Consider the following 53,956-nt stretch of genomic DNA (forward strand, 5'->3'; position numbering starts at 1 on the left):
CACAACGGAATAAAGCCACAACACAACGGAATAAAGCCACAACACAACGGAACAAAGCCACAACACAACGAAATCAAGCCACAACAACGGAATAAAGCCACAACACAACGAAATCAAGCCACAACACAACGAAATCAGGCGACAACACAACGAAATCAAGCCACAACACAACGAAATCAAGCCACAACAACGGAATAAAGCCACAACACCACAAAATCAAGCCACACCACAACGAAATAAAGCCACAACACAACGTAATAAAGCCACAACACAACGAAATCAAGCCACAACACAACGGAATAAAGCCACAACACAACGGAATAAAGCCACAACACAACGGAATAAAGCCACAACACCACGAAATCAAGCCACAACGCAACAGAATAAAGCCACAACACAACGGAATAAAGCCACAACACAAAAAGGAATAAAGCCACAACACAACGAAATCAAGCCACAACACAACGGAATAAAGCCACAACACAACGGAATAAAGCCACAACACAACGGAATAAAGCCACAACACAATGAAATCAAGCCACAACACAATGAAATCAAGCCACAACACAACGAAATCAAGCCACAACACAACGAAATCAAGCCACAACACAACGAAATCAAGCCACAACACAACGGAATAAAGCCACAACACAACGGAATAAAGCCACAACACAACGGAATAAAGCCACAACACAACGGAATAAAGCCACAACACAATGAAATCAAGCCACAACACAACGAAATCAAGCCACAACACAACGAAATCAAGCCACAACACAACGAAATCAAGCCATAACACAACGGAATAAAGCCACAACACAATGGAATAAAGCCACAACACAACGGAATAAAGCCACAACACAACGGAATAAAGCCACAACACAACGGAATAAAGCCACAACACAATGAAATCAAGCCACAACACAACGGAATAAAGCCACAACACAATGAAATCAAGCCACAACACAACGGAATAAAGCCACAACACAATGAAATCAAGCCACAACACAATGAAATCAAGCCACAACACAACGGAATAAAGCCACAACACAATGAAATCAAGCCACAACACAACGGAATAAAGCCACAACACAAAAAGGAATAAAGCCACAACACAAAAAGGAATAAAGCCACAACACAACGGAATAAAGCCACAACACAAAAAGGAATAAAGCCACAACACAACGGAATAAAGCCACAACACAACGGAATAAAGCCACAACACAACGGAATAAAGCCACAACACAACGGAATAAAGCCACAACACAACGGAATAAAGCCACAACACAACGGAATAAAGCCACAACACAATGAAATCAAGCCACAACACAACGGAATAAAGCCACAACACAACGAAATTAAAAAGCAAACATAAGTTCACAACACAGCGAAATTAAGCCACAACGCAACGAAATCAAGCCACAACACAACGGAATAAAGCCACAACACAATGAAATCAAGCCACAACACAACGGAATAAAGCCACAAAACAAAAAGGAATAAAGCCACAACACAACGAAATCAAGCCACAACACAACGGAATAAAGCCACAACACAAAAAGGAATAAAGCCACAACACAAAAAGGAATAAAGCCACAACACAAAAAGGAATAAAGCCACAACACAACGAAATCAAGCCACAACACAACGGAATAAAGCCACAACACAACGAAATCAAGCCACAACAACGGAATAAAGCCACAACACAACGGAATAAAGCCACAACAACGGAATAAAGCCACAACACAATGAAATCAAGCCACAACACAACGGAATAAAGCCACAACACAACGAAATCAAGCCACAACACAACAAAATCAAGCCACAACACAACGAATTTCAATGAAATCAAGCCACAACACAACGGAATAAAGCCACAACACAATGAAATCAAGCCACAACACAATGAAATCAAGCCACAACACAATGAAATCAAGCCACAACACAACGGAATAAAGCCACAACACAACGGAATAAAGCCACAACACAACAGAATAAAGCCACAACACAACGGAACAAAGCCACAACACAACGGAACAAAGCCACAACACAACGGAATCAAGCCACAACACAACGGAATCAAGCCACAACACAACGGAATAAAGCCACAACACAATGAAATCAAGCCACAACACAACGAAATCAAGCCACAACACAACGGAATAAAGCCACAACACAATGAAATCAAGCCACAACACAACGGAATAAAGCCACAACACAACGGAATAAAGCCACAACACAACAGAATAAAGCCACAACACAACGGAATAAAGCCACAACACAACGGAATAAAGCCACAACACAATGAAATCAAGCCACAACACAACGAAATCAAGCCACAACACAACGGAATAAAGCCACAACACAATGAAATCAAGCCACAACTCAACGAAATCAAGCCACAACAAAATCAAGCCACAACACAACGGAATAAAGCCACAACACAACGAAATCAAGCCACAACACAACGGAATAAAGCCACAACACAACGGAATAAAGCCACAACACCACAAAATCAAGCCACAACACAACGGAATAAAGCCACAACACAACGGAATAAAGCCACAACACAACAAAATCAAGCCACAACACAACGGAATAAAGCCACAACACAACGGAATAAAGCCACAACACCACGAAATCAAGCCACAAGACAACGGAATAAAGCCACAACACAACGGAATAAAGCCACAACACAACGGAATAAAGCCACAACACAACGGAAACAAGCCAGAACACAACGGAAATGCTCCCGACCACTAGGGGGCTCTCAGAGCTCGGTAAAGTTAGTTTTCCTTGCCAATGTTCTATTGAGTCGGCAGTAATATCAACACCACAGTTAGTCTTAACAGTATGTAACCACCGTATATCGACATGAAATATTCATTCGAAATCACCTACATGCAAAATAGCTTCATATTCATACCTGTGAATGATTTGACGCGCTACCATAGAGCGCGCTACCATGGTGCATGGTGAAGGGAACGTCTGCCAATTCCACCAAGTTGTTAAAACGTATAATTTGTATTCATTAAAATTATTTTTAACATTTAAAAACAGACATATTCAAATTCCAAAGCTTGTCAGTCTTACCAACATGAACTAACAAGCTTTGGAATTTGAATATGTCGGTTTTTGAAATGTTAAACAAAGTCATTTTAATGAATACAAATTATACGTTTTAACCACTTGGTGGAATTGGTGGATGTTCCCTTCATCATCGCTGTATCGCGTCAAATCATTCACAAGTATAATATGAAGCTATTTTGTGCACATAGTTGATTTTTAATTAATATTTCATGTCAATTTACATACTTAATACTAATCATGGTATTGATATCTTTGTAAGACTGTCGACTTTATAGAACAGTGGCAAGGAATACTAATATTACCGAGCTGACAAGTGGTCGGGAGCATTTCCGTTGTGTTGTGGCTTTATTTCGTTGTGTTGTGGCTTGTTTCCGTTGTGTTGTGGCTTTATTTCGTTGTGTTGTGAACTCATGTTTGCTTTTTTAATTTCGTTGTGTTGTGTACTACTGGGCCACCGTAATTATCAGTAATAAAGTAATCAAATTTTAATCATTAAAATATATATATATATATATATATATCAGCCATTGTATCCATGCGATTCAGAGATGAAGGCCATGAATGATGTTAAAGGCCAACTAATGTTGTCCAGTAGATAGAGCCACAGGTTAGCAAATCCTTTAAGATCTCAGTTTAAAGACTGAAAATTGTTCAGTAAATTGACTTGTAGTAAAAAAAAAAAAAAAAAAAAAAAGAAAAGAAAAAGCATTTTAGTTACATAAAGTTTAATAAAGCCCATATAATAAGTCTACTTGTAGACCATTATTTTTATCTTAATTTTAAAGATACTGACAACATATTTGTCAAGTTCCAGACATGACAGAATGTTTGTCCAATTGAAGAGACACTATATTATTTGTCTATTTTAATATAATACATTTAATAACACTTCCATAAATAGACGTTTTATTTGAAACGTTTTTAAGATGTTTTATTTGAAAAGAGACGTGTCCATTGCATAACTATATCAATTATACAAGCCATTGTGCTTGGAACCCCCCACATGAAAAAATCCTATAGTAATTTATAGTAAATACTATAGTGTTTTTGAACCATACTATAGTAAATTATAGTATATATTATAGTATTTACAACACTTTGTTAATGAATGCTACAGCATACTGTAGTATTACCTAGTGACTGATAAACTGTGCGCAGCTCGCGCGGCTGCACTCTTTACCGCCTCTCACTGGATGGCGCTCGCGCTCAGTCCACGTTTGAGCTCTCCTCAGGAAGGCCACTGCTGTTCACATGAGCAGATGACAGTTCTCTATCGAGACAGCAAAGCTGCCAAGTCATTGCGCGGTCAATACTGTTGTTGAAATAAAACGCTTTAATTGCGTGGAAACGTCGCCGTTATTTTCGATAAGATAAAATACTTAAGTTTTAAAGAAATGGGTCATTGACATTACCTGAGCAGTTTCAAGGCGCGCAATTATTGCATTATTGCATGCAAACAAATAATGTAAGTGTCTAAATTATTACGACAGTTCAATGAATGAAAAAATGAAATTATGAACTTAATGTCATTAAACTGAATGTGCGAAGGAAACTGCTGAAATAACTACACATTAACAACACTGAAATAAGAGCGCGCGGTTTGTCAATCAGATGAGCGTTAAAGTTGCGTTCGTTACTATAGCAACAGTAGAAACCCAGCGCGTTTTCTTTCAGAATCACCATTAGGAAAATGTTCCGTAGCCTATAAAGAGAACAAAGATGGCTTTTCCTACTATTCCTTGAAGAAAAGTTAATTTAGGATTAATTGGGAAAGTGCATGCTATTCTAGGGTAGTCTCTCCATGTAAGCATGTTTAATGAACCTGGAACACTTTAATAAGGTTGTGTTGCCTTTAACACTATCCTCCAACACTTAGCTAAATATGAACTAAGCCAAACAATACTTTTAAAGCCCCTTTTGAAGTTTTGGCTTATGTAAATTTCCACAAATGCCAATTTTTTTGGGCTATTAAAATAAAGTTATGTAGCATCATTGAGAACTAACATGAACTAACATTAACAATGGACAAAAGGTTTTTTGTTTGTTTGTTTTTGCCCTTACTCTCTGACCTCCTGAAGGCTGCTGTGTAATTCACACCCTGACTAAGACACATCGAGGGAAGCATTTCAATATCCCTATGAATGCATATTAAAATGAAGAATCAAATCGGATTAATCGAATCGCATCAAATTTTAATGTGAATCGTCTCAAATCGAATCGAATGAAAGACTTTTTTAATATGTGCTAACATGAAAACAAAACAAAAAGAACGACTTTATTCAACAATATCTTCTCTTCTGTGGCATTCTCATATGTTGTTTACGTCCCACGCTTCCAGGTTTACATCAGAACGCCGACTCATTTGCCTGCGGCTCCTGAATCAGCATCACACGCATTCGTCGTGCTGCTCACGCGTGCAGCTGAGTCGGCATTCAGACATAAACACGGAAGCCTTCACTATGCTTTTACTGCGTCACCTGGTTAAGGATAATGACAGAGAAGAGATAGTTGAATAAAGTCATTTTGTTTTTGCGCACAAAAAATATTCTGGTCACTTCATAAAATTAAGGTTGAACCACTGCCGTCACGTCGACTGTTTTAACAACGTTTTTAGTTGCTTTATGGACCTTGAAAGTATTGATTATATTGCTGTCAATGGACGAGTCAATTACCTCTCGGATTTCATCAAAAATATCTTAATTTGTGTTCCGAAGATGAACGAAGGTCTTACGGGTGTGGAACGACATGAGGGTGAGTAATAAATGACAAAAATTTCATTTTTGGGTGAACTAACCCTTTAAAGGTGCCCTAGAACTTTTTTAAAAAAGATGTAATATAAGTCTAAGGTGTCCCCTGAATGTGTCTGTGAAGTTTCAGCTCAAAATACCCCATAGATTTTTTTTTTATTCATTTTTTTAACTGCCTATTTTGGGGCATCATTATAAATGAGCCGATTCAGGGCTACTGGCCCTTTAATTCTCGTGTTCCATGCCCACGGAGCTCGCGCTTGCCTTGAACAGTGCATAAACAAAGTTTACACAGCTAATATAACCCTCAAATGGATCTTTACAAAGAGATTGGCATGCATGCGTCAAATTATGTGAGTTTTGTATACCGTTATATTGTTTACATTGATTCTGAATGAGTTTGAGACTGTGTTCCATGGCTAACGGCTAATGCTACACTGTTGGAGAGATTTATAAAGAATGAAGTTGTGTTTATGAATTATAAAGACTGCAAGTGTTTAAAAATGAAAATAGCGATGGCTCTTGTCTCCGTGAATACAGTAAGAAACGATGGTAACTTTAACCACATTTAACAGTACATTAGCAACATGCTAACGAAACATTTAGAAAGACAGTTTACAAACATCACTAAAAATATCATGATATCATGGATCATGTCAGTTATTATTGCTCCATCTGCCATTTTTCGCTATTGTCCTTGCTTGCTTACCTAGTCTGATGATTCAGCTGTGCACAGATCCAGACGTTAATGGCTGCCCTTGTCTAATGCCTTTCATAGTGTTAGGAACATGGGCTGGCATATGCAAATATTGGGGCGTACACCCCGACTGTTACATAACAGTCGGTGTTATGTTGAGATTCTTCGGAGGTCTTTTAAACAAATAAGATTTACATAAGAAGGAGGAAACAATGGTGTTTGAGACTCACTGTATGTCATTTCCATGTATTGAACTCTTGTTATTCAACTATGCCAAGGTAAATTCAATTTTTCATTCGAGGGCACCTTTAAATTGTGCTGAACCCAGAATATTAGCTACTTTAAATTCACATGTTCAGGTGATTTGGAACTGTTTTTATGTGACCAAAATGTCACACATGCCATGTATTTAGACATCTCACAACTGTGTGTCCAGATAGTGTTAAGAGTGTGTTATATGATACACTTGGCTGCTAGACAAAATAGAGGACATGTGGATATTAAGGCAAGAGAGTTAGCGAGCAAGACTTCCTGCAATATTGTTCTCAAAACAAGGCAAGCAGAGGGTAGTTTGGCCCTTCAAGCTGTGGGAGATTTTACACTAAATTAACTGTCGTCAGTCAGCCAGACAGGAAGGCTGGGAACAGGTGTTTCCTGCGCAAACAAAGCAGGTGCATCATTTGCTGTTTGACTCGCTTTTACAGTCTTTCTCCATTTGTCTTTCCCCTTTCAGTCTCATATGCATGGACTTTACATCTTTGTGTGGCATATGTGTATGTTCCTCTTCTATTCGTACACTTTTTTAAATCACTGATTATGTACCTTCTGTTTCTTGAAATGAATTTATTCCATTTATTGGAATTAAATGGAAGTATAAATGGAATAAACAACATTACCAGTCTTGTTAACAATATTTATTATGAGGTAGAGCGTTAAGTTAAACAGAAAAAAAGTTGTCACATTTGTTGCACAAATATTTTTAACATTTACATATTGTATGATAGTTTAAAATATTCACAAGTAATAAGACTTAAAAAGGCACCATATTAACGATCTGTTGTATACAGTCTATATATGTGTGTGTGTGTATATATATATGTGTGTGTATATATATATATATATATATATATATATATATATATATTTACACACACATACTTTTCTAGCCACAAAAAAAACTATAAAAAAAATTATTTTAATTACTGTGGGCACATGACATATTTTACATTTTACAGTTTAGCCACACTTAACATGTCTGTCAATGATCGTGACCAGATTGTGTAAGATTTGTCAGCTGCTGATCTGAAAACAACGTGCTTCTTACAGTTCAAAAGTCTTACATGTTAGACTGTCAGACATAATAACTGTATTTTAGCACAACACTGGATTGAACGGGATGGTATTTAAGTAACATCTCCAGTGAGTAAAACATGGTGATTTTCAGTCTTTTAATAGTGGGATTAGACTCGTCTTTTCCTGACTGGTGGTGCAAAATGTGTTTCTCAGAGCATGTGTTATATGAAAAAGAGCATGAAAAATACCTGCATGTTTCATCTGACAAAATACAAATAGCTCTGTAATATGATAATGAATATTTAGGACAAAATACAAAAATACTGAGATACTCACAGCCTAGCTTGTGAATATTCATTGAACTGAGTGGCTCTGTCTAGATTAGAGACAACTGAAACATCCCTCACCATGCATTTGTCAATGCCCACTCCAGGCATTTCTTAACTTCCTTTTGTATATTCCTGCTCATAATATCTCACTGTGTCAGACAGTTGGCCCAGGTGACCACGTTGGACACGCTGTCGGGTGGTACCGCTCGTGTTTGTTGGCCTGACTTGTCTTTGAAGTACCTGAGAGAGGATCCTGGGTGTGCTGCAACACGTGCTGTGTTTCCTGAAGGGATGGTGGTGTGACGTGTTCAGCCTTGCGGTGCTCCTCAAGGTGCCTTACTGTGTATTTTCCATGTACGTCCTGAGTCCCTCCTTGTTTGTGTGTGTGCGTGAGGTCTGATCCTCCGGATTGTGTGGTTAAATGATGCTTGTGTGCCGTGTGTGTATGTTTATGTGGTCTGTGTGGCTCAGACTGCAGTTTGTCAAGATGTGGGGGTGTGTATTCCTCGTATGAGTTTGGGTGAGAGTGTTTATGCGCAGTGGTGTTTCCCTGTGGGCACTTTCCTCGGGTGTCCTGCCCGCGGAAGCCTCTTAGTTTTGGGCTCCAGTGTTCTCTCCACTGCAAGGCCATTGTGGTGCGGTCTGCGACTAATCGCCTCTCTTCGGGGGCCCAACTCCGGCCACTTTCTTCTGCACCGATCAAGAGGAAGGTGCGGCCCATCTGAAGCGCAGGGCAGCTGCAGCTCAGATCCCGATCTGGAACCCAGAGGGCCTGAATGCCTCGCTTTACATGCGAAGAGCCCATGCGAAAAACCGACTGCACCAATATCGAAAACTGCCACCAGGGACCAGAGCGTTCCTTACCTTTTACCTGCACCTTCAGCACTGGGACAAAAATATGACAGAAAACGGGGACAAGGATGTTAGACAACATGACTAAAGTCTGGAATACACTACGGAACTTTTGCCTTCATTTGTATCCTGGATGAGTCAACGAGAGTCGCCGAAAATCATAGCCAGTCTGCATATTTTCAGCAATGGGAGTTGACAAAAATCCTCAGAAAATCGAACATCAAGCTTTCAAACTTAAAATAGTTTACCCCTAAGCACAGTCCCTTTAAGGCAAGTCATTTCATTTCAAGCGGAGCTTCTAATGGTAGCTGCAGTGACCCCATGACCTTACCAGTTTCCATTTGGCTCATTTATTTAGACTTATTACGCCATATTCTTTATGCCATTTTCCCATTCATTGTAATATGAGTGCACCATCTTTGTATATTTAAAGTAAGTCTTTGCAAATATCTAAAGTATTTGCCCTAGGTCAATGACCCATTCTAAACCAACAGAAATCTAAAGAGAGAGCGCCATTCCCATGACATTGGGATGTTACATTTATTGTATGACGCCCAGTTGTCTGTAACTATTTAAAAAATTGGCAAATGCCTAGTGTTTTAAAATCTGTTCAGATTTTAAGGGTCGTGTATTGTATTCCAGCATTAAGGCTCTTCATCAAGCTTCAAGTTCTCATACTTTAGTGATTTTCAGAAGAAATGTAAATCTATATATTTCCGCCATAAATAAAAAGGTTCACATATCGCACTTTATTTCTTAATTTAACTTTTATCGCACAGTTACCTTTTTCTTTTATTCTGAGGCGTTAACAAATTTACTAAGTTAAGGACATACCATAGTCCTTGAGACAGTATGTCTCTAAATTCATTTTGACTCTTGCTTGGGAAGGTGGACAGTAAGAAAGGCACTCCTCGCCTGCGGTGAGAGAAAGAGATAGAGAAAAGTTAATTACACACTTTAAAAATATTTTTATTTAAACTTTGTTTTTTATTAGTGAAAGCAACAATGGACCATAAAAAGTCCAATAAAAAGGTGAATCACACTTATGAATTCAAAACTGGCACATTTTGGAATATATTTTATGTGACAGTTTGTACAAACTAGACCACCAGTATTAATCTCTCCAAGAAGGGAAAGTGAAAGGCTGTTCTATATCTCTATTCAGCAATTTAATAGAGCTCGGGGGTCCAGGAGTGTTTTTGCTATAAGTTCAAGGCAGTTCTGGAGTTTCCAGAGAGCTAGAGTTGGCCTGTCTTCTCAGTGCAGATCATAGTAATGTGTGTGAAATCAATCAGCAGTAATGGACTGCACTGCACTTTCTTAGATATTAGCGAAGCAGCTGCGGCAGGTATATATTACCATAATCATAGCAGACTGTACAATATTCTGTTGCTGTCAATGGTAAAACACATTTTATTGACGTTTTACTGTGTGCTGGTCACCAGGCCAGATTTCAAGATAGTATCGCACTGGAAAATTTGAAAAACTTCACTCAGTCGACTTGAGACTCATATGAGAGGTTCTTGTATAAACAGCAGGAGCTCCTTTTACAATTTCAGAAAACTGACCAGTAGTGCCAGTTCCAAGTATTTTTTTTATGAAAGCTTGTTTCCGCCACTGAATAAAAAATAAAAAAGGTAATTGTGACTTTTTATCTCACAATTCTGACTTTATGACTTACAATTGTGGGTTTACATCTCGCAATTCTATCAAATTGTGAGAAAAAAAAAGTCACAATTGTGAGATATAAATTTGAAATTATTTTTTACATTTTTTTATTTTGTGGCAGAAACAAACTTCCATAATTTTTGGCTAGCCTGAAAGTGGACAAAAAGTGATTCTGATCTTCCTATAGAAAACATGCATTAACACTTAGAATAAGGGATAATGCTAATGTAGACTTATTTCTATATATAAATTCAGATTTATTTGGATTTCAAATAAAATATGAACGCCATTTAATACTCTATATTATTATTATGATGATTTTTGGTATATTTTTATTATACTATTTAAAATTTGGTGGATTACTTATCCCACACTGTTAATTATAAGGACATGAATGATTCCAGTTTTGCATCTTGTTAGTGAGTGACATACTATTGCTTATCTAAATAATCTAATGCATGTAATGATTACATTTTTAATGGTGCTAGAAAGCTATAATGACACTGAAGGGGTGAATAACAATAAACTTCATGCAGCTTGTGCATATTAAAGGGATAGTTCACCCAAAAATGAAAACGGTCATCATTTACTCAGCCTCAAGCTGTTCTAAACTTGTATGAATTTCTTTCTTCTGCTGAACACAAAAGAAGATATATTAAAGAATATTGGTAACCAAACTGTTAATGGGCCCCTTTGACTCAAAATATATTCTTTTGTGTTCAGCAGAAGGAATAAATTCATACAGTTTTATAACAACTTGAGGGTGAGTAAATGATGACAGTTTTCATTTTTGGGTGAACCATCCCTTTAACATGAACATAATTGTGTTACACACCAAATGCTACAGCACAAAGCTAATCCACTAGGGGGCAGTAAATTACAATTAATATGCTTTATTATGCGGTATACTAAATGCACTTCATTTTAAGAAAATTTTGTGTGTCATTGTTTGGAAATAAAGTACTTTAAATTGGGGGGAAAGTTTAAAGATGACAATTTAAGTGTATCTGACCATAAATCTCACAATAAAATGACTTGTGTTTGTATAACCAATTGCTTACCAATGCTGTACTGAGGCTGGTAAACTGGGGTGGGCGGTGCAACCTCCTGAATACCTGAACGAACAACACACAGGCAGAAAGGGGGAAGAGGGTCTCATTAAATTACAGCAAGCAGTGACAAGTTTATTTGTGTGTCTTTCATTTTGTCCTTCCTTTTTTTCACACCTCCGCTGTGGGTGACTGGCTCTAATCCCTGCGGTGGCTCATTAGGGCATACTTGCCATTTGTGAGTGTGTGAGGGAGAAAGGGGACGTGTGTGCTGTGACTGCAGTTTGTCCTCTTGTCTTTTAGTGCATGTGGAATGCTTGTGTTAAAAACAAGTGTACGTTTGTCACAGTGTGTGAGCCCAGACAATTTCAAGCATGTGTGTGGTCTTAAAGGTCAATAGGGCCACCTATCAGGACGCCCTCTGCCACACACGCACACATACGGCCCATGATAGGTCTGGAGCGCTGGGTCAACCATATATTACCCATGAGTTCTGTACTTCTGCCCATATCTCTGACACAACTGGGGCACTGACACCTTATCCTCCTCCTCCAACCCCCCAAACTCTAAAGTCCCTCAGCAATAACTCATATCAAGCGTCAAACGCTTGATGCTTCAAATGTTTCAGTCATTTTAGTGTTTTTAGCCTGGGAGGCATTTAGTAGGTCTGTGGGTGCAAAAGCTGGCATTGTTTGCAAATGCAGACCTGAACAAATCCATTTGCTATAAAGGATGTTATATAGATAGAGTTTAACATGGATAACATGAGACTTCCTGGTCACTGTTATCCAAAATAAAAACCCCACAAATCTTCAAGTGCTAATAATATCTAATGTCTGGGTCACTTTCCCTGTGATAAACGACGGCTGCGTTTCCTGCTCCATGAGAGGTGGCAAACGGTCCGCTGGTGCTGGTTATGTTTTTAGCCGCGGCTCGCCTTTGGTGCTGGAAAGACGGGAGCTCACGCTATAAATATCCATGTTGAGACGTTCCATGTAGAACAACAAACAAGCTCTTCTATCACTGAGCTGTAACCCGTGAAGAATTATGCGTCTGGAGCTGGGAGGGAAACGGGTCTGGTTGTACACCGTGACAGGTGCTTTTTGCCCATACCGTCAACCTTCTCCTTGTAGCTTGCACCGTTACATGAACTTTGAGATATAAAAATGTTGCAATACACACTGAATTATCACTTACTGAAAGTAAAGCACCCAGATATCCAGAAAGATGATTGCAATGTTGATGAAAGCCAAGAGACACAACCTGAGAAATTTCAGCACTTTGTATGGAACTAGTTATTCACAGGAATGAGGGGAAGGTGTTTGGGTTTCAGAGACCGGCTTCTACTAAATCTTTCATAAACAAACAGTAGTTTGCAAAGTGACAATGATACTGAGTTTGGAGTTTAAATAAATTAAGCAGGTTAATTGGATCAAGGGCAGTTGAGGTAAAAAAAACTAAAAACTTAGAAAAAAACACGATAGACCTTATAGGTTTGTGGCCATATTGAATTTAAGGTAGATGGAAATGGGGGTGTTAGGGATAGACTACAGTCTTTACAATGGCACACAATACATAAAAGTTTTAGATCACATCATTTGTACAACTTTCTAAACTGTTTTATGGAATTTTTGCCCTTTTTTTTCTAAAGCTGTTTCGTCAGCTGAAAAATGTATGTTGTTAAACAACAGTAGCTTTCAATCCATTGAACACACTGTACTTCTATCATTCATGGCCTCATTTTCATTCATGTCAAAACTTAAATATGTCGCTACCCTTAAGGATTGAGGTCTATATTGATACACTATACCATTCAAAAATTTGGGGGTTTTGAAAGAAGTTCCTTATGCTCACCAAAAATACAGTAAAAACAGGAATATTGTTAAACATTATTACAATTTAATTTTTTAAAAAATATTTTAGTATATTTTAAAATGTAATTTATTCCTGTGAACAAAGCTCCCATTATGCCCAATGTTGTCTAGTCCACGATTTTCCCACGGAATAGAGTAGTGATTAACATTATAAAACCCCATAGGAAAATCTCGAAGGAACCAGCAGTGAATTAAGGGCCTTTCACACTCAACGCGATAATTCGATGCGAATGTTCGGCACTGGAGTCAAAAGTACTGACTTCGGTACCAAGTCTGTACTGAAATTTTAAAAATGTGATACTTTGAGCGCTGTTGAGCGAACTTGTAAACACCTCTGACTGGCCATTGCGTTGATGTGCTTATCGGATATGTCTGTGATTGGCTACAATGATCAATGCATGGGAACGTTTGAAAGCCGACAGAAGTGTCTGGATTTGAAAGCGTTTTGAAAGCAGGCGTCTATCGGCGGATTGGTCTGTGTAAGCGCTCAGTGAAGAGTGTCATTGATGATTATTTACAAGATATTTTTGAAGCGTTGATCATTAAAGCCATTCACAGATATATCTGATAAGCACGTCAACACAATGGCCAATCAGAGGTGTTTAAGAATCCGCTCAACAATGGTCAAAGCATCACATTTTTAACATTTCAGTACAGACTTGGTACCGAAGTTTGTAGTTTTGACAACTATTTGGCGCGATGGCGCTCTTGAATGAAAACAATAGGTCTCTATAGAGCTATTCACACCGGGCACAAACAATCGCAGCGCAAAAAACTAGCGCAAAGTTGTTGTTTTTTCCATCCAGTCTGTTTATTTGTCAATTTTATTTCATACATCTTAATTTAATGCTGCATGTTGTGTAGCAGACAATGTTAAAGGCAAACAGGAAAACTTGCGAGATACATACATAAGGAAAAATGCATTGGCGCTCAGCGCCACCTAGCATGCAGGCGTGAATTAGCCGAAGGAGATCTATTGTTTCGTATTCTGTGTGAAAGCTCCATTCATCAGCGATTCGCCTTGCTTTATCGCGTCGCGTTCAGTGTGAAAGACTTCCATGTTCGGACAATCTATTGGGCTACTTTTACACTGTTGCCGCAGGTTGTTTTTATAGTCAGCAGATTGAAGTGCATTTAATCCGTCAAATATTTAGTTATGAATGTCATGCACACTTAATACTTACGGATACATGGCCGGAGGGGGGAATGACCTTGCTTGTACCCAGGGGCACAGCGGTTACACCTCTGTCCTGTGACTCCTTCTCTACACAAACACTGCCCTGTGGACTGGTTACACCAATGGCCCACTGCACCCATTGGGTGGCACTGGCATGCTGAGGGAAGAAGAAAAGGAAAGGATAAAAGTGAAGAACGAGAAAGGACACACAAAGAGTAATGTAGCAAAAGGATGACTACAGCAGGGCAGTGGAGGAAAAAAATGTGTTAGGAAGAGAGAAGAGAATTATCATGAGATTAAGGGTATTAGTGTAAGACTTGCGGAGTTAGACACATGAAGGGAAATGACGAGTAATACTACACAGAACAAGGCAGCTGTGGTTCATGTCTTCAGTTGTAATTCAAGTCTCATTGACCCCTGAGCAACATTTTCCCCATAAAACATATGTGTGATGGCTGGGAGACCACTGAGAGGAAAGATCTGCTTCTCTGCTTCTGCTCAATCCTTTTTCATCCAAACAAAGCTCCAACCATCCTACAAACATTTATATACGCTTAAAAGTCAGGTCTGTTTTAACATTAACAAGTTCTAAATCTTTCAATTCCCAAATTTTTAAAGATAATTCCATCACTTAATTCAAATATTTAGGTGTTAGCAGAGGTTTTATGGTATTTCCAGGACATAATTTAGATTTTGTATACATTTCATGAAGTTGCACACTAAATTACAAGTACACATTGATGATATGAATGCACAAGCATGCAGAGTAAACTGATGTTATGCTGGGACATTGACTAAAATGCTCTGAGCGTGCCATAGATATAAGCGCAGTCAAAGGGCAAGTGTCAGTGCGCATTCCATCACTCATAGTGTAGCCATAACATAGACACAGACTATGCTGCCTTTCACACACCTCAGACCCCACAGATGGCAAAGCCAAAAAGAAAAAACTTTTCTTTTTTTACTTGAGGGAACAGCAAGAATGATTCACTCACTGACATACCAGCAGAAACATAAAACATACAGAGAAATCAATTGTTACTGACGTTGGCAGGCCTTGCGGTGGCTGAGTGGTTTGCTGTGGTCGCGCGTGTATCCGTTCTGGCAGAACTGGCAGTGGCGTCCTGTTGTGTGGTGCCGGCACTTCAAACAAATGCCTCCACTGACTCGACCAGACTGCTGATACACGGCCATACTGAACCTACACTTAGTAGAGTGACCATTACATTCACATGCTGGAAGAGAAAGAAAGAGACAAAGATGAGGGCAGGTAGAGGATTGAAAAATGGCAGTAAAAACAACTTTTTTTTAAAATCCTTACATTTATTTGAGAAGCAACACTGCATACATCATATACGCATTTAGATTGTATCTTTCTTTTGTCTTACTGCACTTGCAGATTTTTTTCTTACTTAAATTAAAAAATCTTTCTTGACTGAATTCTAGACAGCATCCAAAATCACATACTCTCTTGAGTAGGTACTTATTTTGAATAAGTACTTACTTTACTTTAAAAAAAACTATGTTCTATGTAGTATGAATGTGTGTAGTATGAAAGTAATCTGGATGTACAACATTCGCCATGTTGTCATTATCATGTGACCTACCAGCGCTTCACTGCCATTCACAAATCCTCTCCCGTGGACTCAAGGGATAGTAAAGTGTCCATTGTATGTACACTTCACAATCTCATCGGAAGTAGTAGGTCATCCCGGTACTTTTTGCCTACTCTTTTATGAGTACTTCTATTATCACATACTGTTTTTAGCCTACTATATAGTAGGGAAGTATGCAATTTCAGACGCGGCCTTAAAATGTGGCACTGCTGATTACCCAGCATGCATTGCGACTTGAGTCAAATCAGAGTGAGTTTGATCTGATTACTCACCAGGATCGTAGAAGATCGATGTGTGTCATTATTCATTCAAAGTAAAATAAAAAGTGTTGGATGCTTAAAATTCTTATGAAGTATTGCTTATCATGTAAATAAATGTAAGGATTTTTACCTGTTTAAACTGGTACATTAAAAAAAAAACATATTAAAGGGATAGTTCACCCAAAAAATGAAAATTATCCCATGATTTACTCACCCTCAAGCCATCCTAGGCGTATATGACTATCTTCTTTCAGACGAACACAATATATTTAAAAAAAATATTCATAGACATCCAAGATTTATAATGGTTGTGAATGGGGGGCCACGTTTTGAAACCAAAATAATGCATACATCCATAATAATCCATATGACTCCAGTGGGTTAATAAAAGCCTTCTGAAGTGAAGCGATGCATTTTTGTAAGAAAAATATCCAAATTTAAAACTTTATACGCCACCACCCCCCCCCCCGCCCCCCCCCCCCCCCCCCCCCATTCACAACCATTATAAACTTTGGATGACTAATGATATTTTTAAATATATCGCCGATTGTGTTAGCCTGAAAGAAGATAGTCATATACAGCTAGGATGGCTTGAGGGTGAGTAAATCATGGGATCATTTTTAATTTTTGGGTGAACTATCCCTTTTAAATGTAAGTTTTTTTACAGTGGATTTTAAATGATCATAATGCAGATGTTTACATATTTTATATGATATTGTGAGGAAATGAATATGCCATAAATATTTTATTCCATTAGTAAGAAACTTAAAAATAGACATTTAAGCACATACAGACCACCAGACACACACAGGCTTAAACTCACGGACGCACGGGTGTGGTTGGCTGGGTGTGGCCCGTTGCCATGGACGATCATAAAAAAATTGCTCACATACGTCACAGTCCGGCCCAGATGTATGATGCTCACATTGACACAAGGCACGGCCCTGGTTGTCACGACGACAGCGAGAGGCATGGCCATTGCACTTGCACCTGCCTCCGACCTGTAGGTCGGAAAGGGCAAGAGGGGGTTTTGGTGGGGCGTAAAGAGATGATGGGATGAGGTGGTGTGAGTCTTTTTTTCTCGATTTAGAATGGGACTTCCCCCTCCCTCCATTGTTTCTCCTTCTCCTCAACTCTCGCCCCTTGGAGCCCTGCTGTGGGATATTTAGGGACCAATCACATGTGCCATCCAGGCATGGCTTGTAACTGTCCTTCTTACGGCCCCTTCCCACTCTACCTTGAGATCCCATCTCCTTTTGGGTAACATTGTGGCCACTTTGCTGCACAGTGCTTTTATTCCTAATTCTCTGTGTTGAAGTCTGTTTTTCTCGACCATTTCTCCAAATGTCAGATGTTTTAATGCCAGTGTTTTTCTCGCCAAACCTCAGAACTTTGTCTTCCCTTTCTCTCCATCTAAATGTACCTCCAACTTCATTCAGTTTCTCTTCTCTTTTTTTCATTTTGTCCAATGATTGGTGAAATACTATCTTTATGTCTGTTGCAGTCACCCAGTCTTGAAGCCCTGGACTATAGTCAAAATCTGGCGAAGAAGGACGTCCATCCAAAGTCGAGAAGGCCAGCACGACATTTCCACGATGCTTCTGCAGTGGTCTGGGATCTGAACACAGCGGCTCCGTCTCCTGGTGCTTTGTCAGAGCGATAGACTGTGCTGGACGGCCGAATTCGCCCATGCAGTCGCTTGAATAAAACTGTAAAGGGCGCCAGCTCCGGCCAAAGTCCATTGACTTCAAGATGGAGATGGAGTAGGACTCCATCGACTCCACCTGTTGACAAAACTGAAGACTAATGTAAGTGACTTCAAAGCGTCTGCCCAGGGGAACTGTCAAAGTCCAATCAACACCACCCGAGCCTTCAGCAGCCGTCCAGCATGTCAGATTGTGGGGGTTATGAAGGTCTGTTAAAGTGCTGATGTTTGTCTTAGGTCCTTGCTGGAGGTCCTCCATCGATACAGGCATCCCATAGGCTGTATTGATGAATTCAGATAGGCAGTGGCGTGGACGCCCATCCAGGTGGTAGCAGGGGTCATGAGGAGAGGTCCAGCTGAGAGGAGATTGAGAAAGAAGAGGAGAAAGATGGGAGAGAGGGAAGAGGGTGAAGAGGAAAAGAGGGAGGAAGGAGAGTCTCTGGAAAGGAGGGGAGTGATATCTGGACATGATGTCATCAAGCCTGTAACAGTAGGGAAGGAGAAAAAGAAAGATGAAAAAAATTATAAGAGGTCAGGATACTGATGGATTTACATGACATTTGAGTGAAGCGGGATTTTCTCAGACCACACCACCCAATTAAAAACATCCCAGATCACCACACTCATTCTAGGTTCTAAATCGACCATTTTACACACATAATCCAGCCAATCACAGATCTATTTGTCAGCAGGAGGCCTCTCTTTTTCTGGCCTGTGTCACTGTGCCTTAACTTAGCGCTTTTCAATATATATTCATTTTGACATTTTCAACCCTGTAAAGAAGGAACGGGTGATCGAGTGTATAAACATAGAGAGATTGCAAGAGATGACATAGAGCATGTGGAGCAGCTGCTCCAACCCTTTTTCATTTATCATATTTATGGCTTTCCACTCTTTTAATCTAAACCTGCCCAATGCAGATGGGGAATTAATAGTGGAGATAGGAAGAAGCAGCATAGAAAGGACTAAATTGACTTAAAAGAAAAAGAAAGGATTGATTTTTACCCTTAAACACATGAACAGAGAACCACATTGGAATCATTGGTTTTCTACAAAGAAAAGGCATCCTGATATTACTTAAGAATTTTGTTCATTAGTTCACTTTCATGTACATATAGAGTAAAAAATAAAACTGAATATCACTAATTATAACTATAACTAACATGGGTTTTAATGTCTGGCATCTTTCGCAGATTATCCTTGCAGACAGGGTCAGCGCATCTCACAAAAAAATTTTTTAGTGCCGACCAATTTTACTCCACTTCCTTTTCAGCTAATGTCATTCAAAAGGTTGGACAGACGTACATGTCATGGTCTTTTAGGGGCCATTTAAACGGCACCGTTTTCAACTAAAAATGACAAAATGTATGCGTTTTGGCCGTTCTTTTACACAACAGCAGTGTTTTAGAAACTTGAAACACAAACTTTTGAAAATGGGTTTCAAAGTGTAAGATTTTAAAAACAATACCATCATTATCTCCTTGTAAACTACAAAAAAGCATGTTTGTGAAAATGGTGACACATCATCAACAAATTTATTATGTTTTCAGTCTATAGACATGCATGATTACAACCAAAAAAAAAAAAAAAAAGGCAGACTAGAGGATTGTGTTTTTGCTGCTCAGGTTGCTGAGTTTATTAATGCTTCTCCAGCAAAGCATTTATTTACTGCACCACAATAACCAGCAGAGACGCATTATTTACATAGGCCAAATTCTGACATTGCCAGCTAATTCTGACATCGCCAACTACTGGCCAGACATGCATAATACAGTGTTTTAGTTGTTTCTGTGGATCCGTGAGAAAAACAGGGATTGTTTTGACAGTTGACAGTTGTCATGTAAAAGTTCCCTTAGATAGAGAGAAACTTAAATACAATACATGTATGAAAAACTTTTTTGGTAAAGATTGAAAATGATAATTTTAACACATTAGATGTGGTACATTGACCCTTACATACATTGAAATGTAGAATTGTCATGAAACATGAAAATATGAAATTGACATCATCACAAACCAAAATGTAGGAATTAATTATTAATATTGGCAAAAAATAGTATATTATTCTGCCAAAAAAATATGTAATAAAATATTATTTTAACAAAATAAAACACCATGGTCAAAATTCCTTGGGAAATGCATGCATTTCTTTATGAACCCCTTTAAAAAGAACTGTGGTATAATCACAAGATGGTAGGAAAGATATGAGGAATGCATAGATTATTAAAATTAATTCATAGATTTTATTGAAAACAAAGATTCCATAAATCGCATCCGATTGGGTCAGTTTGACCCCTTTATGCGTTCTAGTACGTCACTTTAGGGTCCTCGTCTATTCCAGGACTCAAGTGCAACATTTGATTGTCACCCCAGTCGGTACCCCTGAGCCCTGACTATAAATTCCAAATAGTTAATTTGAGGCAAATGGCTAAAGAAATTCTCTCTCACTCAAGAGAAAGATTATGAGAGAAAGGAAGAGAAAGTGAGAAGGACAGAGAAATGAGGGGATCTGTACTAAGATTAGAAGATAAAATGTGTGGCAGATTTATTGACTGAATGTGAGAAATGCATGTTCAACTTGAGCCATTTCCTTTGGCAAGACAGCGTAAGCCTGTACCCGCCTGTCTGCAGGCCCTCGGTAATGAATCTCTGTCTTCTTAGCCTGATGATGGAGTCTGTTTATTTATCTGATGAGAATCTACACCAGAAGTTGCAAAATCTCGCCTACAGACATGAGAAACAATGTGCTCACTTATCCTTAGACAGAGTGATATAGAGTACTGACAACTTGTGGTTTAAAACAGGCCGGCAGATGGGTTGAATTTGAGAGTTAACACCCTTCGCTTCCAATGAAACACACTGTAAAGTCCTTGGTGTTCGGTCTGTGCCTCAAATGATCGGTTGTTGACTGTTAGAAGTGCATCTTAATCTAACAGATGAACATTTTAAACATTTGCTGTTCCCTCAGCTCTTCTCGCTGTCTCTTTTCTCATTGTAGGCCTATCACCTGCCCTCAGAGTTCTGAAAATATTCCTAAGTGTTGATGATTGATGATGTCCTAACAAGCGTTTGACATTGACAGCGAAGTCAGCAGGGATGCATAAACGTCCCGGTAGGAGAGGGGAGCACTGAGAGATTCACGAGAGGAGTCACTGGCTCAATTAGCTCATAGGCTGAAATATGAGGACCCCTGAGGGACATGAAGGTCAAAGAAAAAGCACTGAGAAGTAAAACCACACACTTTCTTATCTATTGTTGTTTGGGTTTCTTTTCATTTTTATTTGAAATAATAAGGGTTTAAAGCATTTTTGCCAAGGTGCCTACAACTACAACGCGAGGCTTGTGATGAGCGACCAACTGCGGCACAGTGCAACGTTCTTACCCGTCGTGGCGCATTCCCAGGGTCCGGTGTGCAGCTCGCGATCATTCCACACATGTTGCGACGTGCCCCAGGGGAAAACTGAGAACACTGTGAAAACCCCTTCCGCATTAATTGATCGCCTGATTAATTGAATCTCCGGTTTCGGCGAGGCGGCAAAGTATCTGAGGACGATGCGTAAGACTGTAAGTTGGGAAAGTGATGAGGGTGTCGAGATATTCACGGCTGTCGGTGAGGCAGAGAGGCGCGGGTCTCGAGCAGGGAGGCTTTGACACACTCTTAGCATGATTTGCGGTTTGTCCCTGACTTCGTTGCACCACTAGCTGATTAAACATAGCTCATTACACTTACCTGATGTGTTTATTGAACTCGTAAGCCCATTTCTAGAGGACAAATTCAAACTTGTTCAGTTGCTAGGCTTCATTCTAGCAGCACGTATTACCCTGGATACAGTTTCCACAATTTGCCTAGCTCTTACCATAAATTCACACCTAGCGTATGAGAGCTGCTAAGTGTCCTTTCCTGTTCACCAGACGTTAGCTTTGAAAAAGAGCGGGGGCAGTTCTTCATAAGTTATCACAAAGTCAAAAAGAAATGATCTGATCATTTCTTTGTTTGTGCTCGAGCCAACAAGACCAGGCACAAGTCTTGACTGATAGCCTACTTGGACTGGGGGATAAGAACAAATAGCCTATGTTTATAATAGTTTGCCAAAAAAATAAAAAATAAAAAAATAATCAAGCTAATATAAAATCTTCACAAGCACGAAGATAATGGGACTGAAATATATTGACGCTGAAAGTCAGTAGGTTCCTTTAGACAGCCACTGACAGAAAAAATATTTATAATAAAAGTATAGCCTATAATTTACTATAAATATATAATAATCTTCTTGTTCAGTTTACTTATTTACATATACAAATTAACTAATGCATACGTTACCAAGGTTTTGTCGACATATTGTCCACTTAAATTAGTAGCCTATAGGCTAAATGGAAATTAGCCTACTTAATCCATTCGATTTTCATATCTAAACACAGTGTTTATACATTTCGAGAAAATCCGAATTGCTTACTTAGTTGTCTCTGCATCTTGAGGTGGAATAGGAGAAATTAGTTTATATTAATTTTAGCCTAATATAAAATAGTAAAGATACCATGCTAGCTAATTGACCAGAACTAGTTAGCCTACTTTGCGTATTCCTCTCAAGTTCGTTACAGTTTGAATAGAGATCAAATTAAGTTGCCATATAGCTTACCTAGAAGAATACACGACTGACAAATAAAAATAAATAAATAAAGTAAATAAAAAACTTTTTGGCAAAAACAAGAATAGTTTTTTCGTTATAGCCTAGGCTACATCATGAAATAAAATGAATAAATAAATAAATAAAATCACCATATTTGTAATAAGAGCCAATGATTTAAGATGTGATAGAAAGTCTCCCTTTTTCTCTCTGAAATCTGATTTTGCACACATTTGGCACGACGCGGGTCTATTCTTAGGAGAGCTGGATACCTGTCAGTTCCCGCGTGCGCAGTGCTGCGCTTAAGTTCCTCAATCTTAACCCGTGGGTATGATGTCGGACAGATGAGAAAGATTTGGCCTGCTTAACACATTTGAACGTTCTTTCTCATGGATGACAGCCAGCCAAGGTTGTACTAAATCCTTGACAAGTGATCCCCGAGATAGACGCGTGGGATCCATGTTCTTAAAAAAGTTGACTGATTTAAAATTGCGTGATTTATGACTGTCCCTGTCCATCATTAATTAGCCTAATCAATCATTGTCTGTCTGATCGTTTTCCTCAGAAGAATAGAAACATCAGGAACAATGCGCATTCTCCTGCTCTTCCTCTTCCAAATGTCTGCGTAACGTTGCATGCGGGAGAGACAAGCTGGCCTGCTTGCTTTCTTTGCACGCACGCGCGCGCGCGCACACACACACCTGTTTTGCAGCTGCCAGTAACACCTCTGCTAGCTTCCGGTTTATTTCAGATAATCCTCATACATAAAATTAAAGATGAGCAAATTAAGGAAACATTACTCTTGTTGAGCACTAACATCCTTCAGCACAAGCATAATCGTACACACCTCTGGGAACCTGATGCACATCCAAAGCAGGTGACAAGAACAAGAAGAAGGAAACATCGAAGGAGAGGAAAAAAGGAGTGTTGAACCCGATGCTCTTTGTTTGTTGTTGTTTGCCTATTCGGTATAGCTGGACTGTTTAATAATTCTGACATTGAATCATGGTCTACGCGCGCTTTATGGAGTCTTATTCAAGAAGCCTGCTTTGAAGTTTACATAAGACTATTCATAGTGCACCCATGTCAGCTTTAACATATGCCTAAGCAAGGATACATGTTTGAATGGGAAAACACATGTAGTAGGCTATATTGTGCGGCACATGGAGAGAAAGAAGGAAAAAAGAGAGACCGATCACTCTCTCTCTCTCTCTCTCTCTCGCTCGCTCTCTCCCACGCTATGTGCCCTGGCAGTGAAATCATGAAATCTCCCTGCAGGTTTCGTCTCAATGTTGAAAAACAGATGCACATGAAATCGCCGTCCGTGATTCCATTCTCCACTTATGCCAAGCACAACATTCCATGATGAACCTAGGGTGGAACAATTAGCAAAGGGGGTTTCACCCCATTTATCCTTAATTAAACGTTTAAAACCATGTGTTTTAGAGGATGCACGAGAGAATGTATCATCCTGTCATGTATGCCTGCAGTTTGGCAATAGTTGGTCTTTTCATTCAAATTTAGATCATCCTATATATAAAAAAAAAGATAACTGATCGTTGCAGGCCTTATCGAGTTTCCTCCCAATTCTATATTTCCCCTGTAATCTGTGTTTGAATTGTGCAATGAGATTTAAATCACATGGGACGTGAACTAAGGCGAACCCTATAATTATCATTTAATGAAAAATTCTGTTTTATGGAGCTATAATTACAACCATTCGTGTTTATCAGTTGACCCGACATATGTCACAGAATAACGAGGCACGAATTGCGCCCGCAGAACAAGGAACGGAAATTGCTTTTTTCTTTTTTTTTTACTAAAATATAACGATTTCACAGCTGGCCACCTACGTGGCCTTAAGCTGTTATTATTTATTTTTTTATTTATTTAACTTTTGTTTTACATCGTTGTATTGGTCTAACTGATTATGTCCTATTATAGCATATGCGATGGAAATTATTTAATATATGGACTTTCTAAATTAGTCATTACATTTGATAATTATTCACCCTAATAAGACATAAAACACCATTAAAAACAAATCATTTGAGGTGCACTCTCGTCTTTACAAAATGCCAGAATGTTTTGCAATTGAACTGCGCGCGCGATTCAGGAACTATCTACCATGTTTTTATAATTACACCACGGTTATAATGAAAACATTATTCTTGACGAGCAAAATAATGTGAAAGAATATATTCCTTAACTTAGCCTAACCTAAATAGCAAATGTTTCAGGGTTGTTTAACAAGATTTGCGGTGTGTGCGTAGACGAATGGTCTCATTATCCTTAAATTACGCGTAGCCTTCCGGCAGAACAATTTTGTACAATTCACAGATCATCCAGCCCATCCGCAACTGACAGGTAGGCCTACAGGTTCCTGACTATGACAATCAGTCACGTTTCATGTGTGTTTAACATCGCTTTATTTTAAAGTAGGCCTATATACTATAGCGCTTAAAAGAAAAAAGTTATTAGAAGGTATACCATGCAGATAAGCAATAATAATAGGCTAATAATTATTATTTTATTATTATAGTAATAAGATATTTATTTACAAATTGTTTGCTTTATTAAATATTAAAGTATGTATTTTAATTATGTAAACAATTTTTTTTACAGGACATAAACTCTTAACTGACAATAAATGGAATACGGATTAGCCTTGGGGGAAAAATGACAAATAAACAAATAAAAATAATATCACATTATGTAAAATAAATGATCTGGCTGGATGTGATATAAAACTAAAAGCCTGCTTGATGTTGCAAGAAAAAGGGGAAAAAAAACTTGCTATGTCCCCATGCACGTGACTTGCATGTATCTAAAATAACCTATATTTTTGAATAGAAAAAAGCTACGAAAAATAATACCGCCAGTGATTTTTTTTCTTTTTTCTTTTCATGAGAACAAATTTGCGCGGCACTATCCCCGGTTAAAACTAATCAACAGGTCAGTGTCTTTTTTCAGCAGTCCACAACAAGCTTTAATTTAGCTACAGACGCGGGGACTGAAAAGGTGCACATGCAAGATTAAAACTGAGTTGACCTACCATGTGCGTGTCAATGCGGGTTGCCAGTGTAGCCGCGTCCTGGTTGATCAATAAGAGCGCGACAAGTGAACAGAAATTCTCAGGCGGAGCAGCGCAAGCTCCTGCTGCATTCAGTGCGCCGCGGCAGGGTTACGTATCACCCTGACGTCAACTCCTTCACAGGCATAGGACACACACATTTACATACACACTGAACGCCATGCGTTAAGCACATTTAGAATGTATGCACACTTTCTCGGTTTTCTGACTCTTCAGCTGAGAAAATATCACCTAAGGCAATTTTGGTTATGCACTGTGATCTTGAACTTGTACCCTTGCGGGCGTCAATTCAAAGTTCAATGCGCAATTGAAACAACACTTTGGGTAACCCCAGGAACGAGGCGCTCCCTCTCTGGAGAGGATCTAAAGCTGACACATATGGAAATAGTGAGTAAGGGTGAGGCAAGGGGAGAGAGTGAAAAAAGAACAACTGAATTGAAAGGGAAACAAAAGAAACTCTCCCAGAGAAGTCCCATAAAACTGATTGATGACTTCCCTGGAGGACTGTTTCCCAGGTGTATGGCTGTGTGTGCCCATGTTTTTAAGGTTTGATGCTTTTGGATGCTTGTCAAGTACAACAAACTTAATTGAGGGATGAACTGGTACAATCGAGCACATCACATATTCTTGGCATTCTTTCACCTCACATATCAGTTTGACTGGGGAACTACAACACACAAAAGTGTCTGCTGGATCTATTACACCATGTGATATTGAAAGCAGGTTGGAGAAGATCCAGACATTGAGTGTTGGAGAGAAGTGAGCGGCAAGAGCAAATGTCACCAAAACGAGGTGAGAGCTACTGTGGTCTGACTGCAAAATAACATCTTCATGTGTTCACAAAATACATACAATGGCACTTCATTTGTCAGTGTTATCAAGTTATGGATTTCATTTATTTTTCTAAGAATAAAAAAAGCCCAGTGCTTGAGTATTAGCCTTTGATTGCAATTAGAGGTTCTGTAACCTCTTAAAATATTAAAACCAGCTTTAGTCATATATCACTGAGATTTTCTCCTTCATCTTTTGTTGTCTAAACTCGTCTCATTTCCACTCATTTCATCCTTAATTAGGTTTCAAGTATTTGATGATGCAAACAGTGCAAACTGTGTTTGATTTTGAAACAGCTGCTCGTGAGAGCTTTGTTTTCCTAGAGACGAAAAGGAAGTCTGAATCCTTGGCATAATTTCTGTTTTGATTTCAAATGAAACACGTCATAATTAATTCCATGGATACATATCTCATAAATGTTTGGATCATATAGAATAACATTTCAACATTTAACAGTGCCAGTTTAAAATATGATGGCAGAAATTCAAGCTCAGGCAAATGCGAAATTATCTAAATGATCTTAATTTTATTTTAAATTTTAAAAATAGATGCTGAAACATAGAAGTCATGTTTGTATATTTTTCCTCTTTTTCGTATAGTTGTACAGAATCAAGAGAGATATTAATAGGAGGAGTTTGCTGAATAAAGAATTTTCTAACCCTAATCCTAATGACTTTTTTTTTTTTGTGGGAATCAATCCTGTTAACAGGCAAACTTTACAGTTAAAATGCATAAACAGACTAGTGATGTCTTCAGGACTGCTTAGGGACAGTCACATTATCCCCAGATTCTTATAAATAATGTCCAGGCTTGCAGAATGGGTTCTTTTCAAAACTATATTGTAGTCCAGAGTGCTACACTGATTTGTATTCAGTGCTTGCATTAAAGGCAAATGTTCTCTCTGACATTGAATTATGTGACGCAGGTATAGTACTGATCAAGAAAAAGGAAGAATTATGTGTGCTACATATAGTACAAACGTGACCTATATGCATACGAACAGGAATAAATGACCAAGAACAAAAGCACTGCACTGGTGGTAAGTCATACATGTGTGATTAATAATGTTTAAAAGAATGTGTATTAAAGTTAATGACTGCAATTGGTCAAAGAAGTCATTAGCCCTGATTTTTCTTGGTAATTTAAGAAGTTTATTGAACAAACCCTTGAAATTGAAATCTTTTAGGAAAAGTGAGCATGAAAAAGTGCTCTAAATTAGATATTTAAAATACACAATCCATTGATTTAAAGGTACAGGATGTTACTCTAGCGGTTAAAAGAACAAAACTGTGTTTGCGCAAGAATATTGTTTTGGTTTTGACTATGTGGATGAATATAACCCTTCATAATATAATGCTTTACAATGAACACTGTTAGAGAGATGCATATGGCAAATTGTCTGTTAAGTAAAATAACTTACTCACCTGTTGAGTAATAAAAACGCCATCTCCTCACTGCTTTTACAAAATTTCAAATCCCTCGGTTTCCGCCATCCTCAAAAAGACAAGCCACATGTTGATTCTTGTTTTATTACGAGCTCTGTAACTGTCGCATTCTCTTTTTTTCCAGTAGAATCTCCTGTGTTCTGCGTTTATTTTAAAAGGTGATTCCCTGGAGGTTGGAGATTTAGCCTGCTTCATGTCAACCCTTCTTGCTCGTTGTGACAACTAACCTATACACTCTCAAATGCTGCGTCCCATTTCGGAGGCTGCATACGTCATTAGACATTGACTGTTATTCATTGTGAGGTGTAAAATACTGTAATTTATTTCTTACTTTGCAATTTACTGGTTACTTTTCTTAAATGAGACTACCTCAGTGTGGCCACAAAATCCTGGATAGCTCCTCGACCTCCTGAGGACACAGACTTCGAAATGAGACGCAGCTTATACTCAGATAAACTTTTCTTTATTTATGGATATGACAAGACACACACGGTTGAGTGATGTATGCACGTAATTTTCCATAAAAACCATCCCATCAGGGCTAATATATAAACACTTAAAATAGGCTTACTATAGTGAATCAGATTAAGACAAAAACATCCTTGGAAGGATTAATGATGTATTGACTCTTTTTATTAATTTGAATTGTATTAATTTTGAACAAAAAGTTTAATATTGTTCCTTTAAAATTTTAGACATCATAAAATAGGTGTCCGTTAAAGCAAAAAGAAAAGAAACTTGCTGCAGGGTCAGAATCTCAAAGCAATCTTTAGGATTATATTCTACACTGGAGTGTAGTGAGCTGGAGCCCTCATTTGTAAATGTAACTCGGATATATTCACCAAGATATATTATTTGTCAGTTTATGGAAATAAATTATAAATAAGCAACCAGTGTTTTATAAAATGTACTGCTATTAAATCTTATTTGTTTAGCATAACCAGATCACTGGTTCAAAACTGACTACACAAGTAGAACACTAGCCTACACAGTACTGAATCCCAGAGTGATGTAGACACAATGCACTGTGTTAATTAATTTGATAGGCCAGAATTGCTTTTGCCCTAAAACTGCTCCAGGTGAGGCTCGAACTCACAACCTCGGCATTGCTCTGCATTGTACTGCTATATAAGTACCGCGCGCTAACCGATTGCGCCACTGGAGCTTCAGCTGCTTTATAAAACATACAATCTGAGCATCTAGGCCTAATGATGACAATAGAATGCTTAAAAAGGGAACGTAACACGGATCTCTCAATTCCTCACTCTTACTAGTGATGTTACACATAACGCTTTCGGCATCAGTTATCCGTTTATTCACACGGACAGTTTCTCATCTTACCAGTGGACCAGTCTACGAATGGGCAGTTTGTTAGTTTGTGTTTTATGACTGGAACTCTACTGCCCTCTTGTGGTGTGTAAGTCTCTTTTTAGTCGCCATTGTGGTAATTTTCCTTAAAAACCCCTGCTTGGTAGTTAGTAACCTATATAATAAGTGTCAGTGTTGCACTGAACTTTTTTTGTAAATGTAATTTTATGTGTGTTATAGTGTTACTGTTCTTCGATAGACCTAGAAGCATGAATTCACTTCACAAGTTCACAAGTCATGAATTTAACCACTAGGCGACAGTTCATGCACATTGGGATCAACACGAATGGATTATCTTTCATTTATCCATGAATAAATCAACAATTTTTGTTTGAGTATTTAATTATTTTTGACTATTTAATTAAATTATTTGAATATTTAATTTAGGCTGCCATTTAATAAAACATCCGAAGAATAGCCTTTTACACAAAAAGGCTTCCTGCATCTTTGGCTCAAAGCAGCTGGCACGTTAACCCAACCGTGAGAGAGATTACAACAAGGCAACTTAATTCAAGAAAACTCTTATTAATAATATTATAAATAGGTTTCCTAGCAACTGGACTCTTGTGTTCCATTTTATTTCGATTTGCAACCCTGAAAAACCCCACTATTTGGACCCAATTAATTACATACGGGATGTGGAGAATTTCCTCATTGAGTTCAGGATGACATGCATTTCAAAATTGCTCCAGGTGAGGCTCGAACTCACAACCTCGGCATTGCTCTGCTTTGTACTGCTATATAAGTACCGCGCGCTAACCGATTGCGCCACTGGAGCTTCACGTGACCCATTACTGGAGCTCATTAACTGGCTGTCAATAGTCAAATTGATAGGATTGTTTTTCCTCTCGAAGACACTGGAGAATAAAGCATATAAATCTAAAGACTTCGTACTGGGACTTTGTCCACACACACAAATTAAGACACACTTTGGATTTATAGCAACAATGCATCATTTAATAAAGATTACTGTACATATTACATCAGGAGAAAAAATATTTTGTAAGTACCCCAAAATACAAAATCCTAAAGCCATCTGTTTTGTTTGAGCATGGTTGTGCAGTAACGATAAATACGAATACAATTCCCAGTCTCATCTAACAGTAAAAAGTGTTAGTGTCTGTATTTGCTCAAACACGTAAGACAACATACAATAAAAGGCACATTCTGTAACTGCATAAAAATAGAAATTTAAAATGTCTGCATGGACAAAGAGGTAAAACATCAAGGACTGTTCACATCCCATGACTTGGCAAAAAAGAACAGATTGGGAAAACACTGAGAGTTCACTTTCATTCATATTAATGCAGATGCTTGAGAAAAACCTTGGTTCCTATGTAGCTTTGTGCAAATATGTCATACAGGTTGTGCATGCATCAACCATTATGGCTCTGCTTTTACAGTTCTCCTGCGTCGTGGGTCTGTCCTCCATCCTCTCCCTCGCTCTCTTCTTTTGATCCCTTCATGCCCATGTCACCTTTCCATACCTCATTCAGGCACTCTGAAAGTGATGGAAACGAGGCCTTGAAAATAATGGCTTGATGTGTAAGTGTACGTTTGTCAGGAAGGATTAGATTGGGTATTTACTACCTTGGTCTGAGTCTCCGAGCACATGGGTTGCACAGAAGAATCTGTCAAGTTTCTCATCTTGATGATGAAAGTACCAGCTCTCCACAACCTCTTCATACTCTTCTAACATGGTCTCACACTGTAATATAAACATAAAAAGACAGATACATTTTAACACACTGTCCCAAAAGGTATTTTGATTTGGATATCACTACCATTAAATTTTTTTTTTTTATTAAAGGGATAGTTCACCCTCAATAATTACCCCAAGCTTTACTCACCCTCAAGCCCTCCTATGTGTATATGACTATCTTCTTTCAAGATGAAAACAATCAGAGATATATTTAAAATATCCTTAGTCCTCCAAGGTATATAATGGTTGTGAATGGGGGGCCATGTTTTGAAGTCAAAAATAATGCATCCATCCATAAAATAAGCTAGTTATTTGAATTTATAAAGTCTTTATAAAGATATTTTTCATACAAAAATACATCACTTTGCTTCAGAAGGCCTTTATTAACCCCCTGGGGCCAGTTGTTCAAAAGTAATCCGATCATATTTTGGCTATAGGATTGGATCAAATCTTGAAAATCGGTTGTTCAAAAGGAAAAAGGGATTCTGAAATCAGATTAGATCACAAAATCCAATCCTAGTTTTAATCTGGATCAAACCTTCAGTTTGTGTTGTTCAAAACTTGTCAGTAGGATTTGGATAACTTCGATCCAAAAAAACAGGATTATCCTGATCCTGATCCCAACAGGGGTAGGATTCCAAGGTGGATTTCAGGAGGAAAATGTAGTAAAAATTTAAAACTGGTCAAAAAATACAACATTTATATCATGTAATATACATACCCATTTTTTTTATTTTGCTCTTGATTAGTTTAACTGTTAAATAAATTAGAAGTAGACATTAACCTACATATTTAGCCTTTTGGTAACCTACTGTAAAGTAAAAAAATATCCAACAAAAATATTATATGTAATTCAAAACCCATATTCTTTCTATCATCATATCCCTTTAGGGGCTCCGTAGAGCATTGGTAATCTAGATTTGGTCATCTAGATTTGGTCATCTGGCAATCCAATTTTTCTTTGAAAAACCAGCACAAAAGTAAAATGGATTACCTGATCCTGGATAGCAAAACATGGGATTTCCAAATCCACATCATTCTAATCCAGATTAAACTTTTTGAACAACTGGCCCCTGGGCCCAGTTTTTCAAAAGGTTTAATCCGGATAAAATTGATCCGGATTTAGTAATCCTTTTTTTGTGATCCGTGATCACATAATCCAACTTACTTTTGGAGCCAGTTTTTTAAAGCAACATCGGATTGGATCAATCTGATCCGGAAAGTAACTTTTCAGGATCACCAAATCTGGATTTCCAGTGCTCTACGGAGGCCCTAAAGGGACATGTTGATAGAAAGAATATGGGTTTTGAATTAAATATATTTTTGTTGGATATTTACAGCTGTTTGGAGATTGTTTTATGGCACCAAAATTTATTTTTACTTTAGAGTAGGTTACCGAAAGGCTAAATATGTAGACTAATGTCTGCATTTAATTTATTACTTTAACAGTTAAACTAATCAAGAGCAAGATAAAAAATGTGTATGTATATTACATGATAAAAATGTTGACTTGTTTTAAAGTTTTACTACATTTTCCTCCTGGAATCCACCTTGAAATCCTACCCCCTGTTGGGATCAGGATAATCCTGTTTTTTTGGACCAAAATGATCCAAATCCTACAAAAAGGTTCTGAAAAACCCAAAATAAAGGTTTGATCCGGATCAAAACCAAGATTGGTTTACGTGATCTAATCCGATTATGTAATCCGTTTTTCTTTTGAAAAACACATTTTCAAGATTTGATCCAATCCGTTATCCAAAATCCTAGTGGATTACTTTTGAAAAACCGGGCCCTGGAGTCGTATGGATTTTTTTTTTTATGGATGGATGCATTATTTTGGCCCCCCATTCACAACCATTATAAACCTTGGAGGACTAATGATATTTTTGAATATATCTCTGATTGTGTTCATCTTGAAAGAAGATCATATACACATAGGATGGCTTGAGGGTGAGTAAATCATGGGATAATTTTCCATATTTGGATGAACTATCCCTTTAATATCAATTAATAACAATACATCATCTTAGAATATAAAAACATGCAAATACATCACCTACAGCTCTTTCTTTGTTTGTAAATGTGTATTACCTGTCTCTTCAGGTCTGCCACCTCCACTGATGGTTCATCCCATAGTTCATAAGGGACACCCAGTTCTACCTTTACTCCCTTATCCACCAGGCTCTTAAGTGTGTTCATGGTTTGGCTTGTGCCCTGACAAACACAGCAGTCTATAATGAATCGTCATTAGTCTGCAAACAAAGATATACATTTTCAAAGCATCTCTTTAAATGAGGACTGACTGAATTGAAGAGTAGAGAAAATAGTGCTGAGGTGAGCTTAATACTTTGGCATAGCGAAGGCTTCCTGGTCTCTCAGCATGGACTTTATACTGCAGAATTCTTTCACAGATGTTGTCCATGGCCTCAGTGAGTCGTGTCTCTCTGGAAACAAATAAATCGTAATAATGGCAACAGGAGGGAGAACATCAATAGGTTTTAATTTTTTCCTAAACTCCATGGTTCTTTCTCTCTCTCTCGGCAGTTTTTCCTCATAGGCACAGAACGGACATGTCAGTATCAGTATGTCATCAATACTCACGAAGTGTTGTATTTGATTTTGCGCCTGCGCTTTCCAGTGTCCAAAACTTCTCCGAGCTCTAGAACTTCCTTCGAGCGGCCAGTTTTTTCTAGGGCGTCCTGCAACTCCACCGTCAGTAATTTACAAACTATTAAAAAAAAATTATATTAACAACGCAATAATTTCTGTAGTTTAAAAAAAAAAAAAAAAAACACTTTACAACCTGAATGAAAAACAGTAAGTACGATTTTCACATGTAAACAGAAGTGCACAGACAAACTCTGCACTGGTTGATATTTGTAGAAGAATTATAATATATTTTACGGTGGTTTTCATGATAGTTTCTTTTATATTTAACACCTAAGGGGTAAAGACACTTTCTGTTTCTTACCCTCGCATTTATTCGGCAATCGCTCCTCTTGGTTTGCCAAAACGAGGCTGAACATACAAAACAGGAAAACTGCAAACATTTCCATAGTGACCTCTGTTTCTAAACTCTGTTTGGACTCAATAGAATTTCACGTTAAAGCCACATCGACATTTTTTGAGGATGGTAACTTCAGGCTAGTGGAAACAGAGCATGCGCACTGCCAAAGCAGATGGTAAGTAATGGCAAACAAAACAAAACACGCGTTATCGATTTAGGCATAGCTAATCGAAAGCACAAAACAATGATCGAGCTGACAATAAAGTGGCGTTCTTTAAATAAGTAAAGGAAATGTAACGTAAGATAAACATCTCAGAAGACTGTGGAATGAGTGCAACAATAAATTCGTGATCTTATTTTCATTAATTCTAATGATAGCTACACTGAGACTACTTTAAGCCAAGGGCAGTGTTAGATTACTGACACTTCATCACTTTTAAGTCTTAATTTAAGACCTGAAAAATTCTAAGTCAATAACATAATTTGCCATGGTTACTGGTAAGATTTCTGTTGAGAAAAATGCATAAAATTACACTCAAAATTTAAGCTATATTAGGCCTATTTAAAATATATATATATATATATACCTTTCAAAAGTTTGGAAACGATAAGGTTTTTAATGTTTTTAAAAGAAGTTTCGTCTGCTTACCAAGGCTGCATTTATTTAATTAAAAATACAGTAAAAACAGTAATATTGTGAAATATTTTTTCAAGTTTTTTATTTGAAAATATTTGAAAATGTAGCCTAATTTATTACTGTAATGGCAAAGCTGTCACATGATCCTTCAGAAATTATTATAATATGCTGATTTGCTGCTCAGAAAACATTTGTGTACAATTTTACAAAATATTTGTGTACAATTTTTTTTTCAGGATTCTTTGATGAATAGAAAGAATTGATATTATTTGAAATATAATATTTTGTAACATTATAAATGTCTTTACTGTCACTTTTGATCGATTTGATGCATCCTTGCCGAATAAAAGTATTACTTTCTTTTATGTTTTTCAAAAAAATAAAAATTCTTACGGTAGTGTATAATGTTACAAAAGCTTTGTATTTCAGATAAATGCTGTACTTTTAAACTTTCTATTCACCAAAGAATCCTGAAAAAAAAAGTATTATTTTCACTGTTTTCAACATTGAAAATAATAAGAAACGTTTCATCAGCATATTAGAATGATTTCTGAAGGATCATGTGACACTGAAGACTGGAGTAAGGATGCTGAAAATTCAGCTTTGTCGTCATAGGAATAAATGACTTTGTAAAATAAAGTAGTCAACATTTGAAGTGGATCAAAACCTTTCATCAAATATATACCAAAACTTTCTTCTTAGAACAACTTTGAAGAATGTTTTTGATCCACTTCTTTTGATCCAATTTTAAATTGTAAAAATATTTCACAATATTACTGTATTTTTTTAATGAAATAAATGCAACCTTGGTGAGAAGACGAAACTTCTATTAAAAACATTAAAAATCTTACCGATCCCAAACTTACATACATTACTTAAAAAATGACCACGCATGAAGTGTGAGAGAAATTGGATACTCCCTCATTGCCATTGTTGTAGTACATCCTCCATGTAGGTCAAAACATAAAGGACGACCAACACAGGCTTAGTGAAACAACTATACATTACTATTGATATCTATAGAGCTTTAATCCCATGACCTTTTGGCTGTCAATAAGACCCAAAGCAGTGTCTATGTGATCTATTGTTCCACCTGTCCTTGAGCGAGTTGAACAGGTTTAAAGTTTAGGTGATGTTTATTTATAACAGTGACATGTACATTGCATTAACTCAATTGGCTGGCACTTGAATTTCAAAGCCATTCTGTCATCTATAAATCCATTTGGAAAAGATAAATAAATAAATAAATAATAAATCCTTGACAGTAGATTGTTATGTCAGTATGTCTTTACTGGATTGGCTTTTGGAAGAGAATTAGTTAAAGTTTGTGTGCCTTCAAAAGGGGTGTCTGGGCGCATCACCCGTCCCTCTTAGGGATTCAGGTGTCAGTGCCACGCATTTATTGACAGCCGATATGGTATGATGAACCTTCTGGTGGGTCCGTGAGAGAGGGGGCTGAAAAACCAAGGAGAGAGAATGATGAGAGAGATGACAAATCCAGACAGAGAACTGAGATAAGTACTACGTGAGAAACACTCGGAGTGAACAAGAAGGCCAAATGGTGAGTGAGACTGGGTGATTATTTGCATGAATGCACGTGTATATGCAGGGGGAGCTGCATGCTTAATTATGGGACTTGGAAAAGAGGGAAAGCCCATGTGTTAATGTGAGAGCGAGAGACACAGGAAGACAGCGATGACGGGGACAGGTGGCAGTGAGAGAGGAGTTGCGCTCAGCATATTCCTCTGAGCTTTCAGGGCACAAATACACTGAAAAATAAGGGGAAAAAATAAATGGTTACCCAAGAAAATATGCATGGTTGGAACAAATGCAAAAGAGCAACATGCACTATGTTATTATTTTTTTTTTTAATTGTTTACATTTTATGGGTGATTTAGTTCTATTAATGCACTGATTATACATTTTGTGTAAATATTTGATGACCCTTCCTGGCTGTTGTCTCTTAATAAGAAAGCTTTTGTTTCAGTGTAAGCTAGAAGACTGTGTGTGTGTGTGTGTGTGTCGTCCTGGTATGAGGACCAAATGTCCCCACAAAGATAGTAATACCAGTCATTTTTGACCTTGTGGGGACATTTTTTGGTTTCCATAAGGAAAACAGCTTATATGACAGCTTATTAAATGATGTTTTTTGAAAATGTAAAAACGCAGAAAGTTTTTTTGTGATGGCTGGGTTTGGGTTTAGGGTTAGGGGACAGAATATACAGTTATACAGTATAAAAATGATTATGTCTGTAGAATCTCCCCATAAAACATGAAAACCTAACATGTGTTTGTTTGTGCGCACACCCGTCTCAGTATCAGTAATTGTTTGTTATGTCACTGTGTTTTGAGCTAGACTGGCTGGACGGATGGAGTTACATCCATAAACAAACGACTGTCTTCGTGCAGGTATACACACAGAGATATAAAGGCACTCAACGTACCCAACATTACATGTCATGAAGATTAACTAAATATTATATTGAAAATGCAAATGAATGCCAGAGCATTTACCCATTTAGAACACTCAAGGATACCCATACCTGGTCTACCGGACAAATCCTGGTTGTCACAGCGACATCAAACAGAAAGCCAACACCTGCTACGCTGTTCCTGTTATATTAGACACATGGACTCTGCAAAATGACTGAAGTCTTATACTTATCATCCTAAACAAATACTCTGCAAATAACTGCCTTACCTGAAACTGCCTTCATTACTGGATACATTGCAACAAGGGACATATTACGCAAAGACAAAACAAAAAAACAAAGGTGAGGTACAGGTAAGTGCTGTATCTGTTTTCTGTTTTTGAATTAAGCCTTCAATAGACATTTTGTAATGTTCATACATTAGTTTGATATACTGGGATTGATTTAGAAATTAATCTCATATACAGTAGATAAGATGAAAATTTCTAATTATTCTGTGAATCTGTCCAGTCTGTCAGCCATCAGTGCCATGTCATTTTTTATTGTTTTATTATTGGTTTTATATGTATGTTGCCATGAGGCCATAGAGTCACAATAGCATGTTTACATGATAATGTGACTCTCTATGTGTAATGTGTGATATGTTGCATTGCAAAAGCATTCAAACCCATAAACAGTTATTTACAAATCATGTTGAAATTATAGGATCTTTATGATGATAATAATTTTAATTATTAAAAAAACGGTTGGTTGTCATTGTTTCAGGTTTGCAGATTTACTGAAATAGGGTGTTTGAACATGGTTCAGTCCTGTTGTAGAAGTTCAAGAGTTTTACAGATGAAAAACAATTGCCCTAACAAGGATACAATTGCTTTACAATTGGCCTCCATATGTGAATCATTAAAATAACTACCACATTTCCTGACAACCCCACTGTCAAGCATAATTATTCTGGTTGTGAATCTGAGGTGAAAATGCATCCAAGGAATTTTGTGGTCAAGTTGCTTTTTAGTCATAATTCAAAGACATATGTGTAAGTAAAACTTTGCCCACTCCTCAAAACGAAAGAAAAAACACATAGGCATTTTGTTTAATTTAAGGAATGAGTGCACATTTTACCAGGAAAATGATCCCAAATGTAGCCTCAAATTTACATGGCAATTGCTTGAGAACAAAAAGGTGAATGTTCTGCAATTGGCCAGTCAAAACCCTGATCTCAGTCCAACTGATGATCTGTGACAGATTTTGAAAATTGCAGTGCACTGGCGTTATCTGAGTAACCAGAACAACCTGTGGTGCAAATCTGCATTGACAAATATGCCAAAATCAAAGCTGAACAGTGTGTTCTGCAAGCAAGTTTATCCACAAAATATTAATATGCATAGTCTGAATACAGAGAAATAGTTTGTCAACAATTACGACTTAAATGTAGGCCTATTTATTTATTATTAATGAAATTTGTTATTTTAAAATATTATTTAACAGAAGAGTGTTGCTAGCTGCAGTTTTTCTGATAAAAGGGGCTATATGTAGAATTCAGAAACCCTTATTATTATAGTGACACCGGTGGCCATTAAGTGAACTGCAGACAGCAAATTATTTCTTGTGCTCGCACTGGTTCACAGGTAACGTATAGACTGAACGTGACGTTTAGATGAATATGTAAATATATGCTGCGCACTTTTCTCCCAATAATAAAACAAACACAACAAAAATGGCAGTGAAAACAGCAGTTAAGAAAGCATCTGATTGTAGTGATGTGGATATGTTTGCTCAAGCTCTGCAATTCACCGGCATCATGACGACAGATGAGGTAATTAAGATTACACTGATAGTTTGATATATTTGAGACTATATACTATGCAGATCTGGCTATGTAAGACTACATTTTGTATGTAGTATCTTTTATTTGCATTACACATACAGTATAGAATAGCTCTTTCAGCATTATCCTGGACATTGAATAATAATCATTCAGTGTCACTGAACGGAAGAGAGGATCTCAGGATTCTTATCATTTTCCTGGCAAAAATGGCCCGAGTCCGTCACATAAAAGTCAGTATATGTGCTTTCACAGACAACCCAAAAAATTCTTACATATAGCCATATAGCCCCTTTAAATGATCAAAGAGAACAAAATTTGTTTAAAACATCTAAATACGTTTGCAAGGTTCTATATTGGGATTTTGTGTTTTTTTGTTTGTTTGTTAGTTAAAGATACTTAGATTCATTTAGTGTGTTTCCCTCAAAGAGGTAAGACAAGAGTGCAGTGCTAGTGTTGGCCTGTCCGGTATGTGAACACAACTTGGATCACGACTACACACACATACTAACACAAACATGCAAACACTCATAGGTGGCTCATATACCAGCACACTTAGTTGGCCCCTGGCCTCTCCTTACCCCTTGCCAGACCCCTAAGAGCTAAAATGTCCCTCTAAATCATATCCTTTCCCACATACACATACTGTCTCTCTTGCACACAAACACACTTGACTGGAAACTTGACTTTAATATGAGATATCCAATAATACCAAAGTTTTCATCAAACCTCTTTAAACACAACTTCTAAACCTCTAAACATATTTTATTTTGCTGTTTTATGTACAAAATGACTCCTCCTGACACTTTAACCTCTCCAGGGCATGTCTAACCCTTCTCCATTGCCAAGGGAAACTACACCGTCTGCAAATACACCGTTACCCAATCATCCCTGAAACTGAAGCTAAACTCTAGGTTACAGAACAAGACTAAACATCGTGGTTTACAAATTCTGATGGCTGTTACTGCTGTATGTGGACAAAAGCATAGCTTAAAAATAACTAAATAGTTATTTTAATTATCAGAGCCTCAAAATAAATTAACAGAGACAATATATATAAAACGTGTTGAATTATATATATATATATATAGATATATAGAGATCTATATCTATATATATATATAGATATCTATCCCTCTTTGTCCTTTGTTCTCTTAAATTTTCCTCCTTCATTTCTATCCATTTCTCCCCTGTGCAGTATGCCAGAGAAAGTGTGCAAGTTTCAAGGTCAGTGTTATCATAAGCTGAAGAGGTCCTGTCTGAGGCGAGGAGCTCTGTTCCAAGATCCATTCTTTCCTCCTTCAGCTGAGTCACTGTTCTACAAAAGAACGCCCCCTCCAGGACTGACGTGGAAGAGACCCAGGGTAAGAGAAACTGACTGTTTCTTTTTTATGTGTACATGTAGGCCTACTAATAGTTAATTTTGTCAACCTTTGGAAGTATATTATCATGTAGATTGCCTCAAAGATTTTGCTGGTGCTAAAGATTCACACCATTACACTGGAAAAATGTATTGGAAAGTCTGATGTTTCTGTTCATAAGGTCTGGTGTCAGGTCAGTAGTTTCTGACCCCCTAGTATCAGTGAGTGGATCTATCCTGGTGACTCTTGTGATTCTAAATGTGGCTGCGCAGTCAGCAGCATTAGAGATATGTTTAATTAAAGGCCTTTCTGCCAGCTGCAAGGCGTCGGTAACCTGACTCTTTTGGAGAGTGCGTGTGTCGCGTGTATGGCTTCAAATGAGGGAGATTACCAACATTTTATTTTACATACAAGATATTCTGATTAAAAAAAAAAAAAAAAAAAAAAAAAAACAAGAGAACAATTAAAGCAATGTTCTAGAGTTTCAAGGAAAATCTAAAAAACTTTGTTTTGCTATAAGAAAACAATTTAGAAAATAATTTAATGAAAACATTAATACTTTGCCATTGTTTACTGTTATGTGTTACTTTACTATTTCTAGTGCTAGTTTGTGAAACACACTATCTTTATAACCATGAAAATGTATTTTTTTATTATTTATATTTTTTATTATTCCTTATCTAGTTTTGAAAAAAAAAGTTTGAGGGTCTTTTCTCTTATCCTCTTACACCCAGGAACTGTGTAAAGACCCTCGACTATTTGTGGATGGAATCAGCACAAGGGATCTGCACCAGGGCAGTCTGGGTAACTGCTGGATGGTGGCAGCCACATCATGTTTGGCAGCAGAATCCTCACTCTGGAAGAAGGTCAGAATATATATATATATACAAAAGTTTGGGGGCTATATGATTTTTCAAAAAGAAATTAATACATATAATTAGCAGGGATTTGTTAAATTGAAGTGAGAGTAAAGATATGTATAATATTACAATTTCAAATTAATGTTGTTCTTTTGAACCTTCAATCCTGAAGTCCTGATCGTAGTTTCCACAAAAACATTAAGCAGCACAACTGTTTTCAAGAATCATAATAATAAGAAATATTTTTGAGCAGCAAATCAGCATATTATAATAAATTCTGAAGGATCATGTGACACTTAAGTCTGGAGTAATGATGCTTTGCCATCAAAGGAATAAATTACATTTTAAAATACAGTCAAACCAAAATGTATTCAGACACCTTGAACATTTCATTCATTAATACAATTTATTTATTAGAGTTAAAAAAAAAAAAAGGTAATAAAATACGACAAGATCTCAGAGTTGAACTGTGTCAGAAAAAAATAAAAATTAATTATGTCAGATGACACTTAAGCAAAACATGGTCAGGTCAAAGTGTCTGAATAATTTTTGGTGCCAAATGTTTATACATTTTACTGGTAGTCTACTGTATGAAGAATATTTGGGTATAATATGTCACAGTTTACTTTATTGTGCTATCCTCACTTACATAAAAGAACTATAGTGTCCTGAACCCACTAGTAAAAATATATCAAAAACGTCTGAACAATTTTTGGTTTGACTGTACATTACAATGGAAATATATAGTGAATATTGGTTTACTAATTGCTCATTTATCAAGATTTCACTCCTTTTGTATTGTCCCTTATTCAGGTGATCCCAGACCACGCTGAACAAGAGTGGCACCCAAAGCGCCCGGATCAGTATGCTGGAATTTTTCACTTTCGTTTCTGGCGACTGGGCCAGTGGACAGATGTTGTGGTGGATGACCGTTTACCAGTCAGCGAGGATGGAACGCTGCTCTTCTGTCGTTCTGCAACACCTCGGGAATTCTGGAGTGCTTTGCTGGAAAAAGCCTATGCCAAGTGAGATACTTGTGAAATAAGAATCTATAAGCTTATATGCACTTTCAATAAATTATTATGTGGTGGAATTGATAGTTTTGCTTTCTGAAAGAATGTCTACATAGTAGACCAAGGTCCTTTATTTCAAAATCCTATTATCATCTCTCTTTCTCTGTCTTTGTCAGGCTCAATGGGTGTTATGAGGCTCTAGAGGGAGGTAATACAGCCGAAGCTCTTGTTGATTTTACTGGTGGCGTCTCCGAACCACTGAGTCTGAACCAGGAGGAGCTGATCGACCACGCTGACCAGAGAAAAATGCTGTTCCAGACACTAGCCCATGCCCACAGTCACAAAGCACTCATCACTTGTTCCATTCGGGTCAGAAAAACTTCAGTTTTTCAGTCTAAACACCCTGCAAATCAAGCAAATACCATATGATAATTGGTCTGTGTGGCTTGATAAAAATGACACATTCAGTCACACAGCTCTTATTTTGACCTCTTTCTTTTGTACACATTTTGTCTCTTTTTTATGTTGTAGCCAGCAGAAGGAGAGCAGGTAGAATCAGTTCTTGACTGTGGACTGATAAAGGGTCATGCATACGGTGTGACTGCAGTCAGGAAACTCCGTATGTCAGAGACTCTGCACGGCATATGTAATGCAGGCCGTTTGTACATGGTGCGGATGAGGAACCCCTGGGGCACGGCGGACTGGACAGGAGCTTGGAGCCAGGGGTGAGTTAATGTCTGCCAGTCTCTCTCAGAAGCCCATAATTGAGTTCTTGACTTTTCCCATGGTGCGTTCTACTGCCTAAGTAACTTTGGCTAGCAATCTTTAATTGAGGCAGGCACTATGTGGAGAGACTTCTCATTCAGAAGCTTCACCTCCAGAGGCGCAATTGGTTAATGTATGGTGTTTATATAATGGTACAGAGCCATCTTACCACGAGGCGGACACTTTGTAGTGTAGGTGCTAATCTTTCAACAATTTGAAACTTGGAAGTTGGAATTGGTGAAATCAAGCTCTATATAGGCCATTTCTGTAATCAACATTTTGGGTTGGCTTTTCCTATAGTGTTTTGTAATAAAGTTTTGCAGCAGTAGCTGCATGCGGCGCAATCGGTTAGCGTGTGTACGGTGTACATTTTAGGAATTCCCCACACCTCAGTCATACAACGAAAAGGCGTCATGCCTCAGACTAAAAGGCTTCAGTCACTGGCCAAAACGCATTCAGGAAAAACTATGTCAGTTGTCAGGTCACGTACAATTAGGCATCAGACGAAACAGCCTCAGACTAAAAAGGCATCAGACGAAAAGGCATTGGATGAAATGGACTCAGACAAAAGGCATTTGTTTGTTTTTTGTGCAGTTTTTTTGTATAGCCTAACTTTCTATTGCATTTTAACCCATCATAATGTCATCCTTCAGTTGTCTTTTTCTTTCTCCCCTTTTTAAATATTTCACTGTTACTATTGCCAAATTGATGTAAGGTGTGTATGCATGCATGTTTATTATGTATTATCTATCTATTGATGGTATTCATGTAATGAATTTTATTCTTACAGCTTTAATTAAATATTAAACTGGTTAGGTTCTATACAGAAAAGAACATGCCTATTTTCACATTGGTCTGCAGAAAAACAGCAACGGGCTGAATAAAAATGTAAAGTGTGACTTCCATCTAGATAGTGGTATTCTGTTTTTATTGTAATTTTTATTTTTTATGCATTCCATTTTTATTCTTATGTATTTGTTTCCTTTTTATGTAAAGCACTTTGTGCATGAAATGTGCTATATAAATAAAATTGCCTTGCATTGCGTTGCCTAATTGACTGACTGACAGTAGGTGGCGCTGGAACAGCAGAAATAAAGCCATTTCTTTGGTAACCTCTGTACACAAAACAGCTATGCTTATTACAACGCAGTCTAATAGCTCGAAAGATTTTTTTACTTCCCTTATGAAAATTAACCATGGTTTTACTATACTATAGTTTATGGTATTTGTAAAATTATTATTATACAAATAGTATCAATCCGACAAAAAAACATAGTTAACACACTTTTAACTATTGTTAATTTTCGTAAGTGTTTGCAATGCAAGCTAGTTGCAGTGTGCTATTTAGCTAACTTTTTATGCAAATAAAACTAGTGAATAATACAAAATAATCACATAAAGGGATATGTTTCATACAACTTAGTGTAACATTTAACAGAAAACTGTGTGCATGTGACGTCACATTGAGGCAGGGCAATTCGCTTCATTCTAAGTCTGATGTCATTTTATCTGTGTCTGTTTCGTCTGATGCCTATTGGTCTGAGTCTGTTTTGTTCGATGCTTAGTTGTACGAGACCTGACACCTGACATTGTTTTTCCTGAGACCTGAAGCCTTTCAGTCTGAGGCATGACGCCTTTTTGTTGTATGACTGAGGTGTGAGGAAGTCCTAAAATGTACACCGTACGCATGGTACTTATAAGGCAGTACAAAGCAGAGCAATGCCAAGGTTGTGAGTCCGAGCCTCACCTGGAGCATGGTTTTAAAATTAAAAAGGTATTCAAGTTGGAAAACAGGGCTAAGGTCTAACATAATTGGTCTTTCATTTTAAACTCTATACTAGAATACAGATGTTCCAGTATGAAAAGAGTTCAAGGGCTAATACGAAAAACCCTTCTAACTTTGGCTGGTCATCTTCAATTGAGGCAGACACTCTGTAGCGTATGTGCTAATGTTCCAACAAGTGACATTTCAAGGTTTGACTTTATATTTATAATTAAGTATCCAAGTACTATAACCAAGGCTTTTTTCCATGGTGTTTTGTGACATAATTCTTTGACAACTGCTCCAGTGGTGCAATCGGACAGGCAGTGCAGAGCAGAGCAATGCCAAGGTTGTGAGCCTCACCTGGAATATAGTTTTAGAAGATGCAGGAGTAAAAAAAGAGTTCAGGCTCTATCGCAAACAACCAGTCTAACATGATTATCTTATATCTTCAATTGAAGTGGAAAATATTTAGTGTATGCTGTCAAATAAGACAATATTTTCAAATCATTTTTTAATCAAAATTTTACAATTGGAACAAACAATGACATGAAAGTATTTTATATTTAATGCTTGTGATATCTTAATTGGTTCCCTTCGCAGGTCTCCACAATGGCAGCAGCTTAGCCGCAGAGAAAGGGAGAAGATGGGCCTTATTGTCCGAGATGTTGGAGAGTTTTGGTAGTGTAAATTAAGATACAATATTTCAATACGGATGTGTATACATGTTTTGACTCAGTATTGTACATTTCTTATTTCCTTTAGGATGGAGTTTGAGGACTTCTGCCGTTACTTCACAGACATGGTGGTGTGTAGGTTGGCAGAAAAATCCCTCCTCTGGTCACAGACTCACTGGAAGGAGGTGTGCTGTCAGGGGGCTTGGACCTACACATCTGGGATCCCACTTCCTTCCTCATCTTCTTGTCGTCTGAACATCAAGAACCAGAGGCCTTCAACAGGGCCCCAATGGTCCAAACAAAGGCCAGCTCAAAGACTAGATAAAAAAGAGCAAAGACTGAATGAAAGAAAGAAGGAGGGACCAATCCAAAGAGAAAAACAGAAAAAGAAAGAGAGTGCAGAAGTAAAACCAAAGCATATGAAGGGAGGAAAAGAGCGTGTGAACAGACATGAACGAGGTGTGGGGATGAGATGGGAGAGGCAAATTGACAGAAGTCGTCGATGTGGAGGATGTATCAATCACAGAGACACGTTTCTACACAACCCCCAGGTGAAATTATATGTAAAGTATATGTATATAGTATCTAGATATTAGAATATGGTTAGGTTTATGTTCAGGTTAATGGAAAAGTCCCTTTAAAAATATTCCACCTGCTAATTGTGCTATAAGTGTCAACTATTGCAGAGCTGAAACCAACTTTAATTAATCATTCTTGCAGTATTAATAAGCTGGAAATGATATCACTACAATGTCTACATCTATCTCATCTTGTGTCTCATCTTATCATATAACTTGTGTGGCCTTTTCCCTCTACTCTTAATCATATATTCCATAGTTTCACATTCACGTTTGTCATTCATCTCTCTCTCCATCCCTCTTTTAGTTCATTTTTGAACTGGTTGGAGATGGGGCAGAGGTGTTGATAAGTCTGCAACAGGAGGACAGGAGGATGAAAAGGAGGGAGGGAAGTGGGGAGAACTTACCAATTGGCTTTGAGGTTTTAAAGGTAAGTGACTGAGTAATCAGACATTTACAGAACAGGTAAACAGATTTTAACTTTGTCTGTCAATTTATGTGGGTTGTAGGGTTTTATTTATTTAATTTTTACAATAAGTTATACACAATCTATGCAATTTTACACAAGCAATAGTGTTGTTGTGCAGTTGATTGCGATTATGATATGTTTTATATACAAGAGTTCATTATACACCAACTTAACATTGACATACAGTACTGTGCTAAAGGCCACCACCAGCTTTGTTGTTTTGGCAATGTTTTAATGACCATCCATATTTGTTGTTTGTATTACAATACAAACAGAAAATGAAGTAAATATGTACACAAAAATATAATCAGAACAAAATGGCTTCTTTAAGCAAAAATCAGTATTTAGTGCGAACTCCTGGACTTCTTCCAGTTTCTGAGATGATATTTTGAGTTTTCTTGGCCTTCCAGTCCTTTTCCTTTCCATTTAGGTTTAGGAGAGCCAGGTTCCAGCTATTGCTCAAGTGTAAGGGGAGGGCACAAAATATTTGCCACTTTAGCCTAGAAGCCGTTTTTTTTTTCTTCTGTTTTTTAATATAACATACAAATTTCCTGTATTTTATTGTTATATTCTGATGAACAGACTATGGTCATTATACCATTGCTAAAACAACATCTAAAGGTGGCCTAAGACTTTTGCACAGTACTATATCTGAATGAATCAGTGTTTTGGAACGAATCGCTTGAATGAATGATTCACTCATAAAGACAGTTACTGGTTGCCACATACTGGCGTACCACTGTAACCTGCACAGACTGACAGTCTGTAACTCGAAAACACAGACAAACAGAGTGATACGAATTGAGGAATTTAACTAACTGTTCTATCATTTCAACTAAATCACAGTAAATCTCTAGACTTCATTAAAGACCAGGGGCCGTATTCACAATACCTTTTATCTTACCACTAAGAGTTCTCCTAAATAGCAGTAAAAGTTCTTAGCTAAGAGTTTTCTCTTAAAACCTATTCACAAAACTTTTACTAAGGAATAGACAGAAGTCTTAAGCTAAGAGTAAGGGCGGGGTTGACCTTGTTGCTATGGAGTAAACACACAGTGATTGGCTGATGGGGAGGAGTCAGTAATTTAATCATAGAAATATTGTAGAATGAAGTGTCATGTTTCCATTTTAAAATAAAGGTTTTAAAATACAAATGTTGCCCTATTCAAATAAATATTTTTATTAAAAATGTTGCCATATTCAAATAAAGGTATTAAAATGTAGGCTAAGTCACTAATTAAACTAGTATATACAGTTAAATGTGGACCGCCTCTTGGATGTCTGCATCTCAAGAGAATGCAGAACGCAAGCGACAAATCATGTTTTATAAACAAAGTTTGGGAGGAACACATTCAAACGGTCTAATCAGCTCGAGAGGAGGAATATATACACAGACGAGAGCCGACTCACTTATAGTTAGGCCTACTTCAACAGTTTTCTGCATCGCTCCGACACCCTGCTCCTCACTCGGCTGGGGATACGGGGAGAACTTTGGGTTTGGGCTAAATTCCAATCTCGGTGCCCTCGATCCCCTTGGACAGCACACCAAATACGCTTAATTTAAAAAAAAAAAAATTCTATTCAATCATTTGTAAATGTGAACTCACGAAAACCACTGCCACAGGTATTGTACATCGGACAATATTATTTATTTGTTAAAGATTTATTTTTGGCGTCTCAATGTAGATTCTCATCTATAAATCAAAATGTATTGCATTTATTAAGAAAAGGTTCAGCACCCAAGGCTCTATCGCTATTGCCAGTGTCTTTGGGTGGATTAGGACTGTTTGTGATTTGGTCTTAGTGACTTAAGCCGAGTTCAGACTGCACGATTTTAGCCCCGATTTTGGCTCGCCGACAGGTTTTGAGAAATCGCCGACAAATGCCCGAAATCACATGCAAATCGCTGCTCGTTCACGCGAGTGAAAATCACGCAGTGTGAATGGGCAAAGACGTTATCTGAGAGAATCGCCGACGAGTCGCTGTCGTCCGTGAGATATTTGGCATGCTAAATAGAGTGCCCCAGGGATGACGCGTTTTTGTAGGCCAACCCGGAAGTTAGCGTCGCACGGGTTCCCTCGACTGAAAGCCTATTCATTTTTCCCATAGACTTTTGGAAAATCGCAGAAAATAAGCTCTGTGTTTAACAAAGGGTTATGACACTTACACGTTTTGTCTATCAAGATAATCTTTACAAGTTAACACAACATTTATAGATTTTGAAGCCTAAATAAAGTGGTCAGATATAAAAGGCTAACAGTAGGCTATAAACGGACTACACACCATGGTCGCGGATCAACGTCACCACCACCAAGCTTCCTCAAACTCTATTTAAATTTAAACAACTCTATTTAAAAACATGCTCGCTGATTATGATCTGCGCTGTGTATGAATACTTATACACTTTTTCATGAGAAATGCTGTCCAAATGTCCCGTTTTTAATGATGACGTCTAAAGTCCCCGCCAAAGGAAGTAGTCCCTTTTAGCAATTTGTTAGCAACCGCCGATTTGAAGACACAGTAAAAGTTTAAAAAATCACAAGTGGGTTATAACTGGTGTGTTTTATGTCATAGATCAAAACGTGAAAGTATTTAGAGGCTTTGTTAACCACAGACCTTATTTCAGGCGATTTACCAAAAACCCATTCAAAAAGAAGTCCAAAAATGCTAACTCGCTTCCGGGTTTTGCCTACAAAAACGCGTCATCCCTGGGACACTCTATATCTGGACCTGTCGCGATTCAAAATCCTGCAGTGTGAAAAGTGTTCTGACTGAAAACTACATCTGCGATGACCGACAGCCAATGAGAGAGCAAGATACAGAGCAGCGGGGAGTTCGGGGAGGAGTTATAGACCACAATATCAGCAAGCATGGCTTCATTTCAGATGAACATTACAGATGAACATTGATGTAATGTTGTAATGAACATTACAACATTACATCAGAACATCAGATGACATTTGCTTGACCATCCGCAACAGCAGCACATTGAAAAGTTATGTATTTACCTCCAACTCTCGTTGCAGAACACACAATCCACAGTCTCCCCAACCATATCCTCCTCCATATTCTTCTTTTCTTTTTCTTGTTTTCGCTGCAAATCAGCGCACATGCAATTCCTATTGCAAGCTTCTTGCGGGCTACCGCTTTTAATAATAATAATAATAACTCTGTTCTTGCACGCGTGACATCGCGTTGTTTCCTTGTCACATCTCGCGTGTGTTTGGTTGTGAAACGTAGTTTGCGTGCCAGACAGAGTTGTCGGCGATTCTTCCTATTGTTAAGTCATGCAGTGTGAAACCTTCTGTCGCCGATCCATCGTGCAGTTTGAACACAGCAGCGACTGAATGCTGGCCAAGATAGACATGCAGTGTGAAAAGAACAGTGACCCGACTACTTTGAAAATCGTGCAGTCTGAACTCGGCTTTAGGAGTCCTCTTGACTACTCCTAACATTTCACAGATTTAGCGCTAAAATGCTTTGTGAAATACTCTTAGAGCAAAGATTTAGGACTCCTAAAATTAGGACCGACACGCCCATTATTTTTAAGAGTTTCTCCTAAATCGGCAATTTAGGAGCTACTTTTAGCCTTAAGATGTTTCGTGAATACGGCCCCTGATAAAGATCATTTTAAACAAACATTCATTGCTCATTATTGGATGAACTTTTCCAGAACGTTAGCGAAAGTTCTGAGAATGTTCCCTGTCCTAGCTGGGCCTCTATTTTTCTTTCCGTCAGGTGGAGGTGAATCGTGTGTGTCGTGTTCAGTGTTTATGTGAGCAGGCTGCTAGCTCTGTGTATATGGACTCTCGTAGCGTCACCTTGCGGGTGACTCTCGGTCCTGGACGCTACGTCATCCTCCCCACTACTTTCCAGCCTGGTGCCACTGGTCGGTTCCTTCTGCGTTTTTTCTCACACTCACATGTGCGCCTCAGGTACAGGAGATCAGGCCACTCTGTGTCTGCTGCTTTGCATTCAAATAAGCAACTGATAAGTAAACAAAATGTCAGACCATTGCCTAGTAGTTTTAAGCAGGGCTGTCACTAGAGGGGAAAAAGGATTCTAGGGCTCCCCCACCACCCCCTGTCTCTCCCTATTTTTTTATTTTGTCTACTGTTTTCAGGGAGTTGAAGGAAGAGCTACCTGCTCCTTCATTGTGGCAGTGTTGTATTCCGGAGCCCAGCGCTGTAACTACAGTTCATCTGCTCAAAGCATCTGGCCTTAGCCATCCCAAACAAACAGGTTCAACAACTCAACTCATAAACTTACTTTAAGGCAATTGACCAACAAACAGGACTATGATTTTAGTAATCATTTTATGTTATAATAACAATAATAAAATAAAAATAGAGCAAGTTGGTCTTGAAACCATTTTTGAAAATTATAGAAATAGTCAGTTTTAATTAAATTATATGAATTAAACAGCTTGTAAACATACTTTATCACTTGAAAAAAATGAAGTAACCCATTAAACATGGAAGTATTATTGCAAATATTTAAGACGTAATGGGTTCTTTAAAATTAAGTCAAATATATAACCCCATTGAACCTGTTTTCTAAGAGTGCATATATTTCAGCTCCTGATGTGTATGCTGTCATCCGGTGCGAGGAAGACTCTGTTAGGACTAGAATTTTCAAAAAAGATGGAAGCCCTGAATTCAACACCAAAGCCATCTTTTATAGCAGGAACCCAAAGTCAAAAATCTCCATTGAGGTTAGAGGATATACTACATCTTTTATGTTGATAATGTTTGTATTAGTGAGGCAAAGGGTAATTATGTGTGTGTTTGATTATGCATAGCTGTGGAGAAGAGGCATGTTGTTGGACTCATTCCTGGGTGGAGCACGACTTCAGACAGGAGGAAATGAACGAGGACAAAACAGAGTGATTGACTTGCAGGGTGGCCAGTCACAGGGCTGTGTTTTTGTAGAGACCTCCTCTAGCCAGTGCCTGACAGACCTGTGACTGACAGGTGGGCTCAGGGTAATGACTGATGATATGTCATCATTTGACCGAACAAGACAAACTACATTTCACAACTAAACTTCAGCATAGAACAGCACCATGAACTTCTTACCGGGACAATCTCCCTCGAGCACCCGTGGATTATTCTTTGCTCAAGGTCACAATAGTAATGGTGGTTTGTGCTAAAGTCATCAAATCTGCTGGCCAGATAAGGAAAATATGAAGAATGTGTTGGTTAGTGATAATGTTTTGTTCCAACAAATATGATTACACTGTAAGAAAAAAAAAATCAGCAGAAAAACAGAAAATGTACTGATGATTTTCTGCCAGAACAAGTTTTAAAGTATGTATTCTTTAACACAAAACATGACGCAATGCAATGCGGAATTCAAAATATGAGTAAAATTCCTTCATACTAACAGTACATGCCCCTATATTTACAGACTTTTCTTAGAGTGCACTAAATATAATCATAGTAATCTACTATTCAGTTTGAAAGGGTGGTAATGGTTGTTCATTTATCTCAGGGAGCCTGTAGGGGCCGGGTGTGTCTCATTTGTCTGAAAAGTGAAGCCACGGGCTCTTTGATCGCCCCCTGGAGGCTGGATGCAGTACAGGTCATAAAAACCGCCCTCTCAATGCAGTCGAATGAGACTTCAGTGAAAACTTAAAAATAAATTCTGCTTCAAATAAAACTTTCTGAAAGATGGTTTTGGTCATTTAAGGTAGTTTTTATCACACTGATATATATTCAATTGTTCGTTTTTGTGATAATTTAGATTTTAGCTAGCAATTTGATGCTATAAAAACGGGGCGTGTCGTCATGATTCGAAGTTGATTGACAGCTTGTCTGAGGACTGTCGGAGCTTCGAGGGGAGATTGAAGATGTATTAACTAACTGTTAATTTTCGATTTCTTTGTCATTAACACCAACAAAATGAGTTGTTCAGCAGTAAACTGTACTAACCGACCTACAGGATCTGACGGATCACTGAACTTTTTTTCTGTAACATCAAATGTGGGCGTTATAAGCTAATTAATAAATGTTATTAGTTAAGATAACACACCTAATATTAACCATGTCGGGAAAAAGCAGGTGATCGTTATCTGGCAGTTACTTATTATTTTTATGGGTATAAAATAATAATTAGCAGGACAAAACTAATGATAGCTTACTCTAATTACAGCAATCGATCTCCTGTAAAGTTAGTTGAACTTGATTTAAAATGGCAGGACCGTTTCTGACGATTTAGAGTTGTTTCTAGTGGCATATTATATTGATTTTATCTACTGAATTTGCTGTTTCAAAAATATTGCTCTAGAAACAGAATAGCCTATTATTTTATAGGTAGACTGTTAAATTGTGTATATTTTTTATAGTCTATTTAAAATACATGAATGATGACGCAGTCGTCTGGGCGGAAGTTTGATATCGCGACTCCGCCTCCGGCTCAACTGACGATTCCTTCTGCGCATGCCCAGGCTCCAAACTTTTTTTTTTTTTGACGTATTGCGTAACGTGTCAGCGCCCATTCATCAGCCCATTTTGGCTTCAGTTCAATACAATGGAAGGAAGCGACGTCGCGTCGTCCATCTTTTTTTACAGTCTATGGTAGGGGCTCTATACTAACATCTTAAAATGACTCTTAACATCTCTCATTTAAATTCTGCAAAACATCTCAATTTAAATCTGTTCAAGTTTATTTGTATAGCACTTTTCATAATACATATTGTTACAAAGTAGCTTTACAGAAAAAGCTTGTTTAATCTTTAAATGAATCTGTGAACCTGCCAAAGCTCTTATTTTGTACTGATTTGAACAGTAATAAATATTTCAGTCAGTTTTGTATTTGTGTGTGAGGTCCTGGTAAATGATGTGGGGGCCAAATGTCCCCACAAGGATGGCAGTCATTTTTTTGTCCTCATGAGAAAAAAAGCTTACAGAAGTATGTTTTTTACAAATGTAAAAATGCAGAAGGGTTCTGTAATGTGTAGGGTTAAGGTTAGGGGATAGAATATACAGTATGTACAGTATAAAAATCATGTCTGTGGAAAGTCCTCATAAAGCATGGAAAACAAATGTGTGCGTGTGAAATTCTTGAACACATGAACTGAAAACAACAAGGCAAAAGCAACAAAATCATTTTATACTTATATTTAAAGGAGTGTTACAGGTAGTGTAGATG

At 37.8% G+C, this 53,956-nt stretch overlaps 3 protein-coding genes and 2 non-coding genes across 5 annotated transcripts; 1 reads left to right on the forward strand and 4 right to left on the reverse strand.

Moving 5' to 3' along the window:
* Positions 1-8,310: 8,310 nt before the first annotated feature.
* Positions 8,311-26,121, reverse strand: ntn5 (netrin 5). Its single transcript, XM_067401145.1, has 7 exons — positions 26,038-26,121; positions 17,476-18,839; positions 15,823-16,011; positions 14,784-14,933; positions 11,738-11,791; positions 9,843-9,923; positions 8,311-9,041 (listed from the first exon to the last, which is right to left on the reverse strand). The coding sequence occupies exons 2-7, from the start codon at positions 18,824-18,826 to the stop codon at positions 8,311-8,313; spliced, it is 2,556 nt and encodes an 851-aa protein (XP_067257246.1). The 5' UTR covers positions 18,827-18,839; positions 26,038-26,121.
* A 3,302-nt stretch (positions 26,122-29,423) lies between these two features.
* trnai-uau (transfer RNA isoleucine (anticodon UAU)) lies at positions 29,424-29,517 on the reverse strand. Its single transcript has 2 exons — positions 29,480-29,517; positions 29,424-29,459 (listed from the first exon to the last, which is right to left on the reverse strand). It is a non-coding gene; the product is annotated as a tRNA-Ile (tRNA).
* An 887-nt stretch (positions 29,518-30,404) lies between these two features.
* On the reverse strand, positions 30,405-30,498 carry trnai-uau (transfer RNA isoleucine (anticodon UAU)). Its single transcript has 2 exons — positions 30,461-30,498; positions 30,405-30,440 (listed from the first exon to the last, which is right to left on the reverse strand). It is a non-coding gene; the product is annotated as a tRNA-Ile (tRNA).
* A 181-nt stretch (positions 30,499-30,679) lies between these two features.
* cnpy4 (canopy FGF signaling regulator 4) lies at positions 30,680-34,574 on the reverse strand. The gene is made up of 6 exons (XM_067400451.1): positions 34,394-34,574; positions 34,024-34,150; positions 33,770-33,866; positions 33,514-33,636; positions 31,311-31,428; positions 30,680-31,221 (listed from the first exon to the last, which is right to left on the reverse strand). Exons 1-6 carry the CDS (start codon positions 34,476-34,478, stop codon positions 31,118-31,120), a joined length of 654 nt encoding a protein of 217 aa, XP_067256552.1. The 5' UTR covers positions 34,479-34,574; the 3' UTR covers positions 30,680-31,117.
* Positions 34,575-37,393: 2,819 nt separating this feature from the next.
* On the forward strand, positions 37,394-52,129 carry LOC137030250 (calpain-5-like). The gene is made up of 14 exons (XM_067400450.1): positions 37,394-37,475; positions 37,589-37,851; positions 40,519-40,684; positions 41,416-41,547; positions 42,355-42,566; positions 42,731-42,923; positions 43,086-43,279; positions 45,685-45,762; positions 45,847-46,309; positions 46,644-46,766; positions 50,543-50,739; positions 50,928-51,046; positions 51,382-51,518; positions 51,606-52,129. Exons 3-14 carry the CDS (start codon positions 40,520-40,522, stop codon positions 51,768-51,770), a joined length of 2,178 nt encoding a protein of 725 aa, XP_067256551.1. The 5' UTR covers positions 37,394-37,475; positions 37,589-37,851; position 40,519; the 3' UTR covers positions 51,771-52,129.
* Positions 52,130-53,956: the final 1,827 nt, after the last annotated feature.

Source organism: Chanodichthys erythropterus, chromosome 11 (assembly GCF_024489055.1).
Source record: "Chanodichthys erythropterus isolate Z2021 chromosome 11, ASM2448905v1, whole genome shotgun sequence".
Taxonomy (NCBI): Eukaryota; Metazoa; Chordata; class Actinopteri; order Cypriniformes; family Xenocyprididae; genus Chanodichthys; species Chanodichthys erythropterus.

Bases quoted from the DNA above. Each gene is read 5' to 3' on its own strand.
- LOC137030250 (XM_067400450.1), top strand. From the start codon at position 40,520: ATGCCAGAGAAAGTGTGCAAGTTTCAAGGTCAGTGTTATCATAAGCTG. The intron at 46,767-50,542 runs GTAAGTGACTGA...TCTTTCCGTCAG, and splicing joins TTGGCTTTGAGGTTTTAAAG to GTGGAGGTGAATCGTGTGTG. The intron at 51,047-51,381 runs GTTCAACAACTC...CATATATTTCAG, and splicing joins TAGCCATCCCAAACAAACAG to CTCCTGATGTGTATGCTGTC.
- cnpy4 (XM_067400451.1), bottom strand. From the start codon at position 34,478: ATGGAAATGTTTGCAGTTTTCCTGTTTTGTATGTTCAGCCTCGTTTTG. The intron at 31,429-33,513 runs GTAATACACATT...TTTATATTACAG, and splicing joins TGGCAGACCTGAAGAGACAG to TGTGAGACCATGTTAGAAGA. The intron at 31,222-31,310 runs GTAGTAAATACC...CATCACTTTCAG, and splicing joins GCTCGGAGACTCAGACCAAG to AGTGCCTGAATGAGGTATGG.
- ntn5 (XM_067401145.1), bottom strand. From the start codon at position 18,826: ATGTCCAGATATCACTCCCCTCCTTTCCAGAGACTCTCCTTCCTCCCT. The intron at 14,934-15,822 runs GTCAGTAACAAT...TTCTTCCCTCAG, and splicing joins CCACCGCAAGGCCTGCCAAC to CATGCCAGTGCCACCCAATG. The intron at 11,792-14,783 runs GTAAGTATTAAG...TTGTTCGTTCAG, and splicing joins CCCCCTCCGGCCATGTATCC to GTATTCAGGAGGTTGCACCG.